This window comes from Chaetodon auriga, chromosome 17, assembly GCF_051107435.1.
Source record: "Chaetodon auriga isolate fChaAug3 chromosome 17, fChaAug3.hap1, whole genome shotgun sequence".
Taxonomy (NCBI): domain Eukaryota; kingdom Metazoa; phylum Chordata; class Actinopteri; order Chaetodontiformes; family Chaetodontidae; genus Chaetodon; species Chaetodon auriga.
The window spans coordinates 21,838,350-21,890,000 of NC_135090.1; the positions used below are offsets into that span (position 1 = coordinate 21,838,350).

Consider the following 51,651-nt stretch of genomic DNA (forward strand, 5'->3'; position numbering starts at 1 on the left):
AAAACCAGGTCAGCAACTTGTTAATATCATTGTTGTGATATTTGTGAAATGGCGGCGGGGGTTGCGAAGCGCGCGCGCAGCACGTGTTAAAGAGTGAAAAAATAAAACTAATGTGTCTAATTTCAGCATGATATTTTTTGGCTGCTGAACGGTTTTGGGGGCGGTGGGCCGGTGGGGGGTGAGGGGGGGATAAAGCTGAACGGGCTTCTTCTTCAAATGTTGCCTGTGCAGAGTGTTTATGGAGTCCGGTTTGCTGTTTGCGTGATATAACGGGGGCATTTTGAGTCCACGTTGGCATGTTTCTGGAGGCCGTAAGAAGGATATTTTAAGAGCTTGTTAAAGGCTGTTTGTCGCCGGTCACAGCAGCTGTAATGAGTTTCTTCCTCGAGCTTCAGTGCCACTTTTCCAGCTCGTCCAATTGGATGCCGTATAAGGAGAGCCGCGTTCAGCCTTGAAGAGTGAGGACAGCAGAGTTTACCACTCTGTTTAATATTCTCAACAGGTACCCTGACACCTTCTAACAGCCGATTTTCATGATCTCTGACATTAAATTAACTTCTGTAATGAAAAATGTGAATGTTGTTTCCTTGTTGTAGTCGTCTTCTTTGCTGTGGTTTTACGCATGTAAGCCCATAATGACCAATTTCCATCAGTGCCATTTGGGCAAATTGCCAATTTCATGACATATTCTGCAATTTAAGGTATTATATGACGCTTGTTTTAGTGTTGGAAACAGCAGAAATAATGAATCCATATAACATGTAATAAACCAGCAGTGAAAAATGCAATCAGACGTGTTCTTCGCTCAGTCTTGTAGGAGCAGCAGGTTTGATTCCTGCATCTGGTGCATGTGCCTGCCAAAGTGCCTTTAGGCAAGATGTCTACCTGCTCCTTCATTTGGATTGGACCATTAGCTTAAAACCTACACTCCTGTCGTCACTAGAGCAGCAGCAGCAGCAGCAGAAGAAGACGCAGTAGTACTAATACTGTAGTAATAATCGTATCCTTTAAATGAGAAGATCAGTGACTCATTTTTGTTTAATATTTGCACTGAAAAAACATCTGGTGTGAAGACTCAACTCCATTTGATCATTAATTGATATGCTGTCAATTGTTGAAAGTAAATAATTAATTATCTTTCATCAAATCTAATTATTTCAGAGCGTCTGAACAGATTTGATCATTTACCCAACAAAAATATCACCGTTCCTCCTGATTTAAATCAAATGGTTCCGTCAGGGGTCACTCAAACGGCCGACTCCTTCCAAACCTGATTTTATACTCAAGAACTGACGAGATAAAACGTGAATATTTCAAAAACGTGCTCAGTATCTCTGACACAGATGAAGGCTTAATAATAAATGCTCATAAAATTGATGATTCAGCTAAACAGAAATGATTGATGTGCTTGGTGACTGACTCTGAACAGCTGTGTCAAGCGTTTGAATTTACAGATGAGGTGTGAATTAATAACAGGAAATGAGGTAAATGTATGCGTGAAAATGTACATTTGATGTACTTTACTGTGCTGCCGTGTGTGCAGACGATAACACAGAAGAGACGATAATGTGTGTGAGCTCACGCTCTGCAGCTTGTTTGTTAACAGGACGCTCTGCTGTGAAAGTAAAGTTCTGCGTCCTCCCCAGGGGATGTCTTTCATTTTTGCTAACTAGAGGGGGGGTCTGAGTGTCGTGTCTGTTGTCACCACGTCCTGCTGGAACGTGGCCGGACAGCTGCTTCATTCACCCCGCAGACATAAAGGGTTTAAAGATTCAATTCACCGGCAGCGTATCTGCGCGACCCCTCCGTCGCAGAGCTTCTCGGAATAGATAATTGGTTATTGCTTGAACATGATGAGTGTTTTCGTGCTGCTGAGGTACCACAAAGTGTCTCAGAATAGATAGCAGGTTATGATTTCAGCATGCTGACTGTTTTTTATCCTGCGTGTTTGCTGTCGCATAGCGTCTCAAAATAGATAATTGACTGTGATTTGGCTATGCTAAGTGCTTTTATATTGCTCTTCTGTCCTAATGAAAACAGCAGAACAGACAGCACAGGTAATTGTACGTGACTCTCAGTTCTCTGCTTTTCTTCTGCCAGGAGCTCACGTTGGGGAAGCTTCCGGATGCTGGATGAGACACACAGCTCATCAACGTTAATCTAACGCTACCTGCATTTATTACAGCCTCATTGTTTCACATTCATGATTTTGACAGAAAGAAGTGCTAGAAAATCCCTCTGACCAGCAACACGCATGTAATACTTGTAATAGCACAGTGCTAATACTGCTAGCGTTAACAGTGCCTGCACACCAGCCTTCATGTTCTGTTTTTTTTGGTTTATTTTTGTACCATGAAATGTACAACATGCAGCAATTTCCACGCCTGCGTCATTCCTCTGTGTCCACATAACTGTTCTCAGGTCAGTCGTCTTTCATCGTCACCTTCTCCTCCTTTCTTTTCTCCTTCCGTTCTCCAGGAAGCATCACTCCATCCACTCCTGACTTCTACCTCCACAGACTCTCTCTTCACTTTTCCACACGTGTTCTGTCGTTCTCTTTTTTTCACGATGATTAAGTTCTCAGTTTGGCATCTGTCGTCAAAGCCGCCGTTTTTTCTGGGGCTTCTCTCGAGGGAAGGCTGATTCCCGCTCAAGTTTTCAGAGACACTGTGTTACCGAGGAGATTTGGGATTTTAAGCATTTTTCTATCACTTTTTGTTTTTGCTCGTAGTCATTATTTGACATCTTTCTCTCTACCTCTGCTCTCACCTTCCTTCCTTTCAAATACACCTGTACGACATTATTTGACTTTGATACCATTTCCCCCCTTTTTTCCTTTTTGGGCACACACTGAGAATACACATCAGTTTTCCTCTGTTTTTGTTCCTGCTTTCATTTTTCTGTTACTAAATTTTTACCATCCCCGTCGAGGGCAAAGCTCAAAGCAAGCTTGGCTGAATCAACCTGAACCTGAATCCCACTCGAGCATCTTAGCTGTTTCCCGTTTTGTCACAACATGTGGTCCACCTTTCTGGTGACCGATGAGGAGGGCCGCACGGTGGGCCCGGCGGCGGCAGGAACGGTGGGGGGGGCCGCGCCCGGAGGAGCGGCCCAGGGTGCGACAGGTCTGGCCGGCCTGATGAGTGGACGCAGCACGTTTGGAGGGAACAAACGCCGCAGGACGACGTCAACGGGACACGCCATGAGTGAGGCCCAGGAGGGGAAGGTGACTGGTTCCGTTCTGTGTGAATGTGTGTTCTCCCTCAGGCTAACGAACCAGTCATTCAGCCAAATCAGGCACGATCCACAGGGCACCAAACCCTCCGCTAGAGCAGATGAAGGACTTCTAATGCAGGTCTTTAACTTTAAGGAGATAAAACGTAGCAGTAAGAACCAAAATAATCTGCAGGTGTTCAGATGTAATTTCTCTTTTGCTCAGTTTCACCTCTTTGTGACATGAATTCACTCCCATACTCCAAACTCTAAACCTCATTCTCTAAACCAGAAAAAAACACGAAACAAGCCTCTCTAACAGCCCTTTGAAGAAGTTAAGACCAGATAAAAAAACCATCCTCACCCACACATCTCAGCTGCTTCTCGGAGAGTTGATATTTCATCTGTTGAGGACGTTAAAAACCACACGCAGAGATTGTTCTGTCCCTTTGGTGCTGTTACGTCCTCGCTGCACGTTACTGAAGGATATCTGCTCTCACACTTGTCGACTGACTTTCCCAGCTCTCTTTGCGTGTACGGCTCATTATGGCCCAGCTCCAGAGTCCATCCCTCATGCACTGAACTCTCACAGACATTAAAACAACATCACGAACTCGATCGCTGTAAGTTCCTGAGAAAAAGTGGTTGCAAGGGCGCTAAGATTTTTCTGTGGCTGATAGAATTTAATTTAATCATGCTTTTCCCCTCCTCCTCCTCCTCCTCTTCTTCCTCTTTGCACATAACTGCTCATTCCTCTGGTCGCTCTTACTCAATATATGAATGCACAACACACTTTCGTTCATGCACTGAAACTCTAGTTCTTATCTTACTGTTTCTTTAGGATTTCCCAAGACGAAACAGTATATTCATATGAAATATGATGTTGTCATTGGCACACTGTGATTTGTGGGTGAGGATTCCAGGATTGCAGATGTACAGAAAGGCTGTTGGTGTATGATGTAACAGGGCTCAGCCAGACACCTCTTAAACTGCCTGATCACCCTGCATTGTGCTGTGCTGGGCGGAGGAATGATGGACAGGAGGCTTGGGTCTATTCCTGTGCTGCCTTTTATTGTCTGGATAGGAACAGAACATATATACTGGTCCGTTGTATAGTCACACAAGCTATTTTAGCGCCGTAACCTGTAAGCCGAGGGCAGTATTCCAGGTTATATGACCAAACTGACATAAGAAAATGCTTTACGTCCACCCACTTTGAAGTATCCTATCAATAAGTCACCGCTCTAACACGCTCAGACTGAGAATATCAATATGCATGCGTTACATTTGTACAGATCGCAGAGCTACAAAACATACCACAGGCATATCTCTCATGAACTATGCAAAGCTCCCAGCAGAACTGACCTCCAGAGAGAGGACGCCTGTTAACCAGCTAACCCACATGCAGCATAAGAAGAATCTGAATAATGCCAAGAGGAATCCCAAACTGTACAGACTCTGTTATGCTTGCGCTTGTTGTACGTAAAACTAAACCTGTAGTCATGTCTCCCTACAATATTTTGGTTGGGGTGTATTTTTAGCAGCACAGATGCTACTGAATGATCATAGAAATATTACAGGAATATTACAGGAGCACTACAGGCAGCAGTGTGTCTCTATGATCCTCTCGCTCTCCCGTAACTACGTGATGCTACTTCTCACTTTGATCATGAGGGTAACACCACTCTATGGAGTATTCAGGCTGCAATATAGTGTCGAATTGAATATCTGTAGTATGTGCTTTATATATTATTATAGGCCCAAGATGAAACTGACAGAAGGGCGGGACTGGGAGAAAAACCTCAGGAGATAATGAGCAACATGCTCAGCTAAACAACCCCTTTGGCTCTGCTTCTCTCTGCTACGGGGGGACTTAGAGGGGGATAACAGGCTGACAAGGGGAATGCAATTTGGTAATTTTGCCAACAAGGGGGGTGGCAGCCATGTCTACTGGGGACACAAGCTAAAGTCATAAAGGCTAAGTGAGTCAGCAAGAGAGGACATTGTAACTGGACCTACACCATAACGGGCTGGAATACAGGTAAATACAGGTTGCTGATTGGAATGCATTTATATGGTGAATTAACGAGCCGGCATCCACCCATTCACACAAACACATTTATATGCCATGTGCTCATCAGGATCAGTACATTCATAACCACACACAGATGATACAGCTACTGGGAGTGATTCGGGGTTCAGCATCTAACTCAAGGACACTTTGACATGCAGTCTGCAGGAGCTCGGGATCGAACCAGCGACCTTCTGATGAGTGGACGAGTGTTTTACTTCCTGAGATGTTTTCAGTCATTCTTTGGTTCAGTCTTGCAAACTTTTAAAGTTTTTCTTGATTGACATTGATTGTGTGATTGTGTTGTGTTCTGTCTCCAGATCAAGTTGGCATTCTTCGTGGCCATCGTGGGCGTAGTCCTGACAGTCCTCGGGGTGGGGACAGAGTTCTGGGTGGAGCTGGCACCTCCCAAAAGTTTCTATAACAACCAGGTGAAACATTGAAATTAGGAACACAGAAGTGTTTCACTGCAGACACATTCAGGCTGGGGATGTTTCTGCAGAAGGAAAAAAACAACAATTTCCTGCTAGAAAGGAAGCGCTGCCTGGTGTCTAAAGCTAAACCCTGTGATGGATGGAAAAAGAATATTACTGCTGATCTTTTGCAGACCTGTCTGACGGCTCACTACGGCCTGTGGAAGGGCTGCACCAAGACCTTGTGGGTGGCTGATATCGACCCGGAGAGAGAGAGCTGTGGACCTGCTGAACTACCTGGAGGTGACTCAAAGATTAACTGATTTGCTGGTTGGTGGATGATGGCTGACTTGTCTGTGGGAGCGAGGGCGTTTTAAGCTGATGACTGACAGACCAGCCGGCCGACTTGACATTTGTCAAACTGTTGAGCTTGTTGGACAGCTCACTTTGAGGGAGCGAGGTAGCATGAATGAGTGGTCCTGGTACCTGGCTTTCTGGCTAGACAAATGACGCTTGGCTCACAGTTTGATGGCTGGCTGGATGAATGCTCTGGCTGACTAACGGCCTGAGACGTTACATAGGCTGAGGGTAAGAATGAGTTCACAAACTGCTTTTGAGTTAAGTGAATGGATGCATCGTTTGGATTTTGGAAGTCCTCAGTGCTCGAGCAACAATGCCGGTTTGGGCGTATAAAACACAGAAATGTAAACGTCCCACTGAGGTCTGAAACTACCCTCACAAGGATGAACTGGCCAAGAGAGCAGTATGCTAAAAAAATACTAAAACAGACAAATCAGTACTTAAAAAGACAGTTTTTGGGGCAGTATTTGGGAAGTAAAGGAAAATACGCAGATTATGGTTCCATTAACTCAGCGCTCCATCGGTGTACAAGCTGTATTACAGGTGTAAGAGCAGCTAATGGAAATAATGCAGGACTGTGGGTTGAAATGACATTCAGGCTTCTAGCCTGACTTTTTCCGTCGAGTGGGGAAAAGCATTATTACAGCTTTTTGCAGTGTTGCTCTCCTTTTCCATGACTCACCTGTATGAACTCGACTTTTGAAGAATGATTCACATAAAAAGCGAAGCAGAGACAGACTGGGAAAAGGCAGATCTGTGTATGTTCATCATCAGTGTCAGACAGGATACCTGTCTGTTTCACAGGGTCTCTGGCTTAGTGGTTCACTGGGACTTTTCAACATACGTAAAGACGTAAAGTCGATAGCACATTTCTGCATTATCTCTTATTTGAGGCCATTTTGCTTACATGATGGCCCACATGTGATTGATTTTGTTTGTATGGTTGAATGAGGAACCAGCCATTAGCCGACGTTCCAGATGCACTAAACATGATGCGGTAATGCAACCTGGTATCAAACGAAAGCCTGTAAAAGGTCTCATTCCACAGTCAAGTTAGCAGTAACATATACGTACGTCCTGTTACACTTTCAAAATAAAGTTTTCTGAGAAACATTTCAGTTGACAGTCGCAGCTTTGGCTTAGAACTTAGAAATAGTACTTTCTTAAAACAATCAACACAGATTGTTGGTTTTCCACGGGAATCGAACTCTGGTCTCCGGTGGTCTCCATTATCGCCCCCTGCTGGTAAAGCACCTTCATGCACATTTCCTTTTCACGTTCAGGTGATGCAAACTGACGTGTTGTCCTCTAGTGGATCAGTAGGTCTATTACACTCTTCGGTGTGAGACTGGGCTGAGTGGTGTGTTTATGAGCCCCGGTGAGCTTTGGACAATTTGAGCTCGATGATTCAAACTGTCTTAATATTGGAAAACACAAAAACATCACTGACTGATGGGGCTTTTTGGCATATGCATGCATGCATTACCATTAGTGAATTCAAAACGACACCAGCTGATTTATAAATATTGTACATACAAGATCAATGTCCAAAAATGTACTATTAATATCAACCCACTGGCTATTTTTGCTAATTGACAAAGCTTCAGGGTAGCTTTATTGCCAATGCACATTAAAAATCAACACAAGCTTTACAAATTGGAAAGGGCCATGATGTAGAAGCAAAAGCTCAAAAGTTAAAAACAGGTTTAAAATATTAGCACAGATGAAATATAGAGATGAGCCTCGTGTCACCTGATTAAAGCAGGAACACGTTTAGCCACTGGACATTCAGAACTCCACTAAAGTAAAGACACACTGTCCGACTATTCACTGCGATTGTTTGCACCCATGATGGAACAACATGAACCGTGTCTTCCTTAATGGATTAAGTTGCATGCATGTTCTGTGGTCAGCGAGAGGAAAGTCTAATTATTGTCTGACTAGCCATTTGCAGAGCCACGTCAACCTGCATTTGTTGACTGATGAATCCCGTCAATGGGATTTGAGTGCAGCTCCTGAGCAGGATCAACTGATGTGGGAGAAAAAACAACCCCCGAACACTCGGAGGATCTGGCTTTGATCGCATTAATTAAGAGTGATGTGCGTGCGTGTTTTGCCAGCTTGTGTGCAGGAACACACAGAGGTGTCACATTGTATTTGACAGGCAAACTCTAATTACTGTAAGACATCATTAGGACGGCAGAATGCTAATTGTGCAGGAAGCATTGGACTGTCACCTTGAGCTCGTCATTGACGTTCACGGCTGATTATGTTTGATGGAGAATTATTGCTGCTAAAGTGTGCAGGGCTGAGAGAGACGCGGCTCCCTGAATTTCAATAAGATGCTCATCACGGCGTCTGCAGCGACAGCAGATGACCTGGCAGTGTTTGTGTTCCTCTCCTTTACAGTAGCTCTTTCTCTTCCTCCACCTTTCTCCTCCTGCAGAATCAAACTGCACCTACTTTAAGTTTTTCACCACGGGGGAAAACGCTGTGATGTTCCAGAAGACGACGAGGAAGAGTGAGTCACACACCTCTCTCGGCTCTCTTGGCCTCTCTCAACTGCTTTCCCACCTTATCCGCCCACTCCATCCTTCCTTTATCCCTTTTCTTCTCCTCCACCTCTCCCTCCCTGTGTCCTCTTTGCCCTCTTTCTGTATTTTCCTGGCCTGGTCTCCCTCATGATCCATCCCTCTCCTTCTCCGTCCTTTCCCTCTCCCTCGGCCTGCCTTCACTTCCTCGCCGCACTCTTTCAGGTTGGCCATTGTCTGCTCTGTGAGTGTTTGAAATCTATTCCGCCTACACGCCGTTCAAGTGTCTCCAAGCTGCCGTCTAACCTCTCATTTCACTGGCAGCTTCATAATGTATTAAGATCACACAGTGCCATACGCTGAATGAAGAAAGACAGACTTACATTAAAATCTCATTGTACGCTGGTGCCACATCACTGTCACGCTACGGGCCTCAATGCAGTGACTTAATAAAAACAGCCAGGAGCGTACTAACACTGCAGAGTCTCCTGCTCTGATGCTTTGAGATCACAAATGTCTAACTTCATGTACATCTTCTTTTATGGTTAAGATATTTATTTAGTGAAGCAGCAAAAGTTTTACTGTCACATCCAAGAGCCGAGCTGGATGTCACATGATCAGTTTTGACAACAAAATCCGTCCTCTGGAGTGTACATGTGAGAACATGGCGTCCACTCGATGGAGTAACTGTTTTCAAGCGTGCAGTCAACCGCGTGACATTAATCTAAAGGAAGCAACACATTCATTAAACTGATAGCTAACGTTACGTGCTAACAATGTTAGCTAAAATTAGCTAGCTTAATTGCATTACACATTGAAACAGATGAGGAATCTAATGTTAGCAATAATTTTATGTATTAAGTGCTTATGAGTGCAACAGAGAAGCCATTCGCTCATATTTAGCCTGTTCGGGACAAGCATTAACGTTAGCTAACTTTAGCCTAACTTCAGCTACTGATAGCTAACGTTAGCTGTCCTGTCCAGTTCGTCTGAGCAAATAATGTGCAGATGTAACAATGTGATGCTGACAGAAAGTCCATAAGAGCCAAACGTTGACATAGTTTGAGAAGTAAAATGGCACTTTTATCACGACAAAGTCTAAGACTGTTGGCAGAGGCGACATCAAACCTGAAGTCAACACCATCGAGCATCCCTGACCACAAGCAGAAGACAAACATGGAACATAAACTCCAAAAAAAAACCATTTTCACACTCCTTTGTCGACGTGTGTGGTGTCGTTCAGGGATGTTGGCTGTTTTGAGGTTTAATCTTTCTGGCTCCAATTCCATTCCAGAGTCGGATCAACCAATCAGCTTGCTTGATTGCTGAGATTTGGGAGGTTTGTGCAGCAGCTCCTCTGTGAGTTACCCATAATGCTCTTCTCTGCACAGATCTGCAGAGGTGTTTATATGCATCCCTGCAGAGGGATCACGCCTGCTGTTTGTGCACTTTCAGACTGAAAATGTGAACAATGGGACTAAAGAATATGAAATACAATCAGCAAACTCCAGTTAAAGTCATTTATCTAAAGGTTTGTAGGAAAAAAACAGTGAAATATCAGAATGTCAGGATACCAGTTAAACTGCAGGCTTTTTAATATGTCATCTGCATAAAACCTCCATGCAAAACATGAAAAAAGTTCTTAAAAGCTTTTCCTCAACAGAAGTTTCTAAAATAGTGGATTTCAGAGTTTATGATAACAGTGCTGTCCTCCTTCCCTGTGCAGACCTGAACGTAGCGACGGCCATGTTGGCCTTGTTCAGCTTGTTCCTGATGGTGATGGGGGCCATATGCATCACGATGTCTCTCAGTAAAGAGATCTTGTTCTTCCTCAAACCAGCGTCTGTCTGCTTCATTCTGTCAGGTCAGTCGAGGCGACAACACAAAGCGGGTTTTCAGTGCATGACATGTTTCTTGATGATTGTAGAGATTGCTGACAGTCATGGTCTCATGTGTCTCTCAGAATTGATGTTGACCTCTGTGACTGTCCACTGTCTCGTCCACAGGTGTCTTGGTGCTTCTCTCTCTGTTGGTTTTCCACCAGTCCGTCCTGGCCCTCCTGGCCAGCGACCACACGGTTCCTCTCCACCACGAGCTCTCCTGGTCGGTGTCGTGCATCGGTTGCGCGGGGGCTGTCCTCATCGTTGGCGGGATCCTCTTCCTGCTGCTGGCGCTGCCTTACAGCCCCTGGCAGAGGTGTCTCCCTCAGAAGGACAGCAGCAGCTAGTGGCCTGGAGGTGGTGTTGCACTTTATCTGCCCTCTCTGATTGTGAGGAGTTGGGGTGCAGAGGGGCGAGGATGTTTCCCAAAGATGTCTTAGCAAAGAGGTTGTTTTTTCTGTGAACTTGAAGTAATCATGAGCATGTTTATGGGCGATTCTCTGACGCGTCCCACTCACAGAACACTTACCTGTCTATCTTCATCACAATATTCCTGTTTAGTATAAAATATATATTTTTTCTCATGGTTTCCTCATGAGTTATTCTGGATCCCTGACTGTTGATAAGTACATTTTGATTCATGATGCCATCATTTGATGTCATAGTGTTGAAGTTTAGCCTGTTTATCCCAAAAAGGAGACAGTGTTTAAAGCTGTGATGCCACATCACAGTGAGACGTTTAGGTGTTTGTGTTATATCTGGTGATCTTAAAGGCCATGTGTTTGGGAAACAGTCCTGTATTGTCTTACTAATCATCGTGCAGGGTTTGGAGGCAATTCACTATTCGTTCATTCAATAATTATTAATAATAATAATTATAATAATTAATAAGTTCTTTGCTAACTTCTTAAAAACATGCGAGCTGTTCCGCTTCTTCGATATGAACTTGTCAAACGATCCTTAACAAAAGCAAAGTGTAGCAGCTGAAGGAAACAGATAATTTGCTACACATACGTTACTTGAATGGTAACATGTTTATGAAGCATCACGCTAAATATGAAAAAGCTGGCAGGTTAATTTCTTCATCATTATTTAAAAAACATTTAGTCGATGAAATCTTGTGGTTAAAAAACAGATTGAAGTTTCAGATTTTCAAATGAGACGTTTATTCTGTCTCATTGTGGGAAAATTAATTTCAACCCTGCTGGTGATTGTTTGCTGCAGCTGGGCTTTGATTGCTTGAATCAGCTGGATCACAGCCACCTGTCTGCTCAGGTAACAAGACAACCAATAACAGCCTCAAAAACGAAAAACAAACTACACTGAATGAACACAGAAGCAGTTCATTGACCTCCAGTCTGAGAACCTCGGTTAAGAAACTCGTCTTTTCTCAGTGATGTGTGAAAATCTTTTTTTGTTTTTGTTTGATTTTAATGTTTGTCCTTGAATGCCTCACTGTGTGCAGAGCTACCTTTCTACTCTCAATGTGGGATGTTTTGCTGTTGTTTAATTAACACTGAGACAGAAATTAATTAGATGTACATTTCCTGCATAGTCATATGACAGGGCAGGATTTTGTAACGGTACGAACACATTCAGATTTTTTTCATTTATTTCCCACTAATATATTTATTTTCTGTGTCGTGTGATGTTGAACACAACTTGTCTTTTTATTATGAGCAGATTTCAAATGCAGCGGACAGTAGATACGACTTACACTGCAAGAGGAGCGTACATGTAATGTTTTAAATCAAGTGTAAGGTAGATGCTACACTTTCTACACTGTTTGACAAGCAGAAACATGTAGAGAACACTGTAGATTTGTAGTGGAGCAGAGAGCACACGGTGTCAGTAAATCAGCTCAAAGTGTGAGACGCTGCCATGTTTTTACCGTCAGTGTTTTTCTTGGATGATTTATGTCAGAGCAAAGTGCTTTTCTGCGCCTGAATGGAAGTTGAACTGTCTCTGCAACTTTTTTGAACTGAATTGATTGAGTATGAATGACTTCATTTTATTATTAAACATGACATGAATATTTAATGTCATCCCCTCTCAGGTTTCATTTATCTCTTGTTCTGCACTCTCACCACGTTCGCAGCTCACAGTCGCTGCCTCCTCGGTAGCTGTTTCTATGAACCCTGATGAGGATGACTGTGCTAACTGGCTACAAATTTCATATATCTTTGAGTTTCTACTGGAAATACATCAGTTTTAAATGTAAAATATTACATATGAATAAAATACAACTACTCAGAACAATCAGTCATCACTGAGAATTGTTTTAATATTCTATATTTCTGAAATATCCACAAATCTCTGCAAGTGAACTGGTGCTAAACTTCTGAAATGAAACCAAGACAGATGTGCATATTCAGTGTCTGGTGATCTCAGTGCACCGTGAATTAAGAAAAAGCACATGGATGGATGGTTCAAACCAAAGATTCTCTATGACATGAAAGACAAAAGACGATGCATTACAGGCTGTGCCAACAGTATGAAATGGTTTACACTGCCTGTTTCCACAGTGGGTGCGGTTGGAAGTGTTGCGAGCGTCTTCTGGATGGATGAAAGCAAAAATGCACTATAACAAATGACACCAGCTTGCTCACTCGGGCTGAAGCAGCTTGTATGAAAAATTACAGAGGCTAATATTAATAGGCAATTTATTACCTGTCTGCATCCTGTGGAGAAGAAAAGATGGATAACTTGTTCTTGTAATCACAGCCTATTGCTGCACACGTTACTCACGGACTGTTGCTTGTCCATATCAGAACAGAACAACACTAGACACAGCACAGATTTAATGTTTGCAGCTAATTTTTATCTGCTGGCTTAATGTGCTTCATATTTGTTGCTCCATAAAGAACGAAGACGCTCTGTAGCTCTTAAGCTTTCACTGACAGTGGAGTACATTTGGGTTAAGTCACAACACATGCAAAATGTGTTTAAGGATTAATCATTTTTAGCAAAGCTGTGCTACACATGGTCTTTTGTTGACATACGCGCAGCACAGTGCTGTTGATTCAGGTGTGGAAACTGGCTGAACGTGGCGCTGTGCCAGTCAGGTTTTGGAGAGCACTCAGTGTTTATAGTTTCTGTTTTCTTTGTAATAAAGCAGAGCAAATCCCCTTTTCCCACATTAGCCTTTTTTGATATGAGATTTGTGTCATTTTCCCGTTTGGTAAGTGAAGAGCTGCAGGAAATAAGAGGAGGGAAGGATGCCTGTCGTTTAACAAAGTCCTGGCTAAATTTGAACGCAGGATGTTGCATGTTACATGATACAGGACATACTTTGACTGCCAGACACCGCCTGGCCTTTTATACTTCTTCTTTGTACAAGTCATGAACATTCAACTCATGATTCTGATATTTCCAACAGCATTGAACACAGCACAAAAAGTAATCCTTTCACATGCAAATGCTTTCAAATCAACCTTTGAATCATCTTGGGTCAACTTTTGGGATTGATGTGTGACACCGAAGATCTCTGAGGTGAATAGAGTTACAGCGATAAGATAAACTTTTCGGTGTGTGTGATTTCAGGAGTGTTTGGATTACTCTGACTCGTGCTTTCTGCCGCTCTTCGACCCCCTCTCCCTCTGCTAATGTTACCACCGGCTTGGTTCTTGTTATCCTGCTCACAGCACATCTCAGTCACCACGTTGACCTCCTTCCAAGCTCACGTCTCTCTGAAGCGTCTCCCATGCTGTTTGGCTGCGACCTGCTGGCTAAATTTAGACCGTGGCCAATAAGACTGACGTGGCAGGAGAAACACAAACCTGGAGACGAGCTGTGCACACAAACATGCTCTCAAATTCACTTGTTCAAATACACGTGTGCACTCCATTTACACTGAGTATCCCCGCAGTGCGTGCGCAGGAACACACAAATATGATTATGCACACACAAGTGTTCACAGTGTGAATAGTCTGAACCTGCTTTCAACTGAACCCCCAACGTCACACATTGCTAACGTCATCCAATCCACTTTACTGCACCACAGAGAATCAAATGATCCTTCTCAAATTAATAGGAAAAGTCATGAAGTGAAGTGAGCACGTATCTTACGTTGTTAAAGATACAACTTTCCTTTTTTAGTCAGCTAAGTGTGCTACAAACCCTCCTCCTCCTGTGTTTTTATGCACAGCATCTGTCACTCATGTTGATGTGCTGTCTGAGGAACAAAATGGCTAAGATCCTGATGGCCTACCAGTAAACTCTCCATCACTGTACTAGCTGTTAGCTATCTCAATATGTCTCAACATCAAGGAAAAATTCAGGTAAAATGTGTGAAAGACTGGTAACATACTCTGACTTACTTTTCCACATTGGAGATAGATGAAACATAAAAAAATATGTATCACACTGTAGTTTCATGATGTTTTTCAGATTGTTCCTCTTCACATCAGATCAGGTTTTATATTTTTTATTCATTTGCAGCAGATATAACAAGATAAACACAACAAGTAAAACACAAAAATGGATAAAGTAATAAAAAAAACAAGGCATGTACAGCAAATGTTGTTGAGTAACTTGATGGGATTAGTGTTCTTTCTGTTCATCAGATGGTAGCAAAGACCAACCCCTGTGTCCCTGGACATTTTGTTCACATCTTCACAGTGCGTCAGTGTGGAAGGTAAGGTGCCCCTGGTTGGGGTGGTAGGTGGTCATGTAATGTATCCGACAGTCATGCAGGGGGCCCAGAAACTACATCCTGTCAGACCTGAAATCAGTGTTCTCTTTTTAAAACTGTAAACATGATCTTTCCTGAAGCAAGTGTTTTAGTTGCCTAATCCTAACCGTTCTTTACTTTCCATAACCACAATCTTCCCTTAAACGTGCCACAGTGGCCATGTGCAGAAAGAAGAAATCTAAAAAACACCAGTGATGGACATACTATTCTGGGCTTTTGCAGAATTGTCCAATATCAGTGTTGTTTTTTGGCAACAGGGTTGAAATACCAGAGAGAAGGAACAAAGTCTGAATTGATGGAAGTGAAGTGGTCACAGTTCAAAGAAGTACTCCGTGACATATGCAGGCTGTCAAAAAGCTTTTTGTGGCTGATGCTCCTGCATTTTAAGTACACATGATTGGATGATGGAGCACAGACTGTAGCCTGTCCCAAGTTGCCTGTATACTTCACATATCAAGGTCCTGAGTGCCAGATCTCTACTATGCTGCACCTCCAAAAGTCATTCACTCTCAACGTCATCCAATCCACCAGAAAGAAAATACACTCCTCTGAGGCTGGACTCAACGAAAAATGATATATAGCCCTTAAATATTTGCAGCTTTACTGGCTTAAACCCAGAACAGAAGTGTGTGGGAAAAGTTAGTCGGACACTCCTAACTGGTCTCTCTCCATTTACACCAGTGGACACACACCTGTCATGGGCGGTGTGTCTGAGGCAGGCAGGGAGAGGGCAGTGAGTTTATTGTCAGAAGATAGGATACAAAAGCTCTCAGGCTTGGGTGGCAAGTCCAAAAAGGAGCTGCAGGGACAAGTCAAACCGGAGGCAGGTCCAGAAAACAAAAGCAATGAGAAGAAGCAGCATGATGACAAAGGAACAAAGGATCTGGATGAGGTGATGAGGTGCAGATGGGGAGATGGGCGGGGAGCTCAGGTGAGGGGAATGAGGCAATTACAGAGCAGATGGGAGTGGCAGGGCCTGGAAAGCAAGGGGAAAATGTCTCAGGGCATCTGGTGGACCGGGGAAGAATGGCAACTAAGGAACCTGGAGGAAGGGACACGAAGCAGGAGTGACAGACATTTAAACTGTCCAGCTGAAACAGAGCACGCCAGGGCTGTAACACGCTACTGTACATGTCTGCAGCATCACAGACATTAAATTAAGATCTCCACAATGTCACACATGTCTAGACAACCATCATAAATCTGAAGCGAAATCAGCAACGGGCTAAAAAAAGACTTCACTGCAGCTTTTAGAGCTCATCTACAAATACAGCCTCATCTGGTGGTCAGTCAGCGAGTATCTGATGTCTGCATAAACAAACTCGTTCATACTGAGTGTACATGCTCGTATACTGTGCACTAAACCTCCGTGTCTTAAGCCTAACATTGAATAAAGTGCTGTGGGAACAAGCTGTTTGTCACTGACTTGCAGGTGAGTTGATACAATGAAGGAATTTTGGCATTTTTTGAGATAAAATACACTTTAAAAGGATTACATTTTCCGTTCTGGGTTGAATTCTTCTTCTAAAGCCAATTAAACAATCAGGAAAAGAGCAAATATCACATAATATGCTAAAAAAAAAAAACTGGAATATGATCTACACTGATTGGAACCAGTAAAGGAATGATTAAAACCTTTTCGTTTTGTTATAAAATTTTCACTTCTTTACTTAGTTTGACCGATGAAAATGTGTTTTGATTTGCATATTTACAGAGCTAAAACTCAGATCTGGCTGACCCGTCTAAAAACACACACTACAGTAACATGAACTGCTGTCTGTCTGCCTCCCTCCCTCCCCCATGTCTCCCCCAGCACACCCACTTCCACACTGTGTATATATAGCTAAATATTTTACTCCTGCTCGAAGCTTCTGATTCAGTCCGTGATAACAGTGGTTCAGGACTTTTCTGGCTAATATGTACTAATATCTGATTCCACCTTGTTGAGAAGTTGTTCAACATAACAATGAATCCCTCTCAGGTGACTTTGCCTGATTCTTGTGTGACACTTCATACTCTGAAATACCTGCAGTTTCTTATCTTACAAGAAAAACATTGGTGTGTGTGGATCCCACCATTGACATGAAAAACAGTATTCGAACCCTGTCTATGAAGTTCAATGTGTGTTTGAGGCTTCATGAGAGACGCTGTGGCTCACACCGCCCAGGTTTCCTGTCGTGGGAGCTTCCTCTCTGGGAGCGAGGAAGGATTTGAGGACTAGAGGAAATGAGAGCGTAATCTTGAGTGACAGACCTCCCCACCGGCATATGACCGTCTGTCAGCGAGCCTGGAGCCGTTATCAGTGACTGCAGGCATGCGCTCTTCACCACCAAAGAGGCCTGGAAGAGACAGCTGGACAGCGAGCATCAGACTGAATAAAGAGAGGAAATTAAAATGCAGAATGTCTCCACAGGTGGCAGACTCCTGTTGACTCATGAAAGCTGACACAAGGCGGTAGCTATTATCATATCGGGCTCTGTGTATGACAACTGTGCTGCTAGCCTCAGACATAATAATACAGGAGAGCCAGGTGCACCATGGGAGAACTCTAGTATAGACACTGGCCTGCTGTGAAGGGTTACAGTATATTGTGCTTTCATTAAATGCTGGACGCTGGCCACACAATGGTGATGTGAGGAGGTTCCTACCTGACTGCACTGACAGAAACACAGCCTGCCTGTGATCCAGTCTGTGGTCCACGCTGGTGCCCAATTAAAGGCCAGAAACATGCAAACAAACAAAAGCTGTTGTAAACACCTGAGAGACTTTACCTGCTTGTCTTTGGATCGTGGGAGCAAACGCAATCAGAACTTGTGAATTCCCCACAGAAACACCAGTTTCATAAACTGGGACATTCTTGCTTTGAGATGACAGCTGTTAAATTATAATCTCCTACTCTCATTCCTCAGTCTGTGATGCTGATATTTTCAGTTTCAGCAGAAAAACATTCAATAATCTATTTTGGTGCAAGAATATGGTGAAATATAAATATATAAAAAAATGCTGTTCAGTGCAAAATAAGTCCAGCTGAAGGTGTCTAAAACTAAAGGTTAGCCTTCTTTGCCGTTAAGACTGTCCTGCTTTGCCCCTTCCTGTGTTTTGAATTGCTATCGCACATGTGACTCTCCAACCAGGTAAATTAGCTTATAATGAGAACCCAGCTAACGTTCAGCCTAATCCTGACCACGTGACCAACAGTTCAGCTTAACCTCAGCCACCTTAATCTTTTTCTAATTACCTTGACGGGAATCTTTCATCTTAGATCAATGAACCTTTGACTCCGCACCCAAATCGCTGAATCGACAAAGCAGCAAGAGTCACGGATGCAGATTCAAGACATGATTCTCAGATTTTAGAAACGCAGTTACACGCATCCGAACCGCCAAGCAAGGCTCAGAGTGCTGCTCCTTCATGCCAACAGTCAGCGCTTAGTCTTGAGAAAAAGTGGTTGCACTGAGAAGAATATCAAGGTGTTCTTTACAAAATGGCTGAGTGCAGTGAACCCACAGAAATATTAGGCTTCTTATGTCTTTGCATAGCTACAAAGACACGGTGAGAATGCAGAAACACAGAGACAACGCGTCACTTTGTAGAAGCTGTCGGCGCAGCGCTGCCGAGCCTTTTCCTGCTGCACAAAGACGTGAAGACGGCGCCGAAGCGTCAGGAGGATTTCAGACAGGGAGGCCGACTAATTAAAACTTTGACACCAAATCACATTCCTCACTGCTTCAACCAAACACATCTCAGTCTCCAGTGTGCTCTGCCAGCAGATCTATTGTCAGCGGGATTAAAAACTGTCACATTTCCTCTGGGCTGACAATCCCAGCCTGTGTTTTTCTCCAGAGAAGACGTCTCAGCATTATTAAGAGGCCACGCCGTCTTAATTACTGCCTGTCGAAGTCTGTACTGTCTCCAGTTTTAGGTCAGACTCTTGTCTTTCACTGGAAAAGGTAGACGTAGTGTGATGTTTTCCTGCTTCAACACCTGCCATGTCATGTAGCATTGCATCAACTGACACTCATAGCACGCAGCAAAAGAGCAGAGGTAGTGATGAAGGTACTGTAGCCTGGACGTGCTGGTCCACGTAGTGAAAGCAAGAAATATTTCATGGCTTGATCCTTTTCCACTAGTGATGTACCAGTGGATTCAACCAAATTGCATGACATCGCTTCCACTGTGGACAAGCCAACAGCAACTAAAGAATAATAACAATAAACTGTAATTGTGTAGCACCTGTCACACAGAAATTGCAGCTCAAAGTGTTTTACAAGAACGAAATGACACGCACCAAGCAAGTGCTTTACATCGAAAACAAAACCCGAATGGACATAAAAACAAATAAAAAAAAAATGAATGTAAATTAAAAATAAGACAATGCACAAAACCACACAATAAAACATTAAAATCAGGGTAAAAACATAGATTAGATTCTACTTTCCTGTCATCGTCAGAGTGCAGCACAGAGACAACTTTGGGGCGTAAAGGACAAAGGCTGCATCCCAAATTTTCTTTCAACTCTTGCTGGAAACCTCCAATAAAGCGGCAGCAGATGATCGCAGTGTTGTTGAAGGTAAATAATAAACTTGGTCCAAGTCCATTAAGGGCTTTAAGGGTCACCCTGAGACCTGTGAAACAACAACGATGAGCTCATCACCCACAGACATTCATCAACCTTCGCTGGACTAAACTTAACCCTGGAGACCGTGGGTCGCGTCCTGCTAACTTGGTAACGTACTTAACTTAAAGTGCATCGTGATGTGCTGTACTCCAAACACAGAAGAGGTCATGTGGTGAATTAGGATGGATGCTCGAGCTCCAGAGTGTACGACTTTGAGATCACAGATCCCTCCACGACTCTTTTCTGCGACCACTCAACAATCAAGGTTGCTGCTTTTTTAAATAATGAGCACGATCTTTGTTTCTACGGATACGTGCACATCGCAATGCCGACCTTTTTAATGAAGTGGTTGAATGAATGAAAGAGGGAGGCAGTGTTCGCAGTGTGCAGGGCTGCATTTATATATATATATATATTATATAATATTCGTCTTCATTACCCGTGCAAACAGCTTTGTAGGAACGTTGTCTTTTTCGGACTAAGGACAGAAACTGGAGCGTAAACGTGGTCGAGTTGTTGGTGAATCATCTCAGTAAATCAAAACAGGGTTTCATGATGTTGTTTGCACTGAATAATTCACGACACAAACACATTTTCATATAGAACTTTATTGAATATATCTATATATTTATATATATGTACTGTATATATACCTTATATTTTTTGTCTTTTCCGGTGAGGATCAGTATATTGTATTGCTTCCCCTTCTCCTTATTGTTCTTTACATGTATCGGTCTGCTGAGTGGAAATATACCAGTTTTCCATTTGAGGAGCTTCAGGTTGGACTCGTGTCAGTAGCCTAAGTGTTGGAAAAAGGAGCTTCTGCTGCCTTTAAAATGGCTTTCACACACACAAGGATATGAAGTTCGGACGAAGTAACAGAACGTCTGCTTTGACCATGTTCTCACAAACAGTTTACAAAAGGTAAAAAGCAGGATGCATGTCGCTGTTCTTTAAATGATTTTGCAACAATTCACATATTTCTCAGAAGCATGGGGCTGACGAATTTTGCTGCACTCGTTTACGATGTAAAAACCACTGACAACACCAACACAGACCACATTTAGCTCACTCTCTCAGCATTTAGGCTACTGACCGTACGTCGCAGGCAGGCGTGAAGCCTCTGAAGCCCAAGGTTGTAGGAACTCTGAAACAACATAACATTAAGAATATCTATACATACCACCACGAAAATAAATAGATTAATATAAATTCTATCGCCTACAATTATACACTAGTCAGAACATTAAAAAACACTGATTATTAGGCTACGTTGGTAATGTTTAGAAAATAAAAAAAAAATCAATAGCTTGCAAGGAAGTGAAGATCCAATGATGATGGAAGAGCGGAATATTAAAAAGTCACAGGGAACAAACGACAAAAGCTGAAATGAAAACAAGGAAAAGGGACAAACAGCATCTACAGATAGAAATAAAGATTAAATAAACATAACAGTGAGGAAACATTTTAAAAATCATAAAATGAAATAAAATAGAAGAAGCAAGAGAGTAAATACATGAAAATACAACAATAACATCTGCAGTAAAAATAATGTTGAGCGGTATTAAAAAATGGACGAGAAGGTCCAAGAACCACGATGGAGGGAAACAAATGACACTTTTCTTTCTTTAGCGACTATCAGCGTGCCCTTAAGGAGGGCACGAAGCGCCCAGTTGTTCCATGGAAGCCGCTCAGTAGCCAGCAGCAGACTGGTTCCACTGGGTGGGCGCCAGTGTGAACGTGTGAGTAAGGGTGAAGCAGGGTGTTACTGAAAAAGAGCATGCACACTCAGTCAACCCTCCCTGTACAACGGCGTTTCCGAAAATAATGAAAATGATGATCCGAAGATGAGTTTATACACTGTCACCCTCTCACTTCTGTGCACATGCTTTCCACGTGACACCACTGACTTTAGTGTACATAAGCAAGGGAAAGAAACTTAAAAAGTCCTTGAAAGGAATATAAAAAAATTACAAAAAGAAAAGATTTCAAAATGTATAAATACCCTGCAATAACCATTACGATCATAGAAACACCAGCAACATGATATTAATACTCAAGGAGTTACAATCTCATGTAACCTAGAGATGATCAATCACTCGGAATGAAAAGACAACCCAAAGATTACCATTTACAGACATTATGTGCTTCTGTTGAAGAGAATGGACCAATAATATACTCAATAATACATTTATTATTCTAGTTTGTGAAATAGTATATAGTTATAGCTAAAAGAGAGACGGAGGGAAGGGGAACTGAAGCTAGCTGTTGTGCTCTTTCCTCTTTCCCTCCTCCTCCAACTTGTCGTCGACCAGGGTTGGGTTGAATTCACCAGCAAACGCAGCTGATTCAGACGTGCATTCACAGTTCGTGATATCAGTCCAGTGGTCAGATTTAGGACGTGTGAAGGGTTTTAGTCCAAAATGTGATGCAGCACATGCATTAGGACATTTTTTCGCCCTCAAATTATCTAAAATATTCTGCGCTCAAAGTCTGATTGGGTCTTTAGAAAGTCTAAGATAATTTAAATCTTCTTCAGTACTAAATAAATCTTCACTTCTGCGTGTTTTTTAAGGATAAGTGAGGAGCTTGGTTTGATAAGATGGTTGACTGGTTATACTGGAGTAGCACGATTTTAATTTTGAGCTTTGATCTAGGTTCTAACTAAAACTACACCCCCTGAGTGTGAACTGAATTGACCCCCACCCTTTTGCCTGTTGGTTGCAGCCCTTTGCAGGAACACTCAACGCATGACTGCCTTGTAGCCTTCGGTATCAAATCATCATCGTAAACAGTCATACAAACCCTGGGATCAGTGTCGGCGACTAAACGTAACACAGAGGAACTAAAAGTCCATCTTCACACGAACTCCCATCAACTACGTTTAGCAACATTTCTGCTGTCAACTCACAAAATGAGCAGAATTCACGAGCAAGCGGCTGAAAGTGCCGTTGATCAATAATACTTTTTTTTCCCAGAAAGCCCAATTATTGGCATTTTACAAGCTTAAGAATGGAGATCCAGTTTATGAGCGACTGGCTTTTTTAGAGGTTGTGGCGTCTGATTACATCTGAGTATAATCTGAGTTTGCATCAAGCCACAGACCTGCAAGAACTGTCCAGTATCGTCTGGCTACAGGGTCTGATAGACACCACTTAAAGCTCGACATCAGGCTCCAATCGAGTCCTGCATTTTGAAACGCTGACATTTTCTGGTGCTGCAGTTCCCGTTGTTTCAGGAGCAAGACACAAGTAAAATTATCCTGAAACAAGAAGACCAGTCTACTTCCATTTGGCCACCGTTCAGCGAGTATTTCACACATCTGAACAATGACTGCAGGAACTTCACATGCGACGAAGATACTCGTTGTCAGATGGATGAAACTGTGACAAGTGGCAGTGGTGTAACGGAGGCGTGCAGGGTGAAGCTTGAAGTCTATGGCTGCAGAATGCCCATCTGTCACTGCGACTACCTTTGACACACAATGAAAAAGAAACAGGCTCACAGTGTGTCAGCCTCTTCTGGTGTGTGTGTGTGTGTGTGTGTGTGTGTGTGTGTGTGTGTGTGTGTGTCAGAAGGTGAGATATGGCTGAGGTCACTCTCTTAGGACCAGAGGTTAAGTAGCTACTGTTGACCTTGATTTGGCAGTCAACTCGTCACTGAGCAGTTTGTTACTTGGCTGAATGTACCCGTCTGTGGCTCTCTGTTCTTTTAAAAACAGAAATATAACAGAGAATTGTGGCTTATACCATCTGGACACTTTTTTTTATTTCATCATTATAAGTGTTGCATGGTTTAGAGAAGCAGAAAGCATTGATTTGGTGTTTTGCAGGTAAGAAGACGCCTTAAATTCAAGCTCACTCTGGATGTGTACACACTTTTAAACCAGGTTCAGTTTTAACCTACATGTTTTAGGACATGCAAATCAAAAAATCAGTGCTTGGTAAGTTCTTATTAGCGTGAAGTTTGCCTTTAAATCTCCACAGCAGCTGACCAAATGTCGAGGGGGAGAGTAAATTACCACTGAGCTCCACTGCCTCCTCAGCAAGGCACTTAACCCCCAACTGCTGCACCGGGAGACTGGTTTTCCTGGGAAGCTCCCAGTTGTGCGTGTATGACCTGGGACAACATTTTGAAATGGAGCGATGCTGATATTAAAAGAAAACAAAAATCCCTTCTGCTGAAGCCTCCACTGCACCATTGCTGTATAATTCACTTACAGAAACAAGATTTTTGAAGCGTAAGTCACGACCGTTTTAAGGCAGCTGTCATGAGTTTGCACATGATGTCAGGTGTTTTATGACAGCTTATGATATTTCTAAGTATTTATGGCAGCTTGATACCCCAGGCTCAAGGACAGAAACATCCGTCGAAGTGTCGCCCACACATTTTCAGCCCTACGCTTCTTCTCTAACGTCTCTCTACATTAAATCTTTTATTTCAACCCTCTCTCCCTCCCTTCTGAGGTTTAGTTTTAAACTGGCGTAGTTTTCCTGTTCAGTGTATCTGAGTTGCTATCCCTGTCCCTTTTGGCCGTCAGTCGGTCCAGGGTTCCCACATTGCCCCTGTCCCTGTCCCTGTCCCTGTCCCTCTCCCTCTCCATGGTGGCTGTAGATATCGGAGCTGGCTGGGCCGGTGTGGTGGATGATGTGGAGGTATTCAGTGGCGCTGAATTCTGGGAAACAGCTGCTGCTGCTGCCAGGTTGGACTTGGAGTGAGATGGGAGCGTGCCGCTGCTTATCACGGCTCCTCCTCCTCCGCCACTGCCGCTGGAATCTTTTGGGAAGTAGTTGTGGAGCTGGTACAGCGTGGCGCGGTCCACCGTGCCGTAGAGAGGTGGGGCGCCGCCTCCGAGGCTGCCCAGCTTGGAGTCCCTCGACAGGGTGTACATAGAGATGTCGCCGCCTCCTCCGCTTCCGCCGCTGCTGGTGTGGTGCGGGTTGGGCAGAGTGGCCACAGAGAAAGGTGGGGCGGAGGGCGGCAGGCTGAAGGTCTTGGAGGCACCGACGGGCGAGGTCTCCTGCGAGTGCGGCGGGTCGGTGGAGCGCGAGCTGGAACGAGAGCGCCGCCTGAAACGGTAGCTGGGCAGTCGCAGCATGGCGTGCGTGGTGCTCTTGAAGAGGTCGGTGCGAGAGCGGCAACGCAGCTCCTTGTTCTTCTCGATGTAGATGTTGACAGCGAGGACACCCACCATCTCGGCCAGGATGAAGGACAATCCGCCAAAGTAGAAGGACCAGCCGTAGGAGTAGTGCCACTTCTTGTCCTCGTCTTTCTTAGGGGAGATGTCGCTCAGCGCTGCCGAGATGTACACGATCACTCCGATGATGTTGCTGAGCCCTGAAGAAATATACAAGACGTCGACAGTAAGTGCTCCTCTGAGACACATTAACCCGCAGCTTCATTAAATTGTTTTCCAGGCAGGGATACTGGAACTCTTTCAATTATACAGAGAAGAGGCGGGCGTAATCTGAAACTCATCTCATACATCAGGACTTGTTATTATGCCTGTATTTGACTGATGGATCTGAAACTAAAGGTACATTAACACAGTTTGTTTTGGGTGGAATAAGAAAAGACTCAACCAGCGCTAAAACGCTAGCAGCTAGCACATCATGAGTTCCTGCTTTAATAAAACTCCATTTGGCCTTAACAGTAAGAATATCTGCAAGTACCTTTATCTGAGACTGAAAGAGCAAAGATTTCCGTCTAAACCAGGACACAGCTGTAGTCTCACCTGCAGCTACGAAGAGGATCCCTCCACCGAGAATGATGTTTCTTTTGCTCTTGTAAAAGCCGCTGGAAGCGACACAGACTCCACCCAGCAGGAGCAGTATGGCGCTGAGGATGGGGAAGATGCTGGAGGCTCGCACCACACCTGCAGATGAGGACATACATCATCGTGTGTGCTGAAAGGTTTGTCGACTCCTCTAGACTTTGTTGAGTCTGATAACTATGACTAATTCTCTACTTTTGTAGTACAATTAATGAGTTTTGTTTTTCGTTTTTTTGGAGGTTCGACACCATTTGAAGGTGCAAAGTTAACAGCCTTGTGACACTCCTCGGAGAAAAAGTGCTACCGAGACGTGTTATATGTAGCCGGCACTACAACTTGGCTCTGGAACAGCAGCTATTGACTGTATTTATATAAGTTTACTACATAATATTTATTACATAATGTCTCTTGTGGCTCTGGAGGAGCTGGTGTTACAAACTGGGGCAGAAAGTGTTTAAAACTTTAAAGGTTTGTCAGGCGACGAAGGTCTAACGACAAAGCCAAATCAAGATTAATTATTAGAAATGTAGAATCTCGTGTTTTTGGAGGTGGAGACTAAAAGTCAGAATATCCTGGCTTCCTTCACTATTCTCTAAAAATCTGCCTCTTGCAAGTCTCCAAACATGACAGAATTAAAATATGAAACTGCTGCAATGCTCTTCAAACAGTAGTAGACTGGAGTGTGACCATCATCGCCTTAATGGGACTCAAACGGTAGCTTTAAATGGATTCAAGCACCACTAATAACATGTTTGTTGCCAGGATCAATACAGGTATGAAACTAGTTTATCAGCAACAAGATCATAATTTCCTCATCCTGATTTATTGACAGTCAATAAGCTGTCGCCCAACAGCTCAGGACCTTCACTTTGGCTGCGTTACATCACCACAAACCCTCCACAGTATATTCCTCTGCAGACACCTCAAACCTGTAAGCAGTGGTGATAACGCAGAGACATTACAGGAGATTAAAATGCTGAGTGGCTCCATTTCTGGCAGGGACATGTGGAACAGCAGAGCCTTGAAGTTTTCAAGGTGACTTTTCAGGCTGCGCTGGCTTTTGTTTGCCTCTGAAGGGAACAGATAATGCTGTGATAAGCATATATTCATAGAGGCGTCTGTCAGACATGTCAAACAGTGGCTGCAAATGATTCTCTGATTTTAACAGGAAAGAGGTACTACGTGGGTGGCGCTCGCATCTTCAGCTCATTATTGATTACCTGATAAGTTGCCGATAAGAAAGAGTGCCGAGCTGTGGGCCGTTTGTCGTGACTAGAGACTTTAAACAGCGACGGTTGAAGACACATCCACAGATCTCGACACCTCCTGACTGTCTACTCTTCTATCATACCCAGCAATATGTGAAAAAAGCATTAGCAGGTAATTATGGAAGACTCATATGTTGCTGATATTCGACAGCCGTCGCTCTAATGTCGCGGCTTAAAGTCCTTATTGTCTGACCTTTAGGGTCTCAGGTGGCAAACCTTCTGTGAGTCGTCTGAACTGATTATTTAGTCGAGTGATTATCACCTCCTCCAATTAACTTAAGTTTTAGTCCTGCTTTGTTTATCAGAAGAGGAGCTGAAGTGTTTGGCCGGTTAAGAGACGAGTTGATCAGCAGAAAAATAATTTGCAGGCAGCAATGACAAACACAACTAAACAATTCATCTATTTATAAAAAAACAAGTGGAAGATCAAACAATCCTCAGTGAAAATAATTGTTAGTTGCATCTCAGAAACCTGGAATTGGGATTCAGTGGTTTTTGTTGGAAAGTGACATCATGGAGCAGTGGAAGAAGCTTTAGTTTTTGGGGCCGAAAGAGGAATAATCTGGAGTATCCCATGATTGTCTCCTACTCCACAGTCCACACATTTGAAACGAAGGAGAGGACTGTGCAGCCTTTGGGGAGGTAAAAGCGTTCCAGTTCAGTCAAGGTTGCAGAGCAAAGCAGACACGACCATCTAAGATAGGATCACAGCCTCCTTCGCAGAAATAGATATCTTTATATAATATATGGATGGAACGTATACTTTGTAAAGCAAAAGGTTCAGGGCTGTACGAACAGAATTTGCTCTCACAATGGAGGCAGGATGTGAAACCTGAATCCTGAGCTGAAAATAATCCATTAGTGAAGGCTGTTCTTTCAATCCATCTGTGAAAAAAAAAGCTTTCTGCACACCCCCAGACTCCCAACCCCATGCACCTGGGCATTTAAACACACACACACACACACACACACACACACACACACACACACACACACACACACACACACACACACCTCCAGGAACGCTTTGCTTGAATCTGACATCCGTGCATTGATGTCCGCCCACCATCCCCTTCTGTCCTTTCTGTATCCGTGTGTGATGGAGACTGTGGAGTGTGTGTGCGTGTTCAGTTCTGTTCAGATGTGTGTGTGCACTCTGTGTGTAGTACAGGCTGTGTGTATGTGTGTGTGTGTGTGTGCATGTTCATTTGTAAATGTGTGTGTGTGTGTGTGTGTGTGTGTGTGTGTGTATCACTCACGCAGCAGATACTCTGCAGCATCTTGGTCGTAGTCTGCGTCGTCTGGGAAATGGTTGATCTGGGAACACACACCGCGCTTCAAGCCTGTAAAGAGACAGAGAGGAAGAGGAGGAGCCGGTGAGGAAGACGACAGAATGAAGTGGAGGTCACAAGAAAGAGAGCATGATGGGACAGAAAAGACAAAATGGCAGAAATTAGTGTGTCTGTCAGAAAAATAAATCCCATGAGCCAATCAGACAAACAGTTGACGAGGAGTTATCGTCTAAGAGCGGACAGCCATGCTAGCGTTCACACGTTACCATGCTAATGTTCAGCAGGCGTAATGTTAACCGTGTTCACCATCTTAGAATAACAGCACGCCATTTAGCAATTAACTAAAAGTTCAGGCGAGGCTGACGAAAACGTAGTATTCCTTCGAAGTATTGGACAAATTCAGATTTTGACCCACAACAAGATGGAAAATCCCAAATGCAAACAGCATGGTTTCATTAGGATTCATCGTCTGGGAACCACGATAAGATAAGATAAGATAAGATAAGATAAGATAAGATAAGATAAAACTTTAATGATATATGAAATGGAATCTAGTGACTTTTGTGCTATTGCATGGTAGAAAGTACATAAGCACAGTGACAAATGTGTAATACTACACAGGACAGCTGCTCAGATGTAATGTAAGTGTGATTAGCAAATGTTAACATAAATAACAGAGCGTGTGTAGAAAACTTAATCTTAATCCATGTTGAGAAGCGATGGACTGTTTGACCGCGATGTCCGTCCCCGGAGCCGTCAGCACAGCTCCAGAAAGCTTCTTTAAAGCAGTCTTGATGATGGACGTGGTTGAATAAGAAGGCAGATTATTTTAATTTATTCCTGGTTGTCAAAACCAACTGGACGAATGGAGTCATTCTAACATGATCGGTCCTCGAATCAAATCCACAATCAGAATCTGCAGTTTTCTTCCTCCTCTGTATGGAAATATACAGTCTATAGGCTTTTCACCCCCTCCACCATGCCCCATCCTGCACTCTCTGAAAGCTTCAGCTCTGTACGAACAGCAGCTGTTTGTCTGTTTTGTCCTGGAAATCATGACTGAAACTGCTTCTGCATGCTTACATTTCTCATTGAGAAGGAATATTTATTCACCTTGACAGCTATTTGTGCATCTCATGAACGAAATAAACATCGAGGAAAGACAGATCCCTTGTTTCTCTTACAATAAAATGAAAGACCAGAAAAAAGCAACCATTAAAAAGAACGTGGAAAGGACACTTCAGGCAAACAAAGAAAAGAAAAGAAAACCTGAACAGACTATCACATGCATCATGGACGCAATGGGACAGAATTACTAATCTAACAGCACTGGGAACCGGTTTAAGGAGGGAATAGCAATCCACAAATGGGCCCAGTGGATAGCAGATTGGGATTAAAGGGCATCTAACACCTTGCACGATTCCTGAAACAGCCGGCAGGCAACAATCAAAGTCAATATTTTGCCGCATCTAAACAACAAGAGGTCTTTCCATCCATCTGAAATACATCACAAACACGACTAAACCTGATTCCTTCCATGTCAGATTTGACTGCACACAGTAGAAAACACGCTGTTTTCTTGTTTATGATTATTTTATCGATGCCTCAACATGAATGTGGTTTTTTACTGCCGTTAAAATGTCGCACCTTTAACTAAAACACAAGAGCATTTGTAATGAACAGTCCTGGAAACTGTCATCCAGTATGTGTGTGTGTGTGTGTGTATGTGTGTGTGTGTGTGTTTGTTCTGTGTATGCATGTGTGTGTCCTCTCCTGTCTGTCAGCTGCAGCGACGCAGGAAAACTATTTAAGCAGTCGCTGAATGAGTCACCACTCATATCTGAGCTCTGGGGCATTATGATGAGCTTTATTCTGAATGCATAGTATGAGTGTATGCATGTACAGTGAGTGTGTGTGTGTGTGTGTGCGTGTGTGTGTATGGAAGTAAAAGAAGCAGGGCAGTGCAGTAATGAAGCTACACATCTGGAAATCCTCTTATCTAAATCATGTAACAATGCCAATGGCTGTGACGACGCATTATGCAACTACAGATGAATGAACTATCACCTCATGTTTTCGGTCCGCTCGGAGCTCAGAGACCTCATCATCACTGCAGGTTTTAAGATGCTTTCAAACGGCGAGCTCCATCTGCTGCTCTGTCACGTTGATGTTGTGTGTTTTAACTGGGCAGCAGTGGGGTGCAGTGCTGCCACCATGGCCCCATGCTGCACCTGGTCTCACCAGTGACCTGTACCGTCCAGCACCATACGCCAGATATGATAAATAAAGAGGGGCTATTTAGCATTTTGACGTGATTTATATGGATGTTAGCGAAGTTACTTATTAGCATTGTTTATTTCGTTGACTTTTTTGTCAACTGCTGGTTGTGTAATTCAGGGAAGAAAACGTACTGAATCAGAAAAAACACAAAAATGCATCAGTAAAATGTTCACTGACAGTTTTTCCTTTTTTTGGGGCAAAATATCCAATCTTGCAATACGTGTGCCTGCAGTGGCTGTGACTGTTAAACATTTTCTGGTTATGTGTCGACACTCGCGGCACTTGGTTCAGGTCAGGGAAAGATCGTGGTCTGGTTTAACACAGAAAACATCAGCTTTGACTTGAGACTCAACTTTCCTGAACATCAATCAAAGTGCCTTTGTTGTCTGAAGCTAACCACAGACTGGAACCCTGGACTTCATACGCCCACCATCCACCAAATCCAGTGTGGTCGAAAATGTTGCATCTAAACACCATCCAGGCAGCGCTAAGTTTGTCTCTGCCATGTACTAAATAAATATGATTTCAAGGTGCCTGGACTGAGACACCAGAGGAAAGAGCAGATCAGCAAAACAGACCAATAAACCAAACTGGAGCAAAGTGTCATGCTGGTTGTGTGCGTTTGTGAGGAAGAGAACACCTATTTATGTCTGTTCTGATTACAATGACGAGCACGCTGACCTCAACAAGACCCTCCAGTGACCAACATATGAGGAAACACACATTCAACCCCCAACGCATCCAAAGCTTTCCACCAACACACACACACATGCGTGAACATGGCTGCACAACCAGCCGTACCTTCCAGGCAGCAGATCCTCCAGAGGCCGGAGTGGGTGAGCGCCCCAGGGTCTTTCTTGTCCTTGTTGTTGGAGTCCTCCTGGGACGAGTTGGCCGTGCTGTTGCAGATGAAGGCGCGGGCGTACAGCCAGTAATCTGTACCGATGGCCACCGTCATCAGGGCGAAGGCCGCGAACGCTCCCATGGTGGTCAGCAGCACCTGGATCCCTCGCTCGCACCACACCATCGCTGGGCGGGGAAGGAAACTAATATCTGACAAGAACACAGACACCAGAATCATTCGTCTTCTGTACAGACCAGAGACCGGAGTTAGTTTTAAGACTATTTTCTTAATCATCATCATTAACAATCCATCACAAGTCACCTGTTTGTTATATTCATTTACCTTTACTGGTTACACTCTTTAAATGAACCCCTTCAACAAAGCAGGGAGGTTTAGATGTGCCATTAATGATCCATCAACCCAAAGAGCTGAAGCACGTTCTGACTGTGCTGCTTCTACACCTGCAGCCACTTAATACTCTAAGGTAAATGTTCATTTAGAATTTAGAAGTTTTACCAAGTCTGCTTCTCGACAATCATCTGGTTTAGCGATGAATACTTGAAGGAGTTTTATGAAGAAATCAGTATAAAAAAAATCACGTTTTATGCAAATGTTTCCCATCAGGTCTGAAAAACAGGTCTGAGGGAACGGATTTGAAATGACACATCGAGTTGAAGCGTCGTTACGTCGTTAAGTTACGCTCTTATACTTGTCATTACTGATCACAGTGTCCGCCTGCGGGTTACTGATTGATTTTCAGACTGTTATTAACAAAGCAAGGAGTCCATTCATTTCAATAATTAAGCTAATGTGAAATAGATCATTTGTTTCCACCAAAAATGTCCTCAAAGGTCTAACAAATTAAATATTAGTATGCTAAAAATAAGACATGCAACCTTTTTGCATTCCATCCTGTTCACATTTCATGCATTGAGTTGTCAAATATTTATGCATTAATAGAACTACTGTCCCCTATGGGCTACTGTGGGTGACTGGTGGGAGCTGCTGATGGGGTTGAGTCTTTCTCAGTATTTTTTTTTTTTTGGTGAGCACACTGGAGCGGTTTCTAATCAAAAAAAAAAAAAAAAACTGCGTACACAGCCTGAAGCAGTTAAGAAATGTTGGCAGCAGGCAGCCAGCAGAAGAACAAAATGCCGACCCCGCTGCATCAACAAATACATAACACATCAAATATCGCTTCAGAAATGAACAGTGGAAGATGGACTGCTGGGAGACATGGAGGGAAAAATCCTCCTGTAGTCTGTGAACGAGTTTCCCCACGAACATTTAAACAAAGTTAGAAAAACTGTTCAGTGTTTGGGCGCAGTAATAAAAAACACTGTTTAGCTTTAAGTGGAAAAGACGCCAAAGGGCAACTGCAGAGGACCACGAGAGAAAAGGAGGCAGGGTTCACAGGTTTGAGTACATATGATTAAAAATAGGAAGGTGAAAGAGACAAGAGGGACGATGAGATGAGAACAGAGGAGAGGAGAGGAAAGAGGAGAGGAGAGGAAGGAGGAGAGGAAAGAGGAGAGGAAAGAGGAGAGGAAAGAGGAGAGGAGGAGAGGAGAGGAGGAGAGGAGAGGAGAGGAGAGGAGAGGAGAGGAGAGGAAAGAGGAGAGGAGGAGAGGCAGAAGTCGAAGCTGAGAGGTGAACAGTGAGAGGGACACTGAGATCCAACACATCTGTTGTGCTTCAGGAAACATAAATGAAACATCTGTTTCACCGTCCAGCTCCCCAGTAAGATTTCAACCGTTTTATGAAAAATGGCCGCCGAGCACCGTTCACCGTTTCTATTCAAGCAACGGCAAACGGGAGGTTAATGTAAACAATCGATGAGGTGGAGAATATCAACCCCGCTGAGGGCTTTTAAACTATTTGGATAATTCAGCCGGCCTGAGGGGTGTTTCCATGGCAACGCAAATCCCAAAATAACAGAGACCGCTGGTACTCTGACCCTGAAACTGACCTACCTGCTGGAATATTCATAAGGTGAGTCCCAAAAAGACAGCAGGACGACATCAGCACACCGGGCGGTGAAGTAGACCGATCCGGCAGTGGAGGAAATACTCAGATGTACTCAAGTAAAAGTATCAGTACTACAGTACACACCGCAGGGCGGGTTCATCAACAAGCTGCTAGACACGTGTTTTATCTGCTCAAGTTAAAAGTCTAAAACCTCAAAACTGTACTTTGTGTATGTGCAGTACTTGAATAAATGTACTGTTTCTTTCTTAGAGTCAGACAGCAGCTGAATATTTGCATGACGAGACGTTTTTTTTTAAGAAAAATGATGATTTTCTGTCTTAAATTCATCGTACTCACTTAATGCAACACTTTGAGGTGTTGTTCATCCTGAACAGGTGTTGTAATCGGCCTCGCAGCCAGCTGACTGCCACCGGTTACCAATTTCCCTTTAACGTTTTTTCTAAATCTCCTGTGAGTCTCTGTTTATCACTTTTGTATTCGTGTTCTGCCTCATTACACATTTTTTAATGATTTCTGGAAAACTGAACCCGAAAGTTGTTTCAGTGATGCTAATATCCAGTAACACAGTGCTGCTTGATTTAAGGGAACCACTGAATCAATTTAATAATGACTGAAAAGACTCGAAATGACTAGAAAAGCGATATTTAAATGCAGTCCATCTACGATTTACTGCTGTGCTCGTGCAGAATAACAAAACATCTCTGCAGCACTGGAGACGGTGAGAGAAGGCATCAGCAGCGCTGAAACTTCTCCAGGTGTCTCCGAAAAGACAAATCTGCTCACTGTAGAGTAAAAATGAGTTTTAAAAATGTGAACTTTTGCCAACAATGTTAGAATTTGAACTCGTCCAGTTTGATTTATCTGTGAAGCCAAACGTCATAAATTTGTCTCGAGGGGTTTTCAGTGCTGAGCACCTTCACACTGGATTGGTCACATTTCTGCTGGACATTCAAAAGCTTCTGATTAGCCAACTGTAATAGACACTGAGAGCTTCTCAACCATTATTAGCAGACTGCTTTCCACAAGTGGCTGCTGGCTTTTTATTTTGCATTGAAACAAGCTCTAACATGGATGCTTGGCCGCTCACATGCTACAGTTGTATGCAGTGTTTGAGGGTGACCACAGATGGATGTGGTGATCTGGGTCCAACTTTAATGAAATACTAATACTAAAACATGTTAAACCAAAGTCAGTTAAACAGCAGCTTAATGCATGAAGGCTTTACTTTTTTTAAAGTGTGTAAATTTACTGACAAAGCCAGTTCAGGCGACACTGTAAGTCAACCCCATTGCTCTTATACAAAGAAGGCTGAGCTGCATCAGCGTAGACAATAAAAGTGTTGACACAACGCTCAGCATCCTAGCTGCACTTCATCCTGATTGGTCAGCCTCGTCAGAAAATGTAGGGGATCCAACCCGCCCAGGCTGCTTTTTGCATTTGGACAAAAGAAATAAATAAACCTTTGGAGTCCAGAGCCACAGTGTGTGTAAAGACAACGTCACGAAAGCTGACATTTGAAGTTTCAGCGTTGCAACAGATCATCGTTTCCTCACAGCTCCTTTTCTTCTTCATTCACCTTCAGCTTGCTTACACAAATACCAGCGCAGATTCATCCAAACCGCTTCTGAACCAGACCTCGCACACACCCCAGAGTGTGTGCGTGCGTGTGTGCGTGTGCATGGGTGGTTTCCTGCACGATTGTGTTTGTCCATGCTTGTTTGTGTGTTTAAACATCTAACGTCTGCATCCATGCATGTATGTGTCATGTATGTGTGCCTGCACACTCATGTGCATCTGGTTGTTTGCTGTTTGTGTGTGTACGACCACATGCACGCATGCCTGTGTGTGTGTGTGTGTGTGTGTGTGTGTGTGTGTGTGTGTGTGTGTGTGTGTGTGTGTGTTACCTGGGGGCATGTTTCTGCCTTTTGCCTCCATCTCCTCTCCCCCCCGCTGCTGCTGCTGCTGTTCTTCTTCTTCGTCTGTGAAGAGCGCTCCGTAGCCCCGGTCCGAGCCGCCTCCATCCACCGTTTATCCTTCACTTTCTCTCCGCTTTCCCCTCGCTCCTCTGCCTCTTATCCCTTCTTTCTTCCTCCTCCTCCTCCTCTTCCTCTCCCTCTCCTCTCTTTACCTTGAGCGCTCCTTCTCTTCTTTTCAGTGAGCGGGGGATGCTTCACTTGGCGTCCTCTCCTCTCATTGAATTGTCATGGCAGTCATCTTAGCTACTGAGAGAAATAAGAAAGGAGGGAGGGGGGTAAAGAGCAGATGACAGTGAGCGAGAGGAAAGACGGAAAGAGAGGGAGAGAAGCAAAGGGTGAGGAGAAGATGAGGGAGAGAAAAGAAAGAGTGAGAGGAAGAGATGAGAAGATAGAGGAGGGGGAAAGGATGGATTCGATTAGCGAACGTGACGTGAGTCTTGAAACCGGGGATGCTCCTGTACGCAAGCATCTCCCAAACAAGCATGTTTTCTATAGGAGAATGACGACATGTCACTCAAAAACAAACAAACAAACAAACAAGTAAACATCCAAAACCTGATGCCGACGGCAAAAAAGGAGCCCCCTGTCAAAGGAGAGAGGCTGGTTTGCTTCCACGGAGGGAGACAGATAAAGCAACAGAAACGAACAGGCGACGCGAGAGAGCGTGCTCTATTCCATCGCCATGGCAACAGTGAATTCCGAAGTCTATGGTGGAGCTGGCGAGCGTGTGTGTGTGTGTGTGTGTGTGCATGTGCATGTGTGTGTGTATTGGGGGAGTTGAGGGATGGATGTAACAGCTGAGTGTGTGAATTCCATCGATGTGCAGCGGAACATGACGGACGCTAACACGCACACGCACACGCACACGCACACGCACACGCACACATGTTTATGTTCTGATGTACTTGGTTGCATACAGTACATGAAGAATGAACATTCACAGGGGAGATGACAGACTCGTGAGTCATTAGCACTGTGGTGACGGTGTCTCGGCATGTTTCGCCCGTCCAACTTTCCTCCCGTTGGTGCGGCGGATAAATAACGGGCATTTACTGCTGTTTCATGCTTTGAAATGCACGATGTGCAGTCCTCAAAGCTGGAGAAGCAAGCCTTGCTCAAGGGCACGGCTGCTCTCCTGCTTGAACTCACACACAAGCAGAGACTTCCTGAAGAGAAGATCCCTGTCGGCACTGACACGGGGTCAGGTTTTGCTTTTTTTTGCAAGCTGTTGCTGAAACTGCAGGGGACCCAAAATCCACATGAAAGGCATCAGCAGCAGCACAGCAGGGGATCCCGACACGTCAACAGCGCCGGAGGCACTGACCACAAAAGCTCCCTTTGGAGATTCCCGAGAAAAACGACAGCGTTCAAGTGCATGAAGACGACAGATTTGCTTTAAACTGACACAGGACCTGTAGCAGGTTTGTATTTGGAGCAAAGGTTGCTCGACTGTGGCAGTTTTATTCAGCAACAAACCTTCATTACGGTGCAGTTTGGGTGGAAAATGGGTTACCACAGTGTGTATCTGGGAAGCCACTGTTTGCACTCCATTTCCCACTGAATCAACATTGGTTTAGTTTTGTCACAACCACATTTTTTCCCCAACCTTCATTTCTAACTGTTTCTGAAGGCACTGAGAAGCGACACTGTTCTGCCAGACGAGGCGTCACACCTCAAAACGTTATCTCGTCATTATGAGGGAGGACTTGTTTTCCTCAAAGTTTGTCTGCAGTAAAGGTCTTCACAGGTCCAAACAGATCTGTGGACAATGATCTGAATAACATAACCGTAACCTGGTTCAAAGGGAGGTGAGGACCATCAGAACACGTCCAAAGGCCACGTTCTGTGATCTGATGGGACATATTGACACCTACAGCAACAGAATGGGAAACCTAAAAGGGCCTGATTAGACAATGATAGATGATAATAATTCAGACCTGCCTCCATCCTGGTTCTGGGTTGGGTCTTGCAAACCATGCGCATCCATGACCTAGATGTCTATTCTGCACTGTTGGTGGAAGATTAACGTCAAGAAAGGTGTGACATCTGGAATCGTTCTCTGCCAGTGCAGCTGTCTCCTTTGATGAAATATTAACACTGACGCTGCTGAGGGACAGATTTGAGATTTGAATGGTTTCTACCAAAACTGCTCAGGATGCACTGGAATCGCAGTCAATGATGACAGCTCACAAACATCACACCTCAAAAAATTCAAGATCGCCAATGATGGAATTGTTACCGGGCAGTTACTTTGTAAGCAGAGCTGTCATTTGTCTTCTTGTTCCGGAATAAAACTCTTGCATTACCAGTTTATTCATCTCAACCAAAAACGGAAACGAGTCTCCCATTTCCTCCCTTTAAATGAGCCCAGGCAGATTCTGCTGTTTGGAGCTACTAACAGAACCTCTTCTCACTGAACAGGACGTAATGAATCAAAATTACAAGCAGAAATCAAAGCTTTTTATGGCAGGAAGTGAGCAAGGAGTCCATCCAGAGAAAACTGTACACACGAACGCTGGCTGAAACTCTCCAACACCTCCACCCCCACCAGAGAATAAAAAGAAGACATTTAATGTTGCCTCCCATGATTTTTGGCTGCTGAAACCCTTTAAACTTTCAAGAAGTCCTACTGAAAGTGCCAAGTGCAAGTGTGAAGTTTGCTCGTGCAGCATTTAAACATATCCTTTCTCTGGGACCCATCGACGGAGAAGAAGCACTGACTCACCATCTGTGGCATCACTCTCAGGTTTCTAAAGAGAAACTCGCAAGATTGAAATTAGTTTCCTGCTCAGGTTTGAGTCTCGTTGGAGCGAAACATGGGATGAGTAAGTAACACAGCGTCACAGGCTGGGACTCAATTAAACAAACACATCCAAGTACATCAGTAAGCCTCGAAATCTTTCAACAGACAGCACAACTAACTAGAAACTACATTTTATGGAGAAAGATGCTCATGGTTCTTGCAAACTGCTGACTGCTTTTGCCATAATCAGATGAATGTTTTGAATTGCATCTCATACCTACTAGTAAAAAGTGTGAAATGTTGGAGGATCTTTACAGCAGCGCTCCACGATCAGCTGCTCACACAGACCCATGGATATGAGGAAACAGACAACAGGGGCAGCACTGTGAGTTAGCGTGAGGGGAGCGGATCGAACACGGAAATCACTGACAGATTTCGGCGTGGTTGAAACCACTCTCTGAGGAGGAATATGCTCTTTAATACCACCGAGGCGGTAAGATCGGCACACCCGCAGACACAGGGCTTTGACGGAGGGAGTCGTCAGGAACACCAGAGATCAGTTTGGCAAAGAACGCTGGAGAGTCTGGCATGACACAAAGACAATCTGGCAACTGGAAAGACTGACAGCGTGGCTTAAATACCCTCCTGATGAGCCTAATAGGCTAGGTGTGCAGATGGGCAGGTATGGGGCGTGGCTGAGGAGCTGCAGCACAGGTAAGTGCTGGGCTGGACTGTGACAGCAGACAGCACAGACAGACCGCTGCTAACCACGTCACACTGATCCTGAAAACTGATTTACAGTTAAATTTCTTATGTGGCTGTAAAACACAGAAACGCAGACGTTTTGCAGAATTGCTCTGAGCTCATGTATGCAGAGTTGACTGCAACTGCGTTGTGTGTAGCAAAGTTATGGCTGTTGTGTCACATGTCAAATGGTACATGCCAATTACGCTTTACTGCATATCAAACTATTCAGTTAAATGGGTGAAATAAGATGTAATAGAAATAATTTTGTTTTTGCTTTTCAAAAAAGAATGTCAGAGTTTTGTCAGTAATACAGTTTGACTTTTACTGGATGGCCCATCTAGTGGTCATTAGAGGAACTGCAGCTGAAAACAGTTCAGCATTGGTCTGACTGCTGCTTTTCGGAACCCCTCGAAAGCACTGGAGGACCCCTGGGGGGGGCCTGTAATTAGCATCAACAAACAACACAAACACAGGTACTCAGACATTGTTATTTTGTGCTCAAAACTCCAAAAATAAATCTGCATTCCAGGCTGACAGTGTGGAGGAAAATCTCCTGCAGCACAACATGGTACAAACACATGCTGGAGGGGCTCGCCGGCGGCAGCACAGATGCAAAACGCAGAGAATAAAAGTTCAAGGACAAATCAGCCATGCTCTGCATCATGAATGCAGACGGTACGAATCCCTCTGTGAATACAGAGCAGCAGCAGCACATGGACGAGGTGGAGGAGCCGGTTGGAGAACTGGTCAGGATTACAATAAACGATAGGGGCGAGCCATGAAAAACCAAAAAAAAAACAAGAGCAATCAGAGGCGTGATGAGATGAATGGTGCTGAGTTCGGTGTGCGAAAGGCTTCCTCCTGTTCACACGTTAGAATGAAACTACTGCAAATACTGTAAAACATGGAAAATCTACAGAAAGATTTGCAGATTTTATTGATCACTCACATGACGGAACCACATCGTGAGAAGATCTTTAAGATTTGTTCTCTCTTTCTGTCTGTTTGTGTATTTTTAAAATACACACTATATTGATGAGTTAAATATTAAAGGATTTTAGGGGATCAAAGGGGCTTTTTAAGAATATTTCACCAGACACACACACTCCTGCAGTGTGACGATGATGGTAAAGATCTTTTGGTCGTCCTCTGATAACACAGCAGAGCATCTTCCTGTTTTATTCTGCTATCAGGTCAGGAGTATTGAAGTAAAAGGAACACTGAGAGAGAGAAGTGAAACTTTTTTTTACATTTCTTGTTATGAATCAAAGATATTGATATTGTGCACAAAGTCCACCTGGAGCCAAGTGAAACTGGATAGGCGGGAGCAGATCAGACGGCTTCCTTCACTAACATCCAATACAGAGACAGAAATCTAAATCCAGACTCCTGCTGAAGCCCACACTCTGTACATCCCGCCTGCACAGCAGATCCTACACATACTATAACAGACTGTTCTCTAAGTCAGGACAGGACAAATCAGGCTGATGCTGTCAGTTTTCAGAATTAGGCTGTTATTGAAGCAGAATCCTTATATATGAATCATTCACAGACATGGTGGCGAGAAGTTATAGTGACCATATTGTCCTCTGTGATGCCTTTATCTCCTGATCCTGTCACATCTGCACAGACACTTCACACTTCTGCTGTGATATAATAGTTCAGATTTCTCACACATTTGCTCTTTCCTGCTCCTGAGCGCGGTCTTACCTTGCAGCACGTCTTCGCACACCGCTCCTCTTCACTTTACCCTCCGCTGTGCAGCTTTGTTAGACAAAATCAGGTTTTTAGCAGTTTCAAATCAACGCAAACGCGAAGCGGCGCGCTGTGCGTCGTTCCCAGAAGATTCTATCAAGAGTACAGTGTGTACATGTGCATGTGGTGCGCTCCTCTGCAGCTCTAAGCATGCGTGCGCCGGGCCGATCGATGCGCTGCGTGGCGCCGCCGCCGATATGCACCAAGTAGAGAGATGCTGGCGATCGGTTTGATTGATATTTTGATCAGTTATAGGCTTACCTAAAGAGAGAGAGAGAGAGAGAGAGAGAGAGAGAGAGAGAGAGAGGACGTCAGATCTCGATGTGTGCGTGTGTTTGTGCGCATGTGTGTGTGTATGTGTGTGTAAGAAGGTCTAATAGGATTTCTGTTTTATAATCTCAGATGGAAGAAATTGTAACATGAAGTTTCCTCTTAGTGAAGTTTTATAACTGGGCTCAGGAACAAAGACCACGCCCCGAACACATCCATGCATGTCCCCTTCATCCTCTCACCCCTCATCCTCTCACCCCTCCTTCCCTTTTGACCCTCATCCTATTATCCTTTGTCATCTCTGCTCTTAAACCTTTAGAAATCCATATCTTATTGTTGTGGCCTTTGTTAGTGAAAACGTCTTTATCAGCTGTTGGAAACATTTAGACCTCAGAGTCCATGACGTCATTTCCATCCATCTGTGTACCTGTGAGGATGTGATGTGGAGGCTGCAGGCTGAGGAAACAGATGCTTTAATGTTAGATAGAAATCATTCTGCTGTCTTCAGACAGGGATCCCAACATCTGACAGGTCCGTGTCTGAATGTGGAAAAACGGGTCAAATGAGAACACGGCAGCAGGAGGGCGGCTGGAAACTCTGGCTCCCCTGGTTACTGCTAACCTGGGCCTCCAACACACATGGCTGTAAGGTCTGACACTTGTCAGGGCCTGAATCTTCTCCTGGTCCTACAGGGTGGGGCTTTCTGAAGGGTATCAGAGGAGAAGCTACGTATCGGTATTCTGCAAGTTAAGTTTCACTGTTTTCACAATGTTCTGTTTTGGTTGCAAAAGGAGAGACGTTGTGTTTCCAAAGGACGTGCGAATCCGGACGGAGAAATCACAGCGTTCCAGTCGCTACTTTCCAAGATTTTATACAAAAACAGATGGATTTTATGACAGAACTTATACTGAAGCTCAAAGCTGTTCCATCCATTTATCCTGGAGACACAGCGAGTCCAAGCCAACATGTCGGTGAGTTTATCTTTCTTGTGTTTGATCTGTTGACTTCGTCCGAACAAGTCTGCAGTGTGCACGACAGTGTTAGCCAGCGTTAGCCTGCCATGACGGTGGGTGGAGATCGAGGCCGGAAGTTTCTGCACATGCATGAATTCACAAATCCTACATGAAAGCAAAAGGTGTAGAGGTACATCTAAACCATTCATTAATGTAAAATACTTCTAAATATGTAATTCTGATGAACAGGTATGAGTTTTTAGTGGTTTCATCATTGCCAGGAGACATTTAGTGAACACAGAAACCAGTTGGCCATGACTCATTTGTACCCCTCCTGTTATGAAGGGGAGGTGATGAAGACGAGGAGCCGAGTTCCATTTTTCAGGTCTCCTTCACAATCAAGATATGGATCAAGCACAGCGGGGTGAAATTCAAAAAGTAGGTAGGAGTGCCTGATATTGTAAATGTGTCTCTGTGGGGGGTTGATTGGGCGGGGGTGACGGCTGAGGCAGGTGCAGAGGTTTGAGCTTTCTACTTTCTGGATTTTGGGTCTCAAATCTTTGTTCTGGGGATATTTAATATAAAAATGTGTTTGATAAGAACGCAAATGTTTCAACCTTTGTACATTTTGTTCCGTCTGTTCTGAACGATCCACTCTGTCATTCATGAAGTGGATCAGATCTGAAGATGCTGATAAAAATCAAACCTACGCCAGTGTGTGGAAATCTACATGCACCATGGATGTTGTTCTCTCAGTGTTATCAATGACGAACGGCCTTAAAATCAATGCCAATTATTACATTCACAAGCTACACAGCAGCACAGTAAGTAATTCAAATGAGCCCCACCTTCACCAGCTGCAACATTAAAGTGATTTACAGTCATAATTCATCAATCTAATGCATTTCTGATTTTAAACCAAGCATTTTTCTGTTTTGTGTGACTCAAAATGACTGAAGTCAGTTGGGATCAGGATGAGCCAAGCCTTTTTTTTGGATGGGTTGGTGTTGGTTACTAAAAGCCAAAACCTGTCATAAAACTGGCAAAAACTCCCCTTTGCATATGTGCATTATGTAGGGTAAAGAGGTGGTTTTGGGATCGCAGGCAGCATCATGAATATGTACCTAATTCCTTCACTGGGTCCAGACTGTGATGCTCTCTGTCAGCTTCCTGCAGAGACGACAGAGGCAGAAGAAACCAGACAGGGAGACTACCAGGAAAGAACAGAGGCAGGGTGAAGAATGAGTGTGAAGAAGAGAACAGACAGGTCGAACAAGACAGCCTTTACAGGTTTAATAAGGAACAGTGAGGGAGACGGAGCTAAGACGGAAAGTCAATATGGATCAGACGGCTGCCAGGGGAACGGCAGAGTTAAGAAGTCTGTGTGTGTGTGTGTGGTTATACACAGGAGGGGAGCCAGAGTAATAAAGACGGACGGAGAGGAAATCAATGCTCAGGCCAGAAAGACAAACATTTAGAAATGAAGTGCAGTCCCCCTCTGCAGCGACAGTAAAAGCCAGTCAGCCAGAACTTCCACTGACATTCACAGTCCAGTCACACAGCAGCGGATTCCACGAGGCCGAGGAGGCTGCCTCGACGCGCCGAGCGCTCAGACACTTCTCACTCCGGTAAATGTCAACAACAGTTAAAGTATGCCCGCTGTGAAGAGGGGATGGTGTTTGCGTGACTTCCTGTTTGGGCTCCAGTTTGAGGACGTGGCTCACATGGAGGCCAAAAAACCTGAACACAAAGTCTTTTCTCCTCATAAATACGTCTTTAAGCGCGGTGTGTCCCCCGTGGTAACAACAGCTGCAGCCACACTGAAATACCACTGAAATCAGTTTCCACTCTCCTCGTCGCTCAGCCGTTTATCTGATCCCTGATCAGCCGTAGAATTTCTCTCGCTCGTGTTTGTGCCAGCTTATGGATAGCTGTTAGCTTGCCTGCTAACTCCTGAAGTGCATGAGTGCTTCTGGCCTTTTTGGAACAGCTTCAGATGCATTACCACCACCCACTGGGCTGGACCAGAGCTAACTCTGCTTTGCATGTAAGACCAGGCAGGTACCATCATATTTGTGACTGTAAGCTTAAGATGAAGTGGATAAAATGTCATCTGGATCTAATTCCTGTTTCTGTTCATGCTCTTCTCACCTGCCCAGTTGGCACCTTTATGAGTTTGGTCCTCCTGCACACCTGATTCCTATCAGCTAATCAGCCCTGTGGGCTGCTAAGCTCACTCCTACTGGCTCATCAGGGTGGCCAAAACAGATGCCGAACAGGGATCTGTGCTTGGAACCGCCTCCTCTGATCAGAAGAGTCTGTTCCTGTCGCTGAAATGAAAGTGCAGCTGTGAGCTGCAGACGGCATTACATCATTCTCAAGTTTGAGGAGAACTTGCAGACTTTATAATTAGAGTCAGGCCAGTTATCTGAAATCACAAAGGGATTATAAGGTTGCCCAAAATAAAATTGGACCAGAGAATTTCAGCAACAGCTCTATTTGCTCTTAAACCCCTGAACGTCTGTGGTGCACCCGCACAGGTGCGCTCTGTTATTTGGGCTGAATAGACTTTTTCTCAGGAACACCCAAGTGTGAAAAAAAAACACACTTGATTGACATCTCACTAAATATCTTGTGGGATTCGCTGCACATCTTATGTGAGGCAGGACAAATGATTCTTACCTCAGATTTTCTGCAGCCAAGACTAGTAAAGAGGTCCAATCAGCTTAAGCAAAAACACCTGCAGCACCTTTCATTACGCATCCTGCTGGATTTTATTGTAAGCACATTTTTTTAATCCACAGTTCCTCATGAATGCATTGTGTTAGTCAGAAAGGAACCTTGAATGCATTGACTACCCTAACAGAGCATCTGCAAAGACTCATGTTAAAGTTTTCTTGTTAAGTTTGAAACATTTAGTTCAGATTTGGGAGAAATATCTGCAATGAAACATCCACAAAAGTTTCAAATGACTCAAACTCAAGTTTCAATATTTCTAAACTTTTTGCAAACATACATGCACCAGTTTTCAGATCATTTTTTTTTTAATGTTTCAAACCTGGAAAACAAACTAAAGCACCAGGAGAAAGGTGACACGTGCTGGAGGAACGCTGTAAAAAGAGTGCTGCAGCTGAGAAGCAGGAGAACTCAAACACAAAATGTCATCTGACATCTACCACCTGCAGTAACAATCACTGCACTTTATTCATAAACGACAGTGAGATGAGACGCTTTCTAATAAAAAGTCTGATTCAGTATCACTTAATATTCCACATACATACAACCTCTAACGTGTTATGCAAAGTCTGACTCATGCTTTAATAATGCACCGTGGAGCATCTCATCTTCAGACCTCGGACTGTTACATAAGCGCCGGTATCAACATATGCAAATATTGTTTGTTGAACTAATCAATCGGTGACTCATGTAACCTATATTTTCTTGAAACACTTTGCCTGTGCTCAGAGGGGAAGTCACATGACTAATAATCCCATTTAAACTATTGAAATGACTCACTATCAAACAAATATCAAGCAAAGTTCTCACTTCCTGCTCTCATGTGTACCAAAGCAGCGATTTGAGTAATTAGTGGGTAAAAATAAATGTGGAACAGTGTTTGAACATCTCTAATGAAGAGCAGCACTGTGACCCTGATGCATTTCTCGAAGCGATTAAGCCATGTAGTTAAAGCAGATTAGCAAAATGAATCAATTTAATCATAATTAGTGACAGGGAAATTAATTGAATGGGTCAGAAGTACCATATATGTCCCACGATGCATTTTGTCAAGCATGCAGTGTGAATGAGCAGTGCCATTATACATCTGCTACAGACAAGGAGATAACCAATTAGATGTGATTTTATTATGTTTCTTTAAGCATTTTAAATTTGCTCGTTAAGCTTCCATCTCAGCTTATTTTACCCAAGAAGTTGGAAGCGAATGATTTTGACTTGTGCACCCCCAAGCTTTCTAAACACTGACTGAAGTGTGTTAAATGAGCAAACAGGATCAAAATATGAACAAAATAATGCAACGGGAGGCTGGAACCAGGCAAGCTTTATTGGTTTTAAACTTAACAAAACACCGCTGGCAGATAAAAACCACACTCCTGCACGAAGCAGGAGTGATGGAAACAAACTCTATTTCACCTCACATGAATAATATGGTCGGTTTTTGAGTATTCTGGTATTGAGTCAGTGGACTCAAAACATGTATGACCATGTAAACTTCTCTACCTTTTAGAATGTAAACTCGTCTTGGGTAGACTGCGTACAGTGTGTTCAGTATGAATATTTACACCTTTATCACAGTTTGAAGAAACATCTGCATCGAACAAAGGAAGTAAACACTTCAGAAAACGGCTCACTGCATCAGAGATCTGCTTCTCTGCTGTGACGTCTGCAGAAAACACTGATTCATTTATGTCAGAAGTCAGCTACATAAATATATCTGCGTGTGTGTGTTTGTGTGTGTGTGTGTGTGTGCGCTCACTACACAGCATGAATGCTCAGCTTTGGCAATTAAAATAAACATCAGCAAAAGCTCTCATACTCAGCTGCTAAATGATTCCCTATTTAATCTCCACATAGCAAATATTCAGAAAAGATGCTAACACCGCAGTTAATTTGCTACACTGTTTTTCGTTAACAGTACATCAGCTTGTAAGCTTCACATTTACCCCCGTAGGTCTAAAAATGGCTACAAACGACGCCCTATGCTGGGCACGGTTTTCAATATGCTACAAAACAAGCTTGAAGTCTTTAAGTCACTGTGCAACATGAGAACGTCGATGGGAATCAAACTGAAAACCTCCTGCTGTCAGCGGCCTTTTTGTCCGTGTGTTGATCTGAAATGTGTCAGACAAAAGAGTGTGGACGGCCCTGACTGTCATTTCAGTCACATGACTTCCTGCATGACGGTAAACACAAAGGTGGGTCAGAAGTGGAGGGTTTTGTATGGTGTCATGGTTTCAGTGGTTTTTCCAAAATTATTACATCATTTCTTAAATCAATCTTTCTTCTTCTCACCAGACAAAGAATCTTTCAATCTTTCCTGAAATAAAGATTATAAGGACGTTTCTAGACAAGATGTAGAATTTCACTCCAAAGAAGTCTGGACTCTGTGTAAAACGTCAATAAAACCAGAATCAATCAGTTTAACAAAGTGTCTCTGAGTCCATGTGTCCTTTATCCAATCATGCATTCACAAAGTGGTGAACTCGCTCCATCCTCGCTGTGATCGACTGAGTCTTTCCAGGATGCCCCTTTCACACCCAATCATGATCCTCTCACCTGCTACCAATGAGCCTGTTTACCTGTGGAACGATCCAAACAGGTGTTTTTGGAGCAACTCTCCCAGTCTGTGAAACGTGTTGCTGCATCAGACTCACAATAAGCAGATATTTACAGAAATCAATGAAGCTGATGAACATTAAATATATTGACTTTGGGCTGTTTTCCGTTGAGTTTACGTCATAAAGGATGAGCGAGGTATCACATTCTGCTTTATTTATGTTTTAAACAGCGTCCTGACTTTTTTTGGAATTGGTTTGTGCATTAATAATCAAAGAGCAGCAGGTAAATTGGAATGAAAGCCGTCTTTCACGCTGCACTCGGGTTTTCAGTTTGCTTCCCACGCGAGCTCGTGTTCGTCAAAGTGCCACGTCTGTACATCTATTCTCTAGATAAACCTTCTGTTTCTAAGTAAAACCAGGAAGAATTCGATTCCATTTCAAATCTGTCAACTCAGGAAGCACATCGTCATTCAAATAAAACAAAACAAGCACTTTACTTCTGGGAATTACTCTGAACAAACCTACAAACTGTCAGAAATAACATCAGCATGTCACCATCCACTGACATTACGGTCACATGTTCTGCAGTCAGTCGGGTCCTGAGCAGGTACATCGAGCTGCTGCACAGCTGCGTTATGTTTTCTAACTGAATGGATTCAAATGGAATCCAATGTGAACCTGGCTTTAAGAGGTCTGGTTTCTCACATCTGCATGTATCATTATGTACACATATATATCTCACATCCACTGCTACAGCGTGGAAGCTCCGAGGCAGCCGTTTTGATTGGGCGACACCGTGGAAGCAGACGGTCCCTGTTGGGTCAGCGCCGCAGAAGCTTTCCCACCGCGCTGGAAAAAAGTCTCTCCGCTACGTCTCGAAATGTCACACATTCATCCCCAAAGCTTCTCTCTCAAAATACAAACAGCTTAGAAAACCCCGAACACCTAAAACACACTGCAGTATTTACACCTCATGATAGTCGTACAGGATTAAGTTTTTCTAACGTTTGTTTCAGCGAGAACGAAGAGTTTTATACAGCTGAAATATAAATCTATGCATGTACAGTTTCCCTCTGACTGTGTGGATGACAGCTGTGGCTCGTGGTACACGGGCAAAAGTTAGAAGCAATACTGATTATTAATAATGTGGATATTATTGATCATACTGGTGTCTTCATGAACAGGGCTGGGAGGTAACCGAATTATAGCTGCTAATTAAACCATTAGGTTACAGTTTTGAGGGCTGGGAAACTTGGTTTTCTGACCACAAACTGAATAAATGAATAAAATGAAATAAATACAGAAATCAAATGAATTTGAACATATTCTGTTTACCAAAATCTTCCCTGACAAGCCTCATCATTCTGAAGAGACTTCAGCGGCTGTTAAGGGTGTGAGTTACCGATGAAACTGTTTCTGAGTGTGAACATCTAAACACTGTGTTTGTATTTTCTTAGTCAAGAAGAAATCTGCTGAGACTACATCTGCTCATGTTGTAAGAGGCTTTTTAAGCTCGGTAACAGACGTGCTGCTCGGTGTTCACAGCGTCACATAATTGGCATTCCTGTCATTTAAGCCTGTGCAGAAAGGTGTTTGAGCATGCAGTGAACCTGCAGGATCACACAGTCTGCAGGCGAGTCGGACCAAATCCAGACAGCCGGTCATGTTTGTGACTCTGTGCTTCAGTCTCGTCATATTAATTTATCTCTCAGCGCATCTTTAAACAGAATCAGATTTAGATTTTGACTGAATCTCCACGACAGAGAAGCACTTCTTTAAAACACCACATTAACAGCAGGTTACTTTTTAAGAGGTCTCATGTTTCAGCATCGTTTAGAAAGAATCGACGGACCCTCCCAGCCGTGTCCAGAATGAGGAGAGATGAGGGATTATTTGTTTGCATCTTTTCCAAGAGAAGCAGGAGGAATCAGTCCTTGATGAAAGGATAACACATTTATCTGGATGTGGCTTTTTGTTCTTTTTGTGAATGGACGGCGTTCTGGGAATGATTCAGCTTCCTGTTAGCCGCGCTGCTTCACACTGTCGCCTGTGTATCACGGCCCCGATGATGAATGTACCCGTCAGAAACCCCACAAACGTCTTGTTGCTGCTAATCATCGTATCCCTCACTCCTCCCCTCCCCTGTTCCCTCCCGGCGTGTCGAAACTTTTGTTGAGTGTCTGTCTTCGTCTCGGGCTCGACATCAGCAGTGAGTCATCCCTCCGCCCACCTGCCTCTCCTCCCTTCTTTTCTTTTCTCCTCTCCTCTTTTTGATCTCCTTAAACCTCGCTCCTTCATCCACTCTGCTGCGTCCCTCCTCCCACACACATCCAGGATACATGATTTGTGTTTGTGTGTTTGTGTGTGTGTGTGAAAGCTGTAACGGAGCCAATCTAATCCCCCCAGTTGTGTTTCCCCTCCCCTCCCCATATGTAGCCTAGCACGGCGAGGCGCTCATTCGCATGTGTGTGTGATAGCGGGGGGGAGGCACGGCTGAGGGCGGCCCCGCCATGGGCAGGGACTGTGGCGGGGGCCCGCTCGGGTGAGGGTGAGGGTGGGCGTGGGCTGCTCTGGGTAGGGTGGAGGTGGCGGCCAGGTGGAGGGGGTGCGGGTAAGAGGAGGAGGTGGAGGAGGAGGAGGCCGGCTGGAGCTGGTAGCTGGCAGCTGACGAAGGCCCAGAGGAAGAGGGCGTCGGCTGGGAGCTGCTGCCCCCCTTGGGCGGCGGCTGCGGTGGCGTCTGGTTGAGCTGGATGGAGATGTCGGACGACACTTCGGAGGCGCTGCGGCCCCGCTGCGGTGGAGGCCAGGAGTCTGGATGGAGGAACTGGCCGCTGTAGTCGCTGCAGTCGGACATGCGGGGGCGGTAGAGGGCGGGATGAGGCCTGTAGAGCTCCTCCTCAGCGTAACGCTTCATGAAGAGGTAGACGGACATGACTCCTGCACCCTGAGACACAGAGACAGTACTGCAACGTCATACACAGTGTCAACACGGGTCAAAACGCAGTAAACTTTAGTGTGCTAGAAATATAACTGAAGCACAGAAAAGTCAGTACTTTATACTTTTTGTGCTTAATTTAAAGTATGTTTAGTATAATATGGATGGCTGTCATTCAGTTCTACTCAGATTTATTAAAAATAAAAATACTAATTCTGCGATACTCAAAGTCGAACTTCAAAGTACTTAAAAAAGTTTACTTTAGTGTAAATGTATCAAATAGTACTTAAGTGTACTTTTAAAGTGTACCCAAATACAAATATTTTTAATAGTAATAAAGTGTTCTTATGAACGTACTTCATCAGGATGCTTAATAAAAGATCACTTTCATTTCACATCATTTGAAGTACATTTCCAACACATTGGTGATATAATACAAACATACTGTTTTGAACGCTCGTGAATCCTGATTTTCACTGGTGTACTTCAGCACAATTAAAGTTTGTAAAACTTATTCAGTATTTTAAAGTGGTACTCAAGGACTACTGGAGTACACTTCAGTATACTTGAAGGCCACAAAAATAGCACAAAGCGTCCTTAGTAAGATCTCCAAAAAGTGTAATTTAAATATTATATAACTGAAGTTTTGGAGATTCGTCCACTCTTTGTTTCTCTGTCTGTTATTTAGCAGGAACAAACAGTTCAGAGTTCTTTCTTTCCACGATGACTAACTGCAGCCCGTCTCATAGTCTGGATTACTCTGCAAACATCTTTTCTCCACACGCTGTGCAGACGCGGGGCAGCATGGCTGTGCGGTACCGCGTCACATCACAGCTGGTGGTTCCAAACACTCTGCTAAACACTTCTACTCTTTAAAGACTACTTGAACACCGGCTGAAAGGCGCTGTGTCACTTCCACTTCTCATTAAATAAGGAAATGAACTCGACACAGAAATCCGTCGAATGCATCCAGTGATTGTCTTTTCTGTTGGTGTGTGTGTTCATGCAGATCCGGATCAGGTTCTCAAAAACTAAAGATTTCTAAACATTTTCCATTAATGACATAAATGATTCTGAAGCCCCAGAGGAGGTCTGCGTACTTGTGGGTGCTTTCTAGTTTTTATTACTGATTTTATTACTTGCTTTTATGCGCTGAACATTTATGTATTTGACTGTTTCCCTCTTGTACTTTATTACTCCTGCAGGCACACTTTCATTGTTCTTTTATGCTTTTATTGTGTTTTATGTCATGCTCTTATGTATATTGAGAAGCAGCATGGGTGGATACTCAAGACAAATTGCACACTGGAGACCATGAAGTTCTTAAAATACAAAGAAATATTTCGAGCCCTTTCACCGACTGACGTTTTGTTTGTAATTGGACATTTAATAAACAGACGTCCTTGCATAGTTTCTGATAGACGGTCTTGCAAATAAAGTGGATCTGATAGATAAATAAATGCATCAAACAGTACTCAGAACGTCTGCTGGGAAACTGAAATGGAAACAGAGAGATAAGAGACCCCCGTCTATATCTATGCATGATAATTCAATCAGCATTACCAGAGGGAATCAAAACGAGCTGCAGACTTTTCAGCAAATTCTCTGATGCAGAAAGCTTTTCTGAAACATCAGAATCAGCACCATCCTCCTCCCTCAACTGCAACACACCACCATCGGGGGGGGGGGGGGGGGATAAATCCACAGTAATTTTACAGAGAGTTTACAAAAAGCTCGGCGCTCCCCGGTGGAA

General features: G+C 43.8%; 3 protein-coding genes across 6 annotated transcripts in view; 1 reads left to right on the plus strand and 2 right to left on the minus strand.

The window, feature by feature from the left end:
* The first annotated feature begins 3,016 nt into the window (after nucleotides 1-3,016).
* LOC143335728 (voltage-dependent calcium channel gamma-6 subunit-like) lies at nucleotides 3,017-10,815 on the plus strand. The gene is made up of 6 exons (XM_076755327.1): nucleotides 3,017-3,226; nucleotides 5,605-5,715; nucleotides 5,892-6,000; nucleotides 8,504-8,578; nucleotides 10,315-10,452; nucleotides 10,595-10,815. The coding sequence occupies exons 1-6, from the start codon at nucleotides 3,017-3,019 to the stop codon at nucleotides 10,813-10,815; spliced, it is 864 nt and encodes a 287-aa protein (XP_076611442.1).
* A 9,556-nt stretch (nucleotides 10,816-20,371) lies between these two features.
* LOC143335405 (voltage-dependent calcium channel gamma-4 subunit-like) lies at nucleotides 20,372-40,684 on the minus strand. Of its 4 annotated transcripts, none has more exons than XM_076754811.1 (6): nucleotides 40,402-40,684; nucleotides 35,130-35,444; nucleotides 31,194-31,445; nucleotides 28,080-28,163; nucleotides 25,514-25,654; nucleotides 20,372-25,116 (listed from the first exon to the last, which is right to left on the minus strand). In XM_076754811.1, the coding sequence occupies exons 2-6, from the start codon at nucleotides 35,158-35,160 to the stop codon at nucleotides 24,254-24,256; spliced, it is 1,371 nt and encodes a 456-aa protein (XP_076610926.1). In that variant the 5' UTR covers nucleotides 35,161-35,444; nucleotides 40,402-40,684; the 3' UTR covers nucleotides 20,372-24,253. The 4 variants fall into 4 exon arrangements, with proteins under 4 accessions (XP_076610926.1, XP_076610925.1, XP_076610928.1 ...); XM_076754810.1 differs by having other exon boundaries at nucleotides 35,130-35,447; XM_076754813.1 differs by lacking the exon at nucleotides 40,402-40,684 and adding an exon at nucleotides 35,757-35,856.
* Nucleotides 40,685-45,709: 5,025 nt separating this feature from the next.
* Nucleotides 45,710-51,651, minus strand: part of cacng7a (calcium channel, voltage-dependent, gamma subunit 7a) — a 33,528-nt gene continuing 27,586 nt past the window's right edge. The window contains exon 6 of the mRNA XM_076755381.1: nucleotides 45,710-49,907. Within this exon, the coding sequence (XP_076611496.1) occupies nucleotides 49,401-49,907 (507 nt within the window). The 3' untranslated portion in view covers nucleotides 45,710-49,400. The remainder of the gene's footprint in view (nucleotides 49,908-51,651) is intronic.

What these genes read in the sequence shown, in the direction of transcription:
- LOC143335405 (XM_076754811.1), bottom strand. Translation starts at nt 35,160, where the DNA reads ATGGAGGCAAAAGGCAGAAACATGCCCCCAG. An exon ending in AGGCAGAAACATGCCCCCAG is followed by an intron (nt 31,446 to 35,129) that starts GTAACACACACA and finishes TGTTCTTGTCAG; the next exon opens with ATATTAGTTTCCTTCCCCGC. An exon ending in GAGGATCTGCTGCCTGGAAG is followed by an intron (nt 28,164 to 31,193) that starts GTACGGCTGGTT and finishes GTCTCTTTACAG; the next exon opens with GCTTGAAGCGCGGTGTGTGT.
- LOC143335728 (XM_076755327.1), top strand. Translation starts at nt 3,017, where the DNA reads ATGTGGTCCACCTTTCTGGTGACCGATGAGGAGGGCCGCACGGTGGGC. An exon ending in GTGAGGCCCAGGAGGGGAAG is followed by an intron (nt 3,227 to 5,604) that starts GTGACTGGTTCC and finishes TTCTGTCTCCAG; the next exon opens with ATCAAGTTGGCATTCTTCGT. An exon ending in TGTCTGCTTCATTCTGTCAG is followed by an intron (nt 10,453 to 10,594) that starts GTCAGTCGAGGC and finishes TCTCGTCCACAG; the next exon opens with GTGTCTTGGTGCTTCTCTCT.